The sequence below is a fragment of the Pagrus pagrus genome (genome assembly GCF_965226575.1).
Source record: "Pagrus pagrus genome assembly, chromosome: 19".
NCBI classification, from domain to species: Eukaryota; Metazoa; Chordata; class Actinopteri; order Spariformes; family Sparidae; genus Pagrus; species Pagrus pagrus.
Window position 1 is genome coordinate 24,808,081 of NC_140203.1, and position 72,089 is coordinate 24,880,169.

The 72,089-nt window shown below is 40.6% G+C and overlaps 3 protein-coding genes across 3 annotated transcripts; 1 reads left to right on the top strand and 2 right to left on the bottom strand.

The window, feature by feature from the left end:
• Window positions 1-3,168: 3,168 nt before the first annotated feature.
• LOC311274964 (SWI/SNF-related matrix-associated actin-dependent regulator of chromatin subfamily B member 1-like) lies at window positions 3,169-13,413 on the bottom strand. Its single transcript, XM_084383037.1, has 9 exons — window positions 13,067-13,413; window positions 11,725-11,836; window positions 10,850-10,958; window positions 10,349-10,486; window positions 8,629-8,756; window positions 8,342-8,508; window positions 6,908-7,098; window positions 6,619-6,750; window positions 3,169-5,341 (listed from the first exon to the last, which is right to left on the bottom strand). The coding sequence occupies exons 1-9, from the start codon at window positions 13,154-13,156 to the stop codon at window positions 5,302-5,304; spliced, it is 1,107 nt and encodes a 368-aa protein (XP_084239163.1). The 5' UTR covers window positions 13,157-13,413; the 3' UTR covers window positions 3,169-5,301.
• Window positions 13,414-14,656: 1,243 nt separating this feature from the next.
• derl2 (derlin 2) lies at window positions 14,657-23,306 on the bottom strand. The gene is made up of 7 exons (XM_084382814.1): window positions 23,179-23,306; window positions 20,895-20,960; window positions 19,997-20,070; window positions 18,082-18,175; window positions 16,096-16,291; window positions 15,860-15,950; window positions 14,657-15,194 (listed from the first exon to the last, which is right to left on the bottom strand). The coding sequence occupies exons 1-7, from the start codon at window positions 23,269-23,271 to the stop codon at window positions 15,089-15,091; spliced, it is 720 nt and encodes a 239-aa protein (XP_084238940.1). The 5' UTR covers window positions 23,272-23,306; the 3' UTR covers window positions 14,657-15,088.
• Window positions 23,307-26,204: 2,898 nt separating this feature from the next.
• On the top strand, window positions 26,205-52,069 carry LOC311274631 (rapamycin-insensitive companion of mTOR-like). Its single transcript, XM_084382459.1, has 38 exons — window positions 26,205-26,384; window positions 26,518-26,565; window positions 29,991-30,088; window positions 30,205-30,269; window positions 30,355-30,486; window positions 31,102-31,165; window positions 32,329-32,455; window positions 32,601-32,770; window positions 32,859-32,926; window positions 33,009-33,076; window positions 33,254-33,336; window positions 34,542-34,629; window positions 34,724-34,814; window positions 34,924-34,990; window positions 35,074-35,154; window positions 35,242-35,342; window positions 35,476-35,641; window positions 37,119-37,220; window positions 37,413-37,459; window positions 37,561-37,696; window positions 37,889-38,088; window positions 39,312-39,438; window positions 40,873-41,037; window positions 41,133-41,209; window positions 41,686-41,764; window positions 41,849-41,958; window positions 42,380-42,467; window positions 43,181-43,273; window positions 43,381-43,487; window positions 45,048-45,283; window positions 45,371-46,412; window positions 47,058-47,235; window positions 47,354-47,438; window positions 47,943-48,137; window positions 48,267-48,425; window positions 49,285-49,408; window positions 49,520-49,658; window positions 50,704-52,069. Exons 1-38 carry the CDS (start codon window positions 26,333-26,335, stop codon window positions 50,773-50,775), a joined length of 5,130 nt encoding a protein of 1,709 aa, XP_084238585.1. The 5' UTR covers window positions 26,205-26,332; the 3' UTR covers window positions 50,776-52,069.
• The last annotated feature ends 20,020 nt before the right edge of the window (window positions 52,070-72,089 follow it).

Below are 72,089 nucleotides of genomic sequence, written 5' to 3' on the forward strand. Positions count from 1 at the left end.
TCTGGAGGTGTGCTGGTGCTGGTAATGTGGGAGATTTGTACAGGTTTAAAGGGATCTTGAATAAGGACAGCCATCACTACATTTTGCAACACCATGTCATACCCTTTTGACAGCGCTTGGTTGGAGCAAACTTCATCCTCCAAATGAGCCAAAACACAGCTCCGAAATATGCAAGAACTGTTCAGTGAAGGAACAGTCAGCTGGTACTCTGTCTATAATGGAGTGGCCAGCGCAGTCACCAGATCTCAGCCATACTGAGCGGTTGTGGGAGTAGCTTGACATGATATAGTCAAGCTGCTAAGAAGAGCCCATCAAGTCAATCCAACCTGTGGGAGGTGCTTCAGGAAGCATGCAGTGACATTTCTTCAGATGACCTCAACAAACTGACAGCTAGAATGACAAAGGTCTGAAGGGCTGCTAACTGCTGCAAACGGAGGATTCTTTGATGAAAGCAAACCTTGAAGGACAAAATTATAATTTCACGTAAAAATCCTTATTTCTAACCTTGTTAATGTCTTATCTATACTTACTCTTCTTTTGGAAACTCATGCTGATTTTTTTTTTTTACACGTGTTTTCTCCTATCTTGAAAACATGAGTCATGTTCCAGTCATCCTGCTGTGGTTAGATTGGTATGCACAGATGGCTGCAGATGATTAGACATGTAAGATTTTTATTGTTTCAAGTGTTTAATAGTTCTAATGTCTGGCTTCTGATACTGAAATATATGAACTGACTGCATCAGCAGGTAAATGACTCAGGTGTTTGGCTGGCACTGACATTTTGAGTCCCTTTGAAGTGAAATGTTAAGTGAAATACTACCTATAGTGCCTATAAAAAGTTTTCACCCCCTTAATTGTTTTCTCCTTTTATTGTTTTTATAAATGGAGTCATGGTCAACATAATTTGACTTTTTTGACAAAAAATGTACAAAAAAATAAATAAATAATAAATAAAAAAAGTGATTGCATAAGTATTCGTCCCCTTCAAGTCAGTATTTAGTAGATGCACCTTTGGCCTCAATCACAGCACTGAGTCTGTGTGGATAGGTCTCATTCAGGGTTGCACATTTACTCTATTCTTCTTTGTAAAACTGCTCAAGCTCTGTCAGGTTGCACGGTGATTGGGCGTGAACAGCCCTTTCCAAGTCCAGCCACAAATTCTCTATTGGATTGAGGTCTGGGCTTTGACTGGGCCACTCCAGAACATCCCCACATGCCTTTGGATGAACTCCAGTGTAGACTTAATGAGCTTTTTTCAACAGTGGCTTTCTCTTTGCCACTCTCCCATAAAGCGTTGACTGGTGTAGAACCCTGGCAACAGTTGTTGTATGCAGAATCTCTCCCATCTCAGCTGCTGAAGCTCTTAACTCCTCCAGAGTAGTAATGGGTGTCTTGGTGGCCTCCCTCACTAGTCTCCATCTTGCACAGTCACTCAGTTTGTGAGGACGGCCTGCTCTAGGCAGATTTACATTTGCCATATTCCTTCCATTTCTTAATGATGGATTTAACTGAACTCCGGGAGAAGTTCAGTGACTTGGAAATGTTTTTGTATCCATCCCCTGACTTATGCTTTTCAATAACATTTTCATAGAGTGTTCTTTTGTCTTCATGGTGTAATTATAGCCATGAATACTGATTAACTAGTGACTGGACCTTCAGACACAGGTGTCTTTATACCACAATCACTTGAGACACATTCACTGCACTCAGGTGATCTCCATTTCACTAATTGTGAGACTACTAGCACCAGTTGGCTGGACCTCTGTTGAATTAGGTCAGTCACTTTAAAGAGGGTGAGTACCTTATATAGGCACTGTATAGAGCAATGTGTTACTGCTTCCATTTTCTGCAGAGAACACACATGAAAAATTAACATGCACTGTATTGTATTACACTGATTCAGTAAGCTAAATAAAGTGTGTAATGAGCGAAACTGAAAAGGTGGAGAGGATGTGGTAATAAAAAACTCTCTCTTTGCCCCATGTGGAAGACATATTGGGAGAAAATGATTACAGAAACTGTAAAGAATTATTAAAAGCATCTTGTTTTGGATTAAGAATTTGTATTACACAAAGAATGGAAGGAAATGACACTGAAGTTAAAAGGGAAACTTACAACTACAAGAAAAAAGATGGAGGAAATGCCTCCATTGTGAAAAACACTGTGCCTGAACTTGCCTAACAAATAGAATTATTGTGTAATAAAATTGAATGCGTATTGTGCTTTTGGCAGCTCCTCCTCTTGTATTTGTTAACTGTTTTTGTCTTTTAATCTCAGATGTTATGTGCTTATTTTTATGTTTATCTTAATTTAGATTTTATATTACAAATTTTTATGATATTTATATGATATCAAACCAATCGGAATTATTTTATTTACGATGCAATAGAATCCCACTCACATCTTGATGCTGAATCCATTCTCTTAGAAATTGGAGGATTTTAACTTTTTCAGATTTTGTTTAAATTGTGAAAGACCTGATATTGATTTTATGAAAATAAAGAAAAGGAGCATCTGCTGCTCACTCCAAAACTAACAAGCTTACGAACAGCTTCTAACACAACACTGAAGTTCCATAGAGAGCCTTCAGAATAAGTGCAAAATGATGTAATTTGTAGAATTTGTATACATTTAAAGATATAATAGATAAAATATTATATTTTTTATTATTGCATTAAAATGTTGAAAAATGACTAGACCTTTCTTATATGTTATAAGTTGTGTACTTCCATTATTCCACGTTTCCAACATCGTTCATCGTTTTTTTTTATCCAAGTTTACTCAAGTTAACAGTGCATTACATTTGATCGCCTGTCACTACAACAGAAAGGGTCACAGAGTGAGGAATGAATTTGGTCAACGTGACTGAACATAATGTGAAGAAAACCTTGAAATATTATGATTCAGAGTCCCCTATAGCAGCATAAATGACATACTGTGTGTTAAAGACCCCAATTTTTTCAGAGTGACTTATACACGCCCAGATTCAGTGAATGCTTTGAGGTTATCGTCCTCTTTGACACAAGAAAATGTATGTTTTAGAGGGTGATTGATTACTAAATAGACTACTGCAGCTGCACATTTGAAGTTATTCATCTGGTGATGAACAACTGGTGAGAAATCAACAAAATACTCAAATTAAAAAAACACAGGTTAACAAAACAACATGTTTTCAACAGGTTTTCTTTATTGTTATTTTTCATATAAAAACAAGTCCACTATAAAGGTAAAGCAATTTTACAAAAGAAGAGAACAAGGAGCAACAGTACATACATTAACATCATTCTCTGGAGTACGTTCAAGTTGAAAATCATCACTTTAAAAGACACCATTGGTTCTTGTCAGCTTGTTTTCCCCCTCTATACTACCCAACAACACTCCCAGTAACACAGAGGCTCCAGTCTGCTGACACTGATGCAATGTGAGGCACAGCGCAAACAGAAGTAACAGTGGGAATAGTTAGTCCCTCATGCACAGGCTACAGTATGAACTACCTATGTTTTAGCATGCAGATGAACACTGGCACACAGAACTGATCAGAATTGGTACCAAGACCAGATTGTGCAAACTCTTGACAGATCCAAGCCACTGTCACTGTCTGAAGACCTGTGTGGACAGCAGTTACATTGTCAGGGATTGTTGTAGTTTGATTTTACACATGCACGCTGGTCATTTCAGTCAGGTAAAAACACTAACATCACCCACAGTATAAAGGAGGAGCCAATACACTTTAATGTGGCTCATCAATGTTAATTGAAGCTCGTATGTGAAGGGTTTTTAAATGATTATGGAATTTTTCACATGATGACTGGTTGACATGATGTTGGTTAGTCTGTTTACCATTTCATATCATCCCAGTTTCTATTCAGCTTTTTGCGATCTTTCCATTATCAGCCACCAAAGTCAGAATTATTAAAACCCTAATCTTAGGGGCATTATGTGCTACCATATTTCTGGGGTATCATCCACTAATTAAGATTTGATTTCCAAGGCCAGTTTGAATTGTTCAGTCGATAAAATACCAATATATGTGAAAAAAAGCCCATTACAATTTCTCAGAGCCCATGGTGACATCTTCAAAAGTCTTGTTTTGCCAGACCAGCAGTCCAAAACTCAAAGATATGTAGTCTTCATTGATATATGAAAAACACGTTTGACACTTTTTCACTGTTTTCCTTGGAGAATGAGTCAAACAACAACAGTCACACACTCAATTTACACTGAGCAACTTCATGCTGGTGGAAAAGCATCCAAGACCGACTGAGACACATTCTAGCCAGATGTTGAACAGGTGTAAATGCATCTGTGTGACCAAGAAGTATACATATTATTTCTTCCTCCAATAGTGTCACTATGTCTGTAGCAGTCTGTGGAAATATCCACTCACTGCCTGATGTTCCTACATCCATGGCCCGTGACCTCTGTGCGTGTGATAACAGCAGTTGAATAACACATCTGGGATCTGACCAACAGACACGTGTGTGACGAGTGTAAATGAAATGTCTTAAATTTAATGAAGATTTTATCCAGATACAAGACACTTGGCATGGCGAGTGAGAATGGGGCCTTTGACATGTTAATATTAATATTACTTATAACTTCATTGCATGTGGTTCTGTGAGTCAGTCCTGAGACACAGAGCCATTGTTATTGTTATTAGAGCTACCTGCGTCTCCCCTTCCTTTCAAAGGTGTTCAAATGTCTGCTGTGAAAAACACCTACAGAAGTTGATTAGGCCGAGATCGACATTAACGTGCTCAATCATAGACACATAGATAACATAAGGTCTGAAGAATTCAACAGATGTGAGAGTTGTGCTGACGATGCTGTCCAGATCAGTGTAACAGCACAATTAAAGATGTCATTTCAGTAACCAGTCATATTAGGTACAGTAAACTCAGTCAGTGTTCTGTACTGTGGCTTGACACATGTGATGTGAATGCATGGTATGGTGTGTAGCAGTAACTTGTTTAGCATACATAAAAAAACCCTTCAATGTAACACTGATGCTGGGTTTGGTCTGAACTGTTGCCATGAGCGATGTGCTATGGGCAGAGTGAAGCATGATGACCTGTGTGCAGAGGAATGCCTGGATGTGTGTGTGTTGTGTCCAGTCAGTGAGGTGTCCATGGAGACTGACCACATGTCTGTGAGTTCATTCATGCTTTCATCAATGTCCAGATGCTTCATCAATGCTTTACTGATGACCTGTGAGTGTAACTCTGTGTATTTACTGGATAGTTTCAGAGAAACTGGAGTCTCCAGAGGACACATCATCTGATGTAGCTTCATGTCGCTTTCTACCAGGATGGAGCCGTGTTGGCCAGTCGTCTCATGCGCCTAGAAAAAACACAGTTTATTCACATTATAATAAGAATTCAGTGAAAACTGTAAGAATTAACTCAGCATCAGGGTAATGATTCTGTAGTTAGACAAGCAATCCTGCTATCTGCACGTTCGCAAGCAGACACAACCTCTTCCTGGAGTTCTCTGTCCTTATCGTATAAAGTGGGCAGGGATACCAGAAACTTTCTGTTCTCTCTTACTGCATGAGCAGGGGGAGGAGAGACATGTTGACCAAACACTCTGTAACAGTCTTCAGTTTCAGTGATTTCTACAACTCTGTGATAAACGAGTGGAACACAAACTACTTTGTCACAAAAAGCATTCATGAAGTTTGGTTCAGTAATGAATTTATTATAGGTCTTCTGAAGATGTGACCAAATCTGCTGGGTCAAAAATATACATACAGTAATTCTAATATTTGGTTAAATGTCTTTCGGCCATTTTCACCTCAATCAGGTGCTTTTGATATCCATCCACGAGCTTCTGGTCGTCCTCTGGCTGCATTTTAACCACTCTTCTTGACAGAATCAGTGAAGTTTAACTGAATTTGTTGGCTTCCTGACACAGACTTGTTTCTTCAGCACAGTCCACATGTTCTGATGGGGTTCAAGTCAGGACTTTGTGAAGGCCACTCCAAAACTTCAATTCTAGCCTGATTTAGCCCTTTCTTTAGCACTTTTGATGTGTGTTTGGGATCAAACAGTTGTTTGTACAGTTGATCTTTGGACCTGTAACTGCTTTGAAATGGCCCCAAGTGACTTTCCTGACTTGTTCAAATCAATAATGAGCTCTTTCAGATCAATGCTGAGCTCCTTAGACTTTCCCATTGTAGTGTTTGTGGCTGAGTCTAATGGCTGTATTAAACAAGCCCTATCAAAATGGGCCCAGAGTCAGCAGCTGTTATCAATCAGAATCAGACAGAAGAAGTTCAGAGGCCACGCTACAAAGAACATTTGATCCACACAACTTTCTATAATCCCCAAAACTGATCATTCAAGTTACTGCATGTATATTATTGATCCAGTAGATTTGGTCACATCTTCAGAAGACCTATAATAAATTCATTGCTGAACCAACCTTCATGAATGTTTTTTGTGACAAAGTAGTTTGTGTTCCACTCATTCATCACAGAAAACTGGGAGCTGTAGAAATCACTGGAACTGAAGACTGCCACGATAAATATGTTCTTTATGAGTGGACGTCACTTTTCACCATAGACTCTATATATTTATTGAATAATCTGACCTTCTTTTTGTAACTGACTGTCTCACCTTGTGTTCCTGTCTTGGTCTCGGATCTTCTTCTCCATTTCAGCATCTGTGAGGGTCTCCAGCAGGGGGCACCACTGATCTGCATCTCCTGTGTTGCGGATGGCAATCTCTACTGTGGGGAGTGGGTTCTCACTGTAGACAAAATGCAACAATAGCCATCATCAAATATAAACAGTTGCTGTTTGGATAGGTTTAGGCACAATAACAACGCCTCAACAGTTAGGGAGACTACAACTACAACCGTACCACTTGACTTTAACAGCTTTTTTAAAGTGAGTGGATGATTGACCTGAAAGCGTAGGTCCTCTGGTGCCAGCTGAGCTGACCGCGAATGCTGTAGGCGATAGTGGTGACAAACTCTCCTCCCAGACCGAGCTCAGAGCACAACTTCAGTGCAAATGACTCCGGTGAGTTCTCTCTCTCTGACATGTCCCACTCAAACTGGTCCACCAGAGAGATGTTTCCAACGTGGATGTTTAGCTGAGGAACAAGATCATCAACAAACATCATCTATACTTCAATGTTTTTAAACCAACTTCCTACATATATACCAGTCCTACAGTAGCAGTGTGTGGTTTTGATTCTCTTGTCTTTAAAATTACAAAGGCCAAATCTCACTTCATCACTTTCTGGAAAAGGCCCGACATTCCTGCACCACTGGAAGAAAAACAGAGGATAGCAACGAGCTATGTAAGAAGCGCAGCCTGTGTGCCGACGATTAAAGGGATCTTTCCAAAGCATATGTTTTCAAACTGTGAGGTGCCTCCTCAGGAGGTAATGGGTTAGTTGAAAAGGGCCGTGAAGGGAGAGGCAAAATACTGCATGAGGTGAAAGGGACAGCTGGTGTTCTAAAACAACAGGAAGTATTGCAGTTTGGCTGCTTAACAATGTAGTCAGCAGTTGCAGCAGGGCCAAGTCAGGGCAAATTTCAAGGGGTTTTTCACGTCCTTAGGGGTGTTTTACTATCTTAAAACGATCAAATCACAATAGCTTTAATCAAGCTTTTTTGAAAAAGAACAACAGAAAACCATTGTTATATTTTAAATTGAAACCAGTTCTCTGCTAATTTAACTTTTTGGCCATCAAACAAAACATATTGTGGGGTTGTTTCTACAAGAAAAATCCTGGCAAAAAGCCTGAGTCAGCATGACATCTGCGACTTGGGAGAAGACTTGTGTTCCAACAAGTCAATGACCCCAAACATAAAGCCAAAGCTAAACAGGGACAGCTTGAGAACAACAATGTGAGTGTCCTAATGTCAGCTGAGTCAGAGTCCTGATCTCAACCCAATTAAGAATTAAGTTGTGACTGAACTTGAGAAGGGCTGTTCACTCACCGTAGGGAGTAGATATTTAGACAGTGGAAAACAACAAGCTGTGCATCTAGGAAAGAATTTAGCAGGATGTTATTCAGTATTACTGAACCCCTGCCCCAAAGAAGTCTTGTTCTAATCAGACTAACTGCTGGAGATCTGGTGGGGACGGAGATGCAGATCAGACCAGACTTTGAATTTATGAGCACCAGAAACACATTCTTTACTCTCCCATTGTTTATCTATGTATACATGTATTATTTTACATGTTCATGTGTTATTTATTTTGTGTAGTTTATGTTCATTCTCTCTTTAAAAGGTCAATAAAAAGAGAATTGGATGTTCTGGTATATTCCTGTAAAGCTACCTAATATTTAAGAGGAATTATTATTCCTTTGGTTCAGCACCGACCTTGATGATGACTCTCTGGTCTGCCTGCTCTTCTAGTATGCTGTCGGTGGGGTAGGATTCTATCTGCTGGCGAATGGCTGAGGCAATGGCGGGAACAAAGGCCAGAGGGTTCAGATCCAGGTCATCACATAAAATCTCAGCAAACATCTCCGGGGTCATCAGTTTCTCTGAGAAAGAGCAGATTGGCGAGGTCAAACAAAAGTATACAGTTGACAAACTTGACACAGCAGAAAAATTAGACAGGAGACCATACTATATGTTTGGAGATAGTTAATGTGTATATTTACCATTCATGTTCCAAGTGAAGGCATCTCGCAGTTTCTGTCCATCAATCTCCATGTCTAGACGAATGGGGACCAGCGCCTCAACCTGGGCTGCGTTCTCATGGATCACTGCAGGATCGTGGTCATCAAAGCTGAGTGAGACACAAGACACAACAGAAACGATTAGATTACTACTGTTTTTCCAAGCAATTCTTCCTCTTCTTCTAACATGACCTGACCATTTACACATTAAGATCCGTACTGCTTTACAGCTTCAACAATTCATTGATTAGTTGTCAGCAATAAATCGATAAATATTTTGATGATCAATGAATCAGTCTGAGTAATTTTTTTTAAAGAAACAAATTCTTTGATTCCAGCTTCTTGGGACTATTTTTTGGCTTGTTTCCTCCTCTATGACAGTAAACTGAATATCTTTGGGTTGCGACCAAAACAAGACATTTGAGGTGTAGATTTATATATCCGTAATCAGAAATGTTATACACCAAACAACTTATCAATTAATCAAGAAAAAAACTGACAGATTAATTCAAAGTTAAAATAATCGTCAATTGCAGTCATATATTGCTTAAAGGACAGATTAACATCTTTTCGAGTTGATCGTAATGTGCATAGTAAGAGTTTTCAGTGGCTGTCATTGTTCACCCTGTTCATACTGGACACAAATGTAAGCCCAGAAAAGGCTGAACGTGACAGATGTACTGTAGAGCATTACACAACTGTACTTCAAACATATAAAATGGGTATATATACTTAACTAAAACCTTAATTCTGATTTTGCAAAAAAGTAAGCTATTGCATTTGTGATATCACTGTCTCTTCATTTTTTTGTTGTATGGCATGGCGCTGGAGACAGAGGACACTTTGGTCTGTTGTTTTGCTGCTGTTGAATTCCTCTGACCCATCTTTTCAACAGTGTCCTTGTCTTTTGAGCCTTGGGATGTTGTCCGTTGGGTTGTCTTCTTCGGTAGTGTTGTCGCTCGAGTTAACATTTTCTGTCGTCATTTTCTCTTTAGTATTGCTCCCACTCCTGGCGTACTGATGTGCACGACTGCAGTAGCCCCAACATTTACACGTGTGGTGCTGCCGGCTGCTTCTCCTACGCTGTGTTTGTCAATCTAACCTGACGTGTCTGTAACACTGTTCCAGCCACATGATTGGTTCAGAACTATTTTCATTATCATTGGCTGTTCGTGATGTCTGTCAAAACATGGATGGAACAAGTTCTATTGATGTGATTGACCATTTCTTATATTTCCATTAAGGATAAGTTATTCTGAGATAATTGTCTTTATTGTTTTATCCCTAAGCCCTAACAGACCCCAAAGATACTAATAGACAACACCCACCCAGCCACAGTCTGTTCACCCTGCTGCCATCTGAAAACAGATACAGAAGTATCTGCTGCTGTACCTCCAGACTACAGAGCAGCTTCACTCCTCAGACTGTGAGATTTCTGAACTCATCCTCAACACTCCCATTTTCCAAAATAGATGTAGCACAAAGGACTCAAACATTGTTTTGTTTTTTAAACCCTTGTGATTTGAATCAATATGGATAACTCTCAGAGTTTCTCCCGACTCGGCCAATTATGAGCCGTTTAAGCTTGTCTTTGTCTCTCCATCTCTCCATGCATCCTTTTTCTGGGGAGGCATGAGTCATACTGTTGCACTTTTTGCTTGACTTAAAGCCTAAAGTAACTAAAAATAATCATCTTTCTCACCACAGGGGGAAGGTCCTCTTCTTGTCACGGCCCATTCGGTTGCGGTTGATGGTGGTAGAGCAAGGCACGGCATCGAGATGGTGAGAGCTGTTGGGCAGCGTGGGGACCCACTGACTGCTTCTCTTTGCTTTCTGCTCTCTTTAGAGAAAGGACAAAACACAATGTTGAGAAGGGTTTACAAACTATTTAGTATACACGTCAATAAAGTTGGAGGACTCACAAGAAAAAGATTAAGACTGACTTTCATAAATTCTGTTATAACTGTCATCTTGAAACAGAAACTGAGGTAATGCTGACATCACTATGACATCATCTGGGCCATTTTCTAAGTTGTTTTCTTTCAACCATTTCAACTGTTATACTTGCTCTGAAAAGTATTTGGGGCCAGTGTAAGGCAGGTCAACTGACCACACATTCACTATCATTCTCACACTTATGTTCTTAAGCCAGGACAGGAGTTAACATTTAGGTTTCAGTCAGCCATCATCTGATAGACACTACCTGAGGTAAGCTGGGGGCTCCGTGCTGATGGACACCGCCTTGTATTTCTCATCATTACCCTCGAAGATCTCTTCACATTCTGAGGCCTTCAGCAGAGTAACACTAGTGGCTACAGATGGACAATGGGCAAGAAAACAGATACATATCAACTTAAAAGTCCAGTGTGTAGGATTTAGTGACATCTAGTGGTGAGGTTGCAGATTGCAACCAAAGAAAGAATACCCCTCGTCTCACCCTCCCCTACCCTGGCCACTAAAAAATGTGAGAAACACAAAAAGCTCTCTCTAGAGCGGGTGATTGGTTTGTCTGTGCTGTAGAAACATGGCGGACTCTGTGGAAGAGGACCAAAGTTTCATTCTCAAGTAATGAATGTGCAACCATTCTTAGCTTCAGGTGATTATACACTAATGAAAACATGATTAGGAGTAATATATTCTATTTCTGCACTAGTGCAACATAATGCTTTTGGATTGTCTTTTGATGAAAGCTGGGTTTCTTTAACTGGTGCTCTGAGGTTAACCATGGTGGCTTTCTGTCCATGAAAACCATCAGTTCACCAGTTCCATCACCTCCTGTATGTCAGAGGATATTCCCTGCTGAAATCCAAACAGACATTGTCTATTTATATTAAAGATGACATTCAACAATTTGTAGAAAATCAAGAATACTAGTAATGTAAGAGCTTATTTCACTTCACACATAATAGATAATTGAAAAGTCACTAGTCTAAGTGGTCACTTGACTCAAATAAAACATGTTCAACTACAATAATAGACTCATGTGTAGCAGCAATCATTACATATGACCTATGGACTTCCAGGCTGCAAACTGCTTTTTTCAATGTCCATTGTAAAGAACAAAAACACAAGGCTCACCATGTGATGATGCTACGATTTTCTTCCTCTCCTCCACCGAGGCCAGCCTCCTCCATAAAGATGGATATCTTTTATACAGAGAGCCTCTGAACATGCGCAGATAGTTTCCCACCTGGAGAGCAGAAGGCAAGTCTTTCAGTAAAACAAAATGAAATAAAAGAATTTTAAAAAACAGATGGAAAAACAACAATGAGTTTGCAGGATAATGCACACTTCCTACATACTGGGTATACCGTTTTTTGACGCACACATTTAATTTAAGTTCAATTGTAAAAGATTTCATAAGTCTATGCTAAAACCTTTCTTCTTTCAAGTAAATATTGAGTTGAGGCAACTTTGGCAGCATCACAGCCTCAATTCTAAGTGGATCAGTCAGTTTTACATATGTGGACACTAAACATGCTCCATAAGACTTCTTTCAATAAGCACTCAAGCACTGTCAAGTTTCATGGGGAGGACTCATTACGATTGTGGTTGATTGTTGCTGGAATTGAAATCTCCTCCTGAGCCGAGGTTCTCTTGCAGACTTCCCTGCAGCAGGTTTTCTTTCAGGATTTCTCTGTGCTTTGCTGCCTTAAGGGCCTGCTGTCAAGAAGCATCCAAGCACTTCACGATGCTGACGTTGTGTTGTTTACCAATCATAGTGCTTGGTCTGAATCGTTGGTCTCATCAGATCATATAAGCTTTAGTCTCAAACATGCATCTAGTTTAATGACATTGTGTTCATCTTAAAGCCTCACTTGGTCTGGGTAGACCAAACGGAAACAGTTGTAAATGTCATTTAATAAAGCCTTTTTAAAATGTGTTTTACAGTTCACATAACACACAGACCAAAAGCACTGTGACCTGGTGCTTTGCGCCACATAGCCAGTTAGTACAACAGAGCACTCACTGCACACGTTTTTCTTTTTGTCAAAAACTTTCTGACTGCTAATGGTAAAATATCAGACGTCGATGAAAACAGGGGGGGGGGACTTTTTTTTCCCCAAACACAGAAATCTTATGCACGTTACTTCGTGTAACTTAGTAACGTTAGTCCAGCACAAGTAACGTTTCCTTTCTCAAAAGCAGGCTGCACTCAGAAGTTACAGCTATAAACCAAAAGCTGTTAGGATAGCTGTTATCTGTTGGACTTGGAACAACGTGCATTATTTTTGATTTGCCCGTTGTTGGCCTGACTTTACTCTGTTATAACCCGCTCTTCATTTTTACGTATTTCTTTGTTTATGAAGCCATCAATTGGGTTCGTTAGCATGCTAGCATCAACTAGCCAGAAGAATGGAAACTGAGGCTAACGTGAGGGCGCTCGGCATGGAAAGTCAATAAATAGATAGTCACATACCTCCGACCCAACCATGTAAAAGTCCCCATCTTGTTCTAACTGGAATTTAACTGGCTTCTGGCCAAACGTTTTACTGAGAGCCAATTGCATCTTTACACAGTCGCTAACCAGCTAACTACTAAGCTGCCCTCTCTTCTTCACGTGTGTTCGCGTCCTGCGACAAAGCTGGGAAATCTGAGAACTCCTTGAAAAAAAGCGTTCACTTCAGCTTTCTGCGTTACAAAACAAAAACATCACCATGGAGCATGTCTGTTCAATAGGTGTAAAACGACACGAAGAGAAGCCGAAATTAACATAAAACTACAAATACTGCTGTGAACGTCCCGCTTTAAAAAGTATAGTCATAGAACACATCAGCGATGGGCTTCTGACGCCTTACAGTGTGAGTATTTTTTTCCGAAAATCGCGAACGCGACATTAACCTTACTCTTAATTCATTTCAATGTAGAGGATCAATTTCTAAAGCCCATTACCGCCCCCTACTGATCTAAATTGGGATCAGATTGAACTCTTCTCTTTCTGTAAAGGTTATCTAGTATTTCCACCTCATTGGGGATAACTCAGTTCTTGTAAATGTGTGCAGCATTACAATAAAAACTCAATATTTATATAGATTAAAACAAGATGACACTGAAATCCAATACATTATGTTAATTTTAACTGGGCTTGCATGGCAAGCTGAACATGTGTCACTACAAGTCATAACTCCTCTTATTCCTTCTCACAAGCAACACAAATTGGCCAAACATTCCAGACCAGTATTTATAACCCTTTCCATACATGCTGCTGGGCTAGTAACCTGGATCTCCTAACATAGACAAAGTCTACATGTGTGCAAAATCAGTTAAAAGTATTATCTGCAATAATAGACTTGCTCATGTTTTTAAAGTGGACCGTGTATTTGAATGTTTATTGCCTACCTAAATAACTGATTTAACGGAGCAGTTTGCCCAAAATTCAGTCATCATCTCCTCCCCCCATGCTGATGGAAAGTCAGGTGAAGTTTTGTAGTCCACAAAACATTTCTGGAGCTCCACAGCAAAACAGTGTTGCAGCATTCTCCTAAACAACTGAAGAAGCTGGAGACTTGTTTTAAAATGGAAAAAACAACAAAACGGCTCCCTCAGGACATCAACACGAAAATCCAGACAAAAATAAAAGGGCTCCACACAGCTCCTCTGGGTCTGCGGAAGCTCCCAGCTCCCAAATTGATTTGGCCAGATGAGCTATAGGGAGCCATTTTGTTATTTATTTTTATTTTTCAAAACAAGTCTCCAGCTACTTCAGCTGTTTAGGAGAGTGCTGCAATGCTGCCTTGCTGTGAGGCTCCAGAAATGTTTTGTAAAAAAAATGAAACCTCAGCTGACTTTCCATTGACAAGTGGGCTGAGTAGATAATGACTGACTTTTCATTTTTGGGTGAACTGTTCCTTTAAGGCTGTTTGTATCAAATGAAATAAAAATAGAGTACAGCCATGAAAAACCCAATGAAGGTGGAAGAAAAGCTGGACTAAATGAATTCAACTAATCTGTTGAGAGGTCTTTGGTTTCATGCAATACTACCTCATTTCAAAGAGATGAAACCAAAACATAATTTGCCACACACATTTATTTTTTAAAAAAGTGAAATGAAAAAAAAGCACTTGCCATCTGAATAAATTCATTTTGATAATATTTTACTGCTGTCATGTTTTCCTCTTTCATATGACAGTGGTTGTATATCAATATTTTTTCTGAGATGAAGACAAACATCACCCGAGCCCAAAGGCTCACCGTCCAAAGTTCCATTCGAAGCTTGAGTTCTCTCCAATAGTCTTAGAGCAACGATCTGGCATCAAGAAGAGTTTCTGAGGATGATTTAAGCCCAAATACAAACACAACAGACGGTTATCTCCAAACCAGTTCTGGTTGTTTGGCATTCTTCATCCAGAACTATACAAACACGTCAAAAACAAAGACCATGTTTGTCCCCTTCATCTCTCTGAGGGAATGTCCTTGGTAGTGACCTGATCTGAGGGCATATTTAACCTCCAAGGCGCTGTCCCTCTCCCCATGCAAAGCCTCCCGGGCGCTCCTCAGGCAGGGGGTTGTAGTTGGCATCCTCCTCTGGAGTGTCAAACAGCATCTTTCTGTGGGAGACACACAGAGGAGGAGGAGGATGAGGGATTTCTAAAGGCACACACATAGGGGGTGGCAGCTCTCAGAGGAACGAGGAAGTCAGTGTGATGATTCTTAAGGCCACACCTCATACATACAGAAAATACATCTCTGCACAGCTATTGAATTAAAAAAAGGTAGTTTTCATACAAGTTTCTTATATCCCCACAAAATGTATTCCTTTGTTTTATAGCTAAGAGTTAGTTTATAGCCTACCAATGAATATTAATAATCAGAAGAGATTTGTAAACTTTTCATTTGAATATGCTCACTATTATTAGCTCTGTCAATCAGCTTCCAGATCACAATAAAGGGAGAGAGAAGGAATGAAGAATGCAGATTTTGTTCTCAATATTTGTTTATCCAAAACTCATCACATTTAGATACTCTTTGGAGACCAACAGCAAATAAACTAACATGCATTTGGAAAAATCAGTCAGTAGCTATTCTCTGAAGTGTGTTCTTTCATTTGTTACAGGCATTTCTTCTGCTGGGCTTTACATGCTTCTCCATACATCTCCAATAAGCTTAAAAACTGTCACCACAGTCTAGCACTAAGCAAAGCATAAATGAGTCATCTTTTTTTTTTAGTTTCCTTGTTTGGGGTCCCCTCACTGTGTTTCTTACATGAACTTACATGATAGATGGGGTCTTCAGCCACCTTCCACCACCTGGCTGGTTGGGGAAAACATCCTCCAGAAAGAAGTAGACATGACCAACAGCGATACCTCAAGAAAGATAAAAAACAAAACAAAGAAAAAACAAACATTTTAACACCAGCACTATTCATACTGGACACCACCAACAACACCACTCCCCCTTGGTTCGTAGCATATCACCAAAGCACTAAGTAATGCTGACAGTGAGAGGTACCTAAAAGATCCACGATGATGGAGTTACCCAGCAGAAGTGAGAATCCCATCAGCACCCAGGGCAGAAAGGGTGCCTGGAAGTTCAGCAAGCCAAAGAAATTCATGCGCACGTTTGGGTTTCTCCGACTCCACACGTACACCAACATGATAGTGAAAGCTTGGCCCAGGAACACCAGACTCACAAAAGTGCCAAATATCTGAAACCTTGTTAAAGAACATGGTGAATAAATACTGTGAAGACTGAACAAAGCTGGTGCCAAAAGATGCTGTTTAAATAGGTCTAGCATTTAAATGATATGTTGATGGCCAGTTACTGTTGTGCCTCAGGAACAAGCAAGGTGGAGTTAGTGTTCATGACATCAGTGACAGACAACAGGACAATTTAGAGTAACCGATTAACCCAACTTTGTATGTCTTTGGATTGTGGGAAGAAGCCGGAGTGCCCGGAGAGAACATGCAAACTCCGCACAGAAAGGTCCTGCCCCAGCCAGGTCTTGAACCCGGGTCCTACTTGCTGTGGGGCAACAGCGCTTAACACGGCGCCGCCATGCTGCCTGTACATGGAAACATTCAGACTTATTTCTTGACAAATAATTTAACACAGTGTATCAGTATGCATAAAAAGAGGTCCACCCCATGGCTGTCAATGTGGATGAAAAAAAAAAAGATTAAACGAAAGCTGTTGAAGCTGTATTTTTGGGTTTAGTGTAATATAACTAATCATGAAGCTATGAGTGAGTAAGCTAAATCTTTATGGTTTTTAATCAGCTGCGGCTGCATGGATTATAATGTATCTAACAGGAAAAATATAGAATATTTGAAAGGAAGTTATTATGAGGTAAAAACAATAACGTGTGAAGCCCTTCAAGGTCTGACAGTAAGAATCGCTGAATGCTAGTTGGTCGTGTAGGTGCCTGTGTAACACCACTGACATAAGCCCACTGTTTTGACATGTCATTGCCAATCAACCAGCAACATTTCACTAGGTTAAGTGGTATGGCATTAAGAATGGGCATGGGGCACACCGGTGGTGTATAACTGTAAAAAGAGACCAGCTGTTTTAAAACGTACACAGCAGCAGCATATCATATTCAGCAGTGGCATACCACTGAGTGTCTGTGTATGACACTTGAATGGGAGGGGCATATCATCCTCCACTTTCTGATCTCTGCATCACTCACTACTATTTTAGCTTCAGATAAGAATCAATTGAAATTAGGGCTGCACCTAACAATTATTTTTTGTATCGATTAACCTATTGATTATTTTTTGGATTAATCTAACTATTATTTTTTTATTACTCAGTTTCACTTTTTTATTTCGTATTCGGTCTTGTCTCCCAGTTTATAACCTAGTAACGATCTGCCTCATCCTGGTTGTTTTCTGTCATTTTTAATCCCTCGATGAGGACAAACAATCACTGGTAGGACCAGCATGCCAGTAGCATAACAACATAGCAGTTTCGTCTTTCGGCAAACTGATCAGCGGGGGTTCCCAGCACATCACACACACGGACGATGGAGTGACACTACCACACTACCGCACCAGCCTGCAGCGTTTTGCTGCACTGCCGGATCCAGTGTGGTTCCAGCCGCCCTGGGATACTTCCGCTTCAAGCGCTCGAGCATTGCGGTAGTACTTCTTACACCCGACGCATCAATGCACGTTGCGTATATCAACATATTTATGTAATCGATTACATTGATGTGATGCACCAGCCCTAATTGACCTGTACACAGTACAAGTGCAGTGTTATGCAGTCATCAACAGAAGCAGCGTTTAAAATTCTGACCTGACCCGTAATAACAGCATTACAGTACATGCACGAACACACATCACTTGTGGAAGTCAAAGGGCACCATTAGCTGTACCAAAGAGCAGTCAATGTTGAGGTCAATGCAAGTAATAAATGACTGAATTGTTAATTAGGCTTCCTTATCTGCATGTTCAAATGCTTTTTTCAATGACACATTCACGTGAAGGATACAGTCATCAGAAGCCCACCAAAGAGGAACATGAAGACAAAGTCAGCCGTGCGTCCCCTGAAGGAGCCCTCCTCTAGCATACGACAGTATCTGTACCTGAAAGCAAACGTTAAGGAAATCTACAGAGAGATTCTGACATAAGAATGTTCAAGATTATATATATACAGTACAGACCAAAAGTTTGGACACACCTTCTCATTCAATGAGTTTCCTTTCTTTTCATGACTATTGACATTGTAGATTCACACTGAAGGCATCAAAACTATGAATTAACACATGTGGAAATATGTACTTAACAAAAAAGTGTAAAACAACTGAAAATACGCCTTATATTCTAGTTTCTTCAAAGTAGCCACCTTTTGCTCTGATTACTGCTTTGCACACACTCTGCATTCTCTTGAGCTTCAAGAGGTAGTCACCTGAAATGGTTTTTACTTCACAGGTGTGCCCTGTCAGGTTTAATAAGTGGGATTTCTTGCCTTATAAATGGGGTTGGGACCATCAGTTGTGTTGTGCAGAAGTCAGGTGGATACACAGCTGATAGTCCTACTGAATAGACTGTTAGAATTTGTATTATGGCAAGAAAAAAGCAGCTAAGTAAAGAAAAACGAGTGGCCGTCATTACTTTAAGAAATGAAGGTCAGTCAGTCCGAAAAATTGGGAAAACTTTGAAAGTGTCCCCAAGTGCAGTCGCAAAAACCATCAAGCGCTACAAAGAAACTGGCTCACATGAGGACCGCCCCAGGAAAGGAAGACCAAGAGTCACCTCTGCTGCGGAGGATAAGTTCATCCGAGTCACCAGCCTCAGAAATCGCAGGTTAACAGCAGCTCAGATTAGAGACCAGGTCAATGCCACACAGAGTTCTAGCAGCAGACACATCTCTAGAACAACTGTTAAGAGGAGACTGTGTGAATCAGGCCTTCATGGTAGAATAGCTGCTAGGAAACCACTGCTAAGGACAGGCAACAAGCAGAAGAGACTTGTTTGGGCTAAATAACACAAGGAATGGACATTAGACCAGTGGAAATCTGTGCTTTGGTCTGATGAGTCCAAATTTGAGATCTTTGGTTCCAACCACCGTGTCTTTGTGCGACGCAGAAAAGGTGAACGGATGGACTCTACATGCCTGGTTCCCACCGTGAAGCATGGAGGAGGAGGTGTGATGGTGTGGGGGTGCTTTGCTGGTGACACTGTTGGGGATTTATTCAAAATTGAAGGCATACTGAACCAGCATGGCTACCACAGCATCTTGCAGCGGCATGCTATTCCATCCGGTTTGCGTTTAGTTGGACCATCATTTATTTTTCAACAGGACAATGACCCCAAACACACCTCCAGGCTGTGTAAGGGCTATTTGACCAAGAAGGAGAGTGATGGGGTGCTGCGCCAGATGACCTGGCCTCCACAGTCACCGGACCTGAACCCAATCGAGATGGTTTGGGGTGAGCTGGACCGCAGAGTGAAGGAAAGAGGGCCAACAAGTGCTAAGCATCTCTGGGAACTCCTTCAAGACTGTTGGAAGACCATTTCAGGTGACTACCTCTTGAAGCTCATCAAGAGAATGCCAAGAGTGTGCGAAGCAGTAATCAAAGCAAAAGGTGGCTACTTTGAAGAACCTAGAATATAAGACATATTTTCAGTTGTTTCACACTTTTTTGTTAAGTATATAATTCCACATGTGTTAATTCATAGTTTTGATGCCTTCAGTGTGAATCTACAATTTTCATAGTCATGAAAATAAAGAAAACTCTTTGAATGAGAAGGTGTGTCCAAACTTTTGGTCTGTACTGTATATATATATATATATATATATATATATATATATATATATATATATATATATATATATTATAAGTATTAAACACAATAGTAATGATTAATGTATTAAACCCCCTTCCCCCCTTTGAGAAGGATACAGAAAAATCATATTGAACAGGAAATTGAAGCCAACTGGACCAAAAAACAGGAAGTTGGTTATTAGCCGCCATACCTAGAAAAAGAGAGAGGGAGAGCATTCAGCTGTACATAACATACACACACAGAGTGAGATCAACACATCCAGAGGTCATTTCCTTGGGTCCAAAATGTTTATCAGGCTGCTTTTTATTAGAGATGAGAGGCTTTGTTTAACTGCTTAATGTCAAGTCGACACAGTGATGAGGCCACAGGACATTTGAACAGTCAGATTCAGAAACCTTATTCGTTGTATAAAAAAAAACTAAAGAGAATAAAAAACTGACAAAAATGACGTCATATATATGGCAATAAAAAAAAATCAAGTGCTGTAATCTTAACTTTCAGCTTAAATGCAATGCAAAAAACAATAAAACACATCTAAAATCTGAAAGGAACTGAGTTAAGTTGCTGTATGTGACAATGCGCGTCCTGTTATGTGACTACTGCGCGTCCTGTTATGTGACTACTGCACATGCACAGTGTGATGTCGATTCTGAAAGGATATATTGTGCAGCCCTATAAAAATCCACTGACAGTCTCAGTAAACATGATGGATGTGCAGTATTTTTGACAAAAACTGATTCTTTTTTTAACACTGATTTTAGTCAATGCCCCTGTGTTGTAGGCTGCTGTCTGGCTCAGTGTGACCCTTAGTGTGACCGACTGCTGTGCCTATAATAGAACGCTGATGTTAATGTTTTATCTAAGATTTGATTGGCTGTATTGCAATATGATCCCTATTCATGTAGACGGATACCTGATGATATAGTGATATGATACAGACCAGCTGTGTGCTCTAGCAGTCAAACAAATGCAATTGAGGATGAAGTCAAGCAGCAGCTGGATCAGATTACTCACCTGGTAATTCCTTAGAATCAGATCCGGATTGAAGTATAACTGAAATGGTGTGATGATCTCGAGTTGCTATGAGAGAAGACAAAACAAAGATTATAAAGATTTCAAAGATGATAAAGGTGCTTTTCTTCGATATGGTTTTCTGATCTTGTTTAAATAAGCCTTACCCTGGTTAAGCTCTTAGCGGAGATAAGGCATTTACATGGGATGATAAAGAAGCCAGTCTCTTCATGGAGGCTACTTCCAATTATGGAAATCAAGTTTATCCCACAGTCTACATTTGCGGGGTATTGTTTTGGTGCATGCAAATAGATGGAAACTATACTTAGAATACAGGGTTTACATGACAGAACCAGCAGTCCATATACAGCCCGTATTCTGCTTTTTTTTATGTACAGATCACACTTAAAAAAGTCAATATTATCTGGTTACATTCTGTTTAAGTCTAACCTCATTGACAGAATATTTGAATGTGTGCACTCTTTCAAAAACAGACTTATTTAAGATTTTCTTTAAAAGGTAACTATTTCCAAAGACAATTTGGAATTTTTACTGGCCTTTGAATATGTAGATTTCAGCAGCATGAAATAAGTTGTTGTAACAGAACTTTCAGTGGTGTGTGGTATGAAACTGTGAAAACACCTTGTGAGGAAAATAAACGGTTTATCTCTGAATACTGAATGTGGTTTCAGCAGCTGTTTTTGAAATCACTCGATGCGCTCAAGCGCAGCCTCACATTTGTGCAACTGAGCTCCCTCCCTATACAGCTTAACAACCATTCACACCTGGGCTCATCTAGCCTTAGCAACCCACATGAAGGCCGGTTGGATCAACGACCCACAAGTGGCCCTAACGACTCTGAAACTCAGAGCTCACACGTGTCCTTAACGACTCTGTAAGGACACTCCCACACAGAGTTTAAAAGCCTGCAGCTCCTCCAGTTAATTAGAACTGAAGAAGCCTCTTGGATGAGAGGTGAAACGTCTTCAAGAAACTGAAACAAGTCCAGCTGCCTATGATACAGCACTTAGATTAACCATGACTGAGAACCTTCAACAACATTTGTGTATCAGAAACCAAGGGTGGCACATCAACACGTTATTCCCTGATTTTGACACATATCAGTCCGAGCACACTGTGAGAACAAGTGCAAAACAAAACAGTTTTCACTGATGCCTTCATCCGACACAGTTTTATTTTTATACTGGCGTTTTTCCCTCAAACACCGCTTATCATGTCACTTTTCATGACAGCGGTGTTGTCACTGCCCTCTCACCTTTCAGCCCCCTGCCTCTCTAAAACTAGCAAGCTCAACAACTGTTTTACTGGCACCAACCAATGATTCAGCCGGCCTATCACATTAAAGGCTGCAGCAAGACCCCCCCCCCCCTTTCTACTCCACTGCACTTTGGAGAGAAATATGGTACTTTTAAACTAAACTACATTTATTTTACATCTGGAATTACTTTGCAGATTCGTATTTATGCTGAAATATATAATTAGTTTATAACACAAAATGAAATGATGTTATTAAGAAAGAGTATAAGATGATAGTTACAATAAGCTCCACTAGGTCCATCTGAAACATTACACACACCTTTATTTATGTATCAACAATAATAATAATGTAATACAAGTTATATAATAATCTAGTACACAGCTCTGGAAGTGAGGATTCTGCATAATGAACTAATCAACTGCCTATACCTAGCTGATAAAAATTCAGGTAATCCTGTATATAAAGTCCTGTATTTTTACTCTGTTACTTAACACACAAACAGATACATACACGATGTGTAATAACAGATAATAAAACTCATGATACATAAAGATAATATTAGGTTATATTTACATATAGTACATATAGTACAAACACACAGACAAGTCTAGCTTAGCCAGACCCTGAAAGATGTCCAGTGTTGGTTCCTTTTACTGAGATCAGCCTACAGTCAGCTGTTACCTGGCAGCATTAACACCAAAAGACATATCAGTGAGTGAACCCTCAGTTAACTGCTAAGTTATGCTACGGAAACGCAATTTAGCCAGCGCTTACAATTCTGATTTACAGGTTAGATCAACCCAAGGCTCCAGCCACATGTAGATGCGATTTAATCTTTTAATAATTTGAATGAGAGGGTTAACATTCTGGATAACCAGGTTGAGACACGTATCCTTCTCGCAGGTGCTATAGCTAACCAGCTAGCAGCTAAGAAACGACGTTACGTCTATGTTAGGCGGCACCAAGCTATGCCCCCGACAACACGGTGATAATACGGATAAGTCTTACCACTGCAGCAGTTGTGAGGACACAGGCAGTTGTATATGCCCTGGTAACAACAGGAATCTGTAAGTACTCCTGTTGTAGTGTCTGGTAAGCCATTTTGGACAGACTGAAAGCTTCCGGCACTCTCTTGACACGTCATTCCACAAAGTGAAAGGTGTTGCGTTCAAGCACGTGGGACAAATTGGATACATGTCCACCACTCTCTCTGTATGTACAAACGTGTTTTTTAATGTGTATACTTTAAGCCGTGTGTGGTTGTGTTGATGGCATGATGTGTTTTTGTACTTCCTAGTTTCTGTATTTCAAGGGAGGGCTAACATGGCCGTCTTTGCATTGTTTTATTTGTTTTGTTTAGAGATATGAAAATGCGTCTTCAGAAGCACTATTCTATTTCTTTTTCTTTTTTCCTCTTTTTTTTTCATTTTGTTTTGTTTTTAAATGAATGATTCATTAATTGAGTGGTTTATATCCTCCAGCAGGACACTTTACTTTTCCTCCAGAGTCAGGAAACATCAGTGCAGACCCATCACACCCTGAATACAACCTGTTCCACCTTCTCCCCTCTGGGAGGCGTTACGGAGCAATGTATGCAGACACGAGAGCAGTTTCTTTCCACAGGCCACGATTATCAGTCATGATCATGATCAGTCATAGTGCCAGTAACCCTGTAACACTAAAATATCCACTTACCTGAAATTAAGCACACTGTTTTAACATGTAGCCTACATGCTGTACACACTTTATTCTGTGCACATACACAGCACATGCAAATACTGTTCATAAGCACCCACTTTATGTACATGCATTCAATATTTATTTGTTTACACTACTTGTAATGTTTACAATTTCCAGAAAGGCCTGACCCATTTACATTACATTCATATTACACGATGGTAGTTATTGTTGCTTTATATATTTTGCATGTGTGTGTGTGTGTGTATTATACATATATAACACACATTAAGCATTTATGAAACATCCCTAATAATAGTGAGATCCTTACGTGAAAAAATGTCCCATAGAACAACGTTGCAGAAAACAAAAATATAGAGATCATCTATGGATCACAGGGGGATTATGAAACGCCTGAACTAAAGAAGCAGAAAATAAATACAAAAAATATAAGAAAAAGGAAACTAATATTATGAGGAGATGTAGGAAGGACTACTATAGTAAAATGATAGATGATTGTTATAGATATGGTTAATAAATGTAAAAACAAGATGTCTACTGACTTGAATGAAATAGACATGACAGTAGTGAAAAGGGTTATTGATGGGATTTCAAAACCACTAACATACATCTGCAACCTGTCATTCCAAACCGGTACAATAAAAAAAAAGTTTTTAAGGACAGACTGGACAAAGTTATTTTTGAACACAAATGACTTACTGACAGTCAATATGGATGCAGACCAAACAAGTCAACATCACTGGCATTAATTGAATCAATTATGAAAATCACAAGCTCCATAGATCATAAAAAACATGCTGTTCGGGTATTTCTGGACCTCAAAAAACCTTTGACACAATCAGTCATGAAATACTGATTAATAAACTGAAACAATATGTTATCAGGGGCATAGTATTGAATTGGGTAAGACGTTATCTCAGTGGCAGGCAACAATTTGTGAAGTTGGGAAAGTTTTCTTTATCGTGTTTGGATATTGCTTGTGGCGTCCCCCAGGGGTCAGTGTTGGGTCCCAAACTGTTTATTCTGTACATTAATGACATGTGTAGAGTTTCTAAATTATTGAAGCTGGTATTATTTGCTGATGATACAAATATTTTTTATTCAGGTGAGAATCTATAACAATTATTAGAGGTGATCACTGCAGAAATGGGAACATTAAAAAAGCGGTTTGATAGAAATAATTCACTAAATTTGAAAAAAACAAATAATTTAATTTGGTAATTATAAAGCAAATACTCAAGTACAGATACAAATAGAGTGTGTCAACATTGAAAGAGCTAATTAGTACACATTTCTTGGGGTGACAATAGACGACAGAATCAGCTGGAAAACTCACACAAAACATGTACAATCCAAATTGTCAGGAAGCATTTCACTACTGAGCAAAGCCAAGCATGTTCTGGATCACAAATCTCTCCATATTCTCAACTGTTCACTGGTTTTACCGTATTTAAGTTATTGTGTGGAGGGGTGGGGCAACACATAAAATTGCTCATTAACCTGCTGCAGGATGAATCCTTCCCCACAAAGGTCCAACCAGAGGGTGGAGCATGTCTCTGAAGAATGGAGTGGTGCTTCTCCTCAGTCAGGGTGGAGTCAGTTCTGTGCAGGAGTCTGAAAACATCTTCCAGCACCATGTTTCACTGTGGCATAATTCTCTCTCCTGTTCGTCTCCTTACATACACCCTTCTGTTACTGACACTAAGCTATCACTGGGATTCATCAGTAAATAGACTTTTTTCATCATCCACTGTGAAATTCTGGTATTTCTTAGCTTGGAGATTTTCAATGTGGTCTCAGACTTTTGGGCCCCACTGTATGATCTAACATTATAAGTGAATACAACACCAAGCTGTGAACATTTCCAATGTCAGAATATCTGCCAATGTTCATCAGAGCCCATATTTATCATGAACGTAACTGCTGACAATTACAACCAATAGGCTACATTTATTTTTATTTTTCAGTTACACATTCATTCGTATCTTTTAATTTTTCTATTGATATTTCTCAATTGGCATAGTCTTAATTAGCACGAAAATTCTTAGGAATCCTACAGGATTTTATTGTAACCGACAGAAAAAGACTGATTTACAACAGGACTGTGGAAATCCGAAAAGAGCCTAAACCTCTTCATTAAGAATTTTAGAGTTTTAGAAATTTGTGGGAATCCTGAAGGATTTTATTGGAAAAATTGAAAATCCTGTTTAAGAAAACCATCTTCTACATCCGTGTGGTAAATGTGTGTGTTTTCTTTTTTCATGCTCATGTGTCATTATACAAGAGCTCGTGGGTTTCACATCCTCCACGACAACATTTCAGACTGCTTAGTGATGCGTGCAGGGGGAGTCTTCAGTGGCAGAGTACTGATGAAGATGAGGCACAGGGGATGACAGGATGTAGATTCTCGCGATAGTATCATGCGCTCGGCCCATTCAGCGCATTCAGTGCGGCTCCTGTAAAGATGGCGGTCAGCAGCATCCGAGGCCGCCCGTCACGGAGCAGTCGGATGCGAGGTGAGGCAGATTTCCGCTCACGACGCGGCTTGACCGCACTCTCACCGAGACTTCAGATACTGAATTACCGCCGGCAGAGAGGCTGAGTCGTCACCAGCTCACCTCATTCATAACTTTGTGTTTGTGCTGACAGGTCGGAATGACAGCGGGGAGGAGAACGTCCCGCTGGATCTGAACAGAGGTATGTTTGAAGTGTGGGAGCGGCTGACACATTTAGGACTCGGCAGCATCACACTGAACTTCACTGTCACTGTCTGTCTCTGTCTCTGTCTGCCTGCCTGCCTCACCGCTGTGTCATGCTTTCTTCTGTGTAGATATGTTTGTGTGGGTGATGTCATGCTCAAACTAAGTGTTCGGTGCTTTGACTCTTACTGTCCGCATGTTTTGCCTGCGTGTTTACCAACTCAGTCCTCACTGTCAAGCTACAAAGATCTAAACGTGGTACTTCCGGTCTAGTCAAAACTTCTATGCAGATAGTCTACTGACTTTTTAGATAGTGATGCAAACAAAGTTAGTATCATTATTATTAATAATGACGTTGACAATGGTATTCTCCTCGTGGGTCACTTTCCAATAGCTTTAAAGGGGCACTATGTTGTTTTGGAGAAGAAATTCAAACTCAGAATTTTAATATTTACAGCATTAATGAGGTAATATTACAAACTCAGAAATATGTATTTTTCCAAGTGAATAAACAAGCTGTTCTCAGAGGAAAATAAAGTCCCAGAACACTGTTTGAAGCTAGAAAGGTGGAAGGGTCCGCCACATATAAACAAAGTAAAACAGTATAAATTGTGTTGTCCTTTAAGGTCAGTTTGTTTATTCCGTTTATTCAGTCATGAAAACAAAGAAAGTTTGATTATTTAGTTTGTTTAGGCAGAAAAAAAATCAGCCAATGAAGATATTTCTTTGCTCATTAACATTTCTTCACCAAAACTACAGTGCTTGATTGATTGAAATCTTTATTTCGAACATGTACATTTTTTTTCATAAACAAACAAAACAACAAAAGAATGGTGCACATGAAAACAGACAATTCTAATGATGATGTTTAATAGTATGGTGTGAAGGATGATATAGATTTAGATTTATATCAGCTGCAAAAATGTTATTGTTATAATTAAAACATAAACACTGCATTAGCATAGCTGAGGTAAGAAGGATTCACATTCACAATCATAACCCTCTTTGCTTTACAAAAGAGGAAAAACATACAAAATCATCGACAACTGCAGTCTCTTTTAAGGAGACTGACTCTGCATCCTAAACAATAAGTGAATTGCTGCAGAGCTGCAAATAGTATGCCTTTATTTTGAAAAATAAGCAAGACTACTGTCAGTGTTCATATTATCTCCATATCTTTCTATTCAACTGAGAGTTCATCTGCTTTCAATAGCTGTGTTTACATTGACCCTAACATTGGGCTAATAATCAGAATAATAGTCCAATTAGAATAAAATTGGGCCCAACCTGAATTAATTTTCAATCGGCTCAAAAGGGCTGGTGTTTACCTTTGATTATTTGTTCAATAAGAAAATATTAGCATCTAATAAAAATGTAAATGCTTAATCAAGTCATTAAGTAACCCAAAAACCACTCCTCCCGTTTAGGATTTTTTTTTCCTGAGACTCCGTAGTCATTACAGTAGTGGATGAAGCCTGTTGTTAATTATGTAGTTGGTCAAAACCAATGTGGACAGAACAACATCGCCACAACCTGGTGCACTTACAAGTTTGTACAAAACAACGGCATAAGTAGGCCTACTAATAGGAGAGGTTGCATCACAATCAGTGCGCTTACAGGAGGGATGTAATACCAGAGAGTGTCTCTGCCTCTGCAAAGCAGAGCAATGTGATTGACAGTAGGCAGGAGCGAGGGCAGATTTTCCACTAAGGTAGCAAGCAAACAGAGAAATCAGGTCAACCTCTCAGGTCGATGCTGGTTCTTTCTCCCCTCTCCTCTCTGTAATGTTACGTTCATGAAGTAAAGTACATTTCCCCTCCAGCTCCAGTCAGCAGTCAACATTACAGAACATAAACACTGAACAATGGAGGTCACCTCCAAGGATCATTGCTGCAGTCAGGTTGATAAACAGGAGTGAAGATAAATCCACTTCTTAATCCCAAAAATTAAAAGTCATCTCTGAGCTCTCTTCCCGTCGGTGAACAGCTCCGGATCAGAGGATAATTTATTTATTCCTCCAGAAGGTCTGGCTCCACACCAGACTCTCTCCTCCAGAGCTGGCCCGCTCTGAGGAGCTGAGCAGCAGCTATGAGGCTTGTGTTGGGGGAAATTACCTATTGTATGTTTAAAAGAGTTATAAATACATTTATTAAAATAATAATGTCATAACCTGATTAATAAAATGAGATTTTAGCAGGCCTTTGGTTTTCTAGTCAATGGCTAGTCATGCACTGGTGGAATGTGGGCTCCTCATGTCAGTGCTTCTAATGTCCTCTCATGTACATACATTTCATTGACCAGTAGTACAGTTCAGTGTTTCTGTCAATCAGCTTTATTCCGATGGCTGCCGTAGACAATTGTTTATCAGTTGTGGGGTTTTATTAGGGTTAAATAATGGTTATTCAGTGTTTGTGATTGATTTTGACACACATTTGCACACTCACTAAATCAGAAAAGATGATTCTTGTGATGTTTTCAGTTAGGGCACAGTTGAAAATTGAAACATTATGAAAATCACAATGCAGCCAAGTATAAGTGTAAATAGTCAAATCACAGGAGCTGCGATTCTTGATAAAGATAAATGAGAATAAAGAGATGTCCTGACCTACAGATCTTGTTCTGCAGATTAAAGTAAACATGTTTGTTTGGTACAGACCCCAACACATGTCAAATCATCATGAACTTAATAGTTTTTTTTTCAGTATAAATGAAAATTGTGATGAAAAAAATGATCATTCCCACTAATCATTAATCATCCGTCGAAATAATATTTTTTTTTTACCATATTGCGCCACCCTATTTTCAGCTATCATTTCTCACTTCAGTATTTTAAGCCTAACAAACTACAAACATTTAAGTTGTGTGAGCACACAAGAGATGTGACAGTGTCCTCATTACAGAGAAATAATATCCCTGTTAAATCACAGCAATCTGCACAGGAACACTTTGCTCCGTGCCGCATCATTTCATCCTAGAATAGAATGCCAAAAATGGAAAGAGAAAATGATGAAGGGTTCAATGCACCAGAGTGACTTACTTTATAACTATTATTACCTGCTGACTTTCATCACATTAAATCATCAGTGTGGCAGAACACAAGTTCTGCTGTTCTCATCTTCATGTTGGGAATATACTTACAAAAATTCCTACATTATAATAGTTTTTTTAGGGCTGCAATGATTGACAAAAATCTGAATTGAAAAATTGAAGCTGTGGATCTGTGCACGTGGCAGACAGAGGGAAATAGTTCCTCTGCTGTGGGTACCAGTATTTACTCCCACTGTGTTTAATGTGTTCACTGTTTCTGTTTGACACCCTTCATTATGGTCACACTTGTGTGAAAGGAATATTTTTCCGTTGACATCAAGTCATAGTGTTACTTTGGTTTATATGTAAAGACCATGTCGCCTCCACTGATTTCAGATCCTGCAGACAACCTTCGTGAGATCCTTCAAAATGTTTCGAAGCAGCAAGGAGTCTCCAACATGCGCAAGCTCGGTCACCTCAACAACTTTGTAAAGGTTTGTGACATTCACATCTGTACACCCTGCTGGTGGGTTTAATAATCAGTGACCGTGCTCTGGGTACACACATAAGTACATGACCTGCTCTGAAGTTGTATTTTTCTCCCCCACAGCTTCTCTGCAGTGTTGGCCACTCAGAGGAGAAGCTTGGCTTTTCATATGAGGAGATAATTATTTGGTGAGTATTTGGACTCATCGACAATTGCATATTTCTTCTGCTGCAGTGTTCTTGTTTACATGTCTTTCCTGATGTCCCTCCAAAGTCTTCGGGTAGCATTGTTGAATGAGGCCAAGGAAGTGCGTGCAGCTGGGTTACGAGCTCTACGTTACCTGATCAGAGACAGCAGTGTACTAGAGAAGGTACTTCAGCTGCAGGTGGACTACTTGATTGCGAGGTGAGTGAACACCACACAGCTGAAAGAGGCTGAGTTTAGTGATAGTCGTCGTCATGTCATGTAGTAATATAGTGGAAGGGGCCGCTGATTCTGGAAGTGTTTGTACTGTCATTATTATTTTTCCTTTCAAAGATTACCTTAATGTTCCTAAATATAGAAACACAGCACTCTCCCAGATGATGTAAAACTGCTGCGGGATTAAGTTGTGGCCACAAGTTTTAATTTGGAGAAAAAAGCCAGTCAGAGGAGCGAATCAAGTTTTGTCATTTCAGTTGAGAAGAAACATGGCGTCATAGTCGTTGAATGTAATCTTGAGCTTGTTCCTACCATGTATCTTCTACTTTTTTTTAAAATCCAAGTTCCAGATATTTATTAGTGATATCTAACAGTCAAACACACTTGTGTACTGATGATTCAACCTGGGGTTTTCATACCAACTGCTGCTGTACACATTCTGTAGCTGTGAGGCATGAAATATTGTCTATAGGGTAAATGAATAGTTACTTTCAGAACCAGGGTTGCCTGAAACAATACTTCCCACCTTGCAACTGTCTTGAATGAGTTATAACAGTGGCGTTGTCCTTTAATAAACCCGTCCTCTCGTTTCTGTCCCAGGTGTATAGATATCCAACAAAGTAATGAGGTTGAAAGAACACAGGCTCTCAGGCTGGCACGCAAGGTGAGATCCGTTCTGTCTTATAGTTGGAAAAAAAAAGCTAATTCCTCCATCAGATTTATGAATCCATTTAGGGCATTTAGCAGACACTTTTGTCCAAAGCGACTCACAATAAGTACATTTGTCACAAGAAAGAAACCACAACATATCAACGTCGATAAAGTAAGAATGAGAAAATAGAAACAATTTTCACGCCCTCTTCTGAGCATAGCTGCTGCTATTTATCAAGTATAACTTAAGTGCATAAGTGCTATGATTTAGGTGCTAAGGGTAAGAATATACAAGTGCATATACGTTTTTTTGCATATGGGGGGGGGGGAGAATCATCCTCACCACCTGTGAACTAAAATCTGGTGCCTACATCACCCACAATTCACCTTCACCACTGACAGTTAGGTCAGAGATTCAATTGTGTTCTACTATTTGTGGTTAATGTTGCCTCGAGCCACACTGGCTCAGTTAAAGATGAGATGCGGGCTGCAGAAGTCTGGTGAGTTCAATTCTTTCTAACTCCACACGTACAGATTTCTTTCATTCTGAAACTTGTAGTCTTTAGCCTCACTGAAGCTGAGTCAAGTGACATCACTAGAAGACATTTATCAGGTTAAATTTAGCCTCAGACCAGAGGAGTCATACAAATCACATGCTGTGTCTCATATAAGTTTATGAGATGCTGTTGATATTATAGTTGCCTCAAGGCAAATATATATCTCTTTTATGCACGGACAGGAATTTTAGCATTGAAACAGCAGGCCTATACTGTATATTTGGGATGTTGTATTATTATCTTTTAGGACTTCAAAGTGCTTTTCCCCCCAACATTCAAGGGTAATTTCACCAGAATTGCAAACAAGCCGATAAATAAATAAATGAACATGAAGTAAAAAAGAAAGATACATCTACAGCTACTTTCTACAGAAAAAAAAAATTGTCTATAAAAACTGGCAACAATGTGGTCTGTGGAGACCACCCCTGATCCCAGCCTCCTCACAAATCATTTGCTCATCAAACTTCCCACAGAAGGCTTTATACATTTCTAAAACCTCTGACACCAATAATCCTGGTACCACATGACAATCCATGTAGGTGTTTGGTTATTTTGTTTGACTTTCAGACTGACGAACCAATCTAACTGCCCTGTGTGTTTGTGCTGCTGCCTCGTACAGATGATCACTGTGAATGCACTGCTCTTCCCCTCCTCTGTCACCAATTCCCTCATTGCCGTGGGCAACGATGGGCTGCATGAACGAGATCGTATGGTGCGGGCCTGCATTGCCATAGTCTGTGAGCTCTGTGAGTACAAACAAACTGCACACACGCAAGCACACACACACAAACACACAACCACACACACACGACACACACGTACACACTCTCAGCCTGACGTCAGCAGTGTAACAGTGTTGGCAGAACTCTGTGTGGTCCCTTTATTCTGCAGCCTTGAAGAACCCTGTTGTGGTGGCACAGCGGGGCGGACTCAGCACCATTCTGAAGAGCGTGACCGACTGTCAGCTGAGTCGCATCAATGAAGCTCTCATCACCACCATCCTGCACCTCCTCAACCACCCTCACACCAGGCAGTACGTCCGCTCTGATGTTGAACTCGAGGTACTGACACATCACAAACTTAATGTTCTGTACAAAACAACTCTTAAAGTATGTGTGATGATATTTATAAAACACATCTCTCTTCTAGCAAATCCTGGCCCCATATACAGACTTCCACTACAGACACACTCCCGATATAGCAGAGGGGCAGCTCAAGTGAGTTACACAAAGTCTGCTGCAGCATGTTACATAAAACTTGTTTAGTCATTGTTTAATATTTTTTATTTCTTGTCCTCAGGGAGGATAGGGAGGATCGATTCTTGGCCAGTAAAATGTCTATAGTTGCCTCATTTCGTTCCTGGTCAGGTAAATGGTGTCATTTATCTTTAAATCATGTGGCACTTCTCTGTTCCTTCTCTACATTATGTTCATTTATGAATGCCTCATTAACCTTCCCATTGTTTATAACATTGCAGAATATTATTACTCAGCGAGAACATGTGCTGTGTTCCTCTGGCTAACTCTGGCCCCTTCACCTTGCAGGCATCATTAACCTCTGCAAGTCAGGCAACTCTGGCATCCAGTCTCTTATTGGCTTACTCTGTATACCAAATATGGAAGTGCGGGTAGGTAATCAGTAGAATGTAACAGTCATATTTGTTTGCTTTGTGAAAGGACACAACCTTCAACCAGAAGCTAAAGGCTTTAATGCTTATTTGTATTCCATCTGTGTACATTTTGAAATATAAAATGTTTCTCATTTCCTCTCTAAATTCTTAATTGAAACCATCATTTAAGCCCTGCAGTTCCAAATAAGTTTTACATTTCAGAGGATTCCCAAGCTTTCCAAAGATATTAGGTTGAGTTTCAGAGATATGTGTATGAAACCATTCACAAGACAGAGAATATTTCATTTTGTTGGATTTGTGGAGTAATAAAAACGTGGCAGCTGTAGGTCAGCATCATATGGCTGTTCAGGACACATTATACATGTGTAGTGGTCAATTTAATTCAATTTATTATTTTTGGGCTTTAAAGCACCACTTCACCCAAATTACAAAAAAAAAAAAAAAAAAAAAATTCTCCACATTCTGAGCTGTCCATTTCTCAGTTTAAGTTAATTCAGTCCGTCTAGGAAGTTGTGATCACAACAGTTCTACCAATCAATCTCAGCCATTTTGTCCACCCTCCTCAGCTTTTCAGCAAATATGACTAATCATTGTAGTTTTCTGAGTTTTACTAATCAGAGCAGTCCCCCATGCAAAACCTTTAGCCATAGCCTTGCTAGCTCTATGTTAACGTCCGCCTCATGTAGTAAAACTGTATTTCACACTATGTTGGTTAAACTTTGCAATAAATCTGTGGCACACAACACGTGTGCCGAACCGTCGTGGGGTATGGTACAGATCACACAGCAACTACAATCTGTTACATCACCAACATTAGCATTAGCTAGCTAATTATCTTACCGAGGTGAGTCTTCACCATCCAGAGCGCCAACGTGCCTCCTATTCAGACATCCAGCATAACTGATGTGCTCCCATGCCAGGCACGGTCAGCTATGCATATGTTGGTGTTCACAACTTGTTTTGGCTAAGTTAAGAGTGAAATGCTACCACGCTTCAGATGATTTTGGTCATGAAGGTGTTGCCTACTACTCTGGTCATCGATTTTTGTCGAATACGTCAAATATTCATTGCACCCCTAATGCAGACATGACAAGAAAGTCTCACTTTTAACAACAGAAATTACTACTAAAGACAAGTCACAAAAAACCACACACCTGTTTTATCATGTTTGACAGTGCTAAAGTCACATCTTTCCCCCACAGAAAGGTTTGTTGGAGGTGTTCTATGATATCTTCCAGCTTGTCATACCTGTAGTGACTGCAGACTTCAATGAAGCACTTACTAGTGTAGGTGGGTACGGTCACATCACTTTGATCAACTCCTTCTTTATTTGGACTTGTCTGAAGTCGTATCAGAAGCTCAACTGACACTGTTTCCTGTTAAGACCCCAGTAGATTTCAGGACAGCTGGAGGTTGTCTGATGGATTTGTGGCTTCAGAGGCACAAACAATTCTCCCACGTCGACCATGCTCAAGGTGAATCCTGTGTGTGGATACTAAGACTATCTCATGACGTGTGCTGAAAGATGATGTAATTGAGATGAATGAATAGAGATTTAAAGTTGAATTCCTATTTCTGTTCCAGGCCGGACCTGATGGACAACTACCTGGCTCTGGTGCTTTCTGCCTTCATTAAGAGTGGACTACTGGAGGTACAGTCATTTACCACAGAGTAGTTGTTTGTGTTTTTATCATCCTGTCAGCGTTTGTATCATACTGTGTCTGACTTCCGCAGGGTCTGGTCGAGGTGATCACAAGCAGCGATGATGCCATATCTATACGGGCTACCATCCTGCTGGGAGAACTTCTCCATATGGTACATCCCTCATGTGCTCCAATTCATTGATCCAAACTGGAAATTCCTAAAATTGTTTATGTGTATTCATCTGGTTCTCTCACACAGGCCAACACCATCCTCCCTCACAGCCACAGCCACCACCTACACTGCTTGCCCACCCTCATGAACATGGCAGCCTCCTTCGATATTGCTCCTGAGAAGAGACTGTGAGTACCTCAGCCCAGAAGTGCTGCAGATGGGACAGGCTTAGTGAAGAGGATGTCTAACTAGTGTCCAATTCTAATGTGTTTTCGTAAAACAATGTCAAAGAATTGGCACTGAAATAGATGCTTTTTGCAGACGAGCAAGTGCTGCTGTCAACTACCTGAAGTGTTTTCATGAGAAGAAGAAGCGAGGAGCAAAACCTTACAGTCTCTATTTGGACCACATCCTCCGCACATCAGGAACATCGCACTACTGCCGAGACCAGCACTTTAGACCTCAGAGAGACATTTTCATTGTCAAGGTACACAAATGACCAAGTATTGATCACATATTCCTGCAGTGTGTCTTTAGCGGTTTCAGGGCTCTATGTTTTTTACTTGGTGAATCTCATGAAGGTTATCAGCAAGTCTTCGTTTTGGATTTTAAAGGAAAATTTGGTCCTGAGCTCTGAATACGATGGAGTTGTATATTTGAGGTGAATGTTTAAGTGGTGGGTAAACATAAGAAGTGAACAGGGAGGAGAGTTAAGGTGTGTGTGTTTGTGCGTGTGTGTGTGTTTGTGTTTTGTGAATGTGCTGACCAGGTTCAGGGCATTTAACCTGTTTTGCCATATACAAGTGCTGTCAAACTGACCATGACCAGTTGTGAGTGTGCTAGAAGCTATCTGTACCTGCGTATGTGTGTGTGTGTGTGTGTGTGTGTTTGTGTGTCTCTGTGTTTGGGGAAGGGAAAGGGAAACATTCATCTGATTGCGATAGAGCACTGAAATACGACAGTGGCCCTGCATTGCAATCTAAGAAAACACAGGGAAATAGACATTTCAGAAAGAAAAGTATAACAAGTCTCCACAAATCTTCACTGATTTGACCCAAGCAAAGAAATGGTCAAATACAGAAACACAAGCAAGTACAGAAAACACAACTGAACACAGAGAAATAAAATGATTGATTGCAACTAGGCTTTCTGTGTTTCACTTTTACTTTTTCCATCACTTTCTGTATTGGGTTGTGTTTTCTGTGTTGGTGAACGTGTTTCTCAGTTTGCTAATGTTTTTCAATGATCATCCCATTCAAATTTCTTGGCACTTACAAATTGAAGAACAACGAGACAACACCTTCAGCTCAGTGTCTACTCTGAAATTGAAAGTATTCTCACATTATCCACAACAGTCTGGTCCAACAGTTCAGACATTCATACCCTCACCGCTGGAACAGCTGCAGCACGGACACTGAACAGGTTAATCCCATCTATGTGTGAGGTGACATGTGATGTGTAATGTGGTCCTGTGTTTGTTCTTATTCATTGTTAATTGTCTATGTGCCATGATAAAGATGAAACCACACATATTCTCCCTTCTTAGCTCTATATTCAGTAAAGTTAACTTTTATGACTGCATATTAAATTCTATGAATAAATACCATGTTAAGGTTCACTTCAACAGCTGGGATACGTGGTATGATTATGTATCTAAAAACAATTCAAAAATAAAATAACCTGGGGCTGGTATTTATTAGATACAACAGCTGAAGGAGTGATAGGAAACAGGATGACAGAGAGGTGAAATGACATGCAGCAAAGGGCCACAGGTCTGATTTGAACCCTGAGCTGCTGCAGCGAGGACACAGCCTCTGTACATGGAGGGCTCGCTCCAACTACCAACTGAGCTGCTGGGTGCCCCAAACCAAATCCACCTCCAATGAATAATGAGTTAGAAGTAGAAGTAGAGAACAAATTAATTATGTTATTAGCTACTAAAGCCAGCTGTGTATGTCCTGTAGGAAACTGAGGATGCTCTGATGACCAACATGAGAGACAGTCACATCCTCAACCACAAAGAGAACCTGGACTGGAACTGGTGCCTCATTGGAACCATTTTGAAGGTAAAGGTGTGAATGATCTCTGCTTTCATTCAGAAACAAATTGGTAACTCATTTTTGATGTTGTAGGCTAGGATGGAAACTAATTTCCTTCTGGTTGGGCCTCATCTGCAATTGTCCAGCTAATATTGCTGTAAAAAATAAGATGCCTTTAATGGTCTTATATTCTAATGTTTGATTTACTCTTGTCTCCAGTGGCCAAATCTAAGCTTACGTAGCAATAAGGATGAACACATGCACAAGTGAGTTTTTCTGTTCATGTGTTCTCTCATTTAGTTTTCAGCACACTGATAAACAACCAGTCACATACCTTGTTTGTGTGTTTTTATTTTCTCCTGTACAGATTTGTGCAAAGGCTGCTTTTCTTCTACAAGCCCAGCAGTAAGCTGTATGGCAGCCTGGAGCTGGAGCATTCCAAGGCTAGACAGCTCACTGTGGTTGGCTGCCAGTATATAGAGTTCCTCCTGGCATCTGAAGAGGTGAGGACAAACAGATTTCTGCAACTAGTCGCACTTCTTTACATTTCTTTGCATCCGTTGCAAGTTGTTTCTGTGGTTTTGCAAATGTGTGTGTTTAGATTATCTCAGGTTGGGTTTGGAGACTACACATTTAAAACAGGGAAATGTGTCACCCTTTAACCTGCCGACTAATTCATTGTGATTGTCTGTTAGGAAGGCCAGGCGTACCTGGAAGACCTGGTGAGGGACATTGTCCAGTGTCTCTTCTGCTGTGCTGGAATCAAACCTGACCGCAGTCTGCAGGGCAGTGGGCTGCTAACCACACTCAGCCAGTACTACTTCCTCTTCCTTGGCACCCTGTCAGCCAACCCACATGGTGTCAAGATGCTGGAGAAGTGCAATGTATTCCAGTGGTAAGCATCTATTTTTAAATATGTGTTAGCAGTTAGCACTACACAATGTAAATCATCTTATATATAGGGGAAAAACATACATATTGTAGATTTTTGTGCAACCCTGTCCAGTTGTGTCTTTGCTTAAATGCCAATGCCCTCTCAGGGAGTCAAGAGGTAAAATGCAATTCAGTTAACATATCTTTGGCCATGATGGTGGCATAGCTTTTGTGTTGCCAATTTCTGTCCATTGGTTGGTCAATCAATCAATAACTATACGGCTTGTCATGAAATTTAGTACGACATTTGTGGTACAGACGGATACATTCTAAAGACTTTGGTGATGCCTGACTGTTCCTGTGCCGCCAGCAGGTTCACTTATTCTGTGAAATATTTTACCCGTGAACCAAATGGACTGACACTTAACATGGTAAGGACGCTGAGAAGCGCATGGTTCCCAGACAGTGTATCCTATTGACTTTGATGATCCCTAGACTTTTTTCTAGTGCAACCATGAGGTTGACATTTGTGGTTTTGAGTGAAGTGTCTGCTGATGGCATTGGATGGGATGCCATTAAATTTGCAACACAAAATTATGGCCCCCTGAGGAGTAATTGTTATCACTTTAGTGAGCCCCATACAATGTCTACACAACCAGTGTAATTAATTAGCACATTAGCATAGCAACAGCAGCTTCAGTCCTCTGTCTGTCTACAAAGGATGTACTCATTGAGTGAAGCATTTTGGCAGCACTCAGATTGCAATACACCATCACTGTAATTATGCTTGTAAAATGTAATAATCTAGATTAGAAGCATGAAAACATGATGCATGCATGTGTAGCGCTAGAACGGTGGTGCAAAGGGCTCCTGTGTAGATGGAGCGTTAATTTGCTAGCTCTAATTGACAGAATGATAATTTATGACCTAATATCTGCAAAACTAATGACATTCCCATCAGCCTCAGCTGTACTTGTGTTTTGCATTAACTAGCAAATGTTAGCATACTAACACCCTAAACTAAGATGGTGAACATGGTAAACATTGTACCAAGTTAAGATGAACATGTTAACAAGCTAACTTTAGCATTTAGCTGTCAAGTCTTAGACTTGTGTTGAAATTTGAACCAGACACATTCAGATCTTTATTGTCGCTGTCTCTTGTTGGATCATTTTTCAGGGTTCTCTTCTCCTGATGCTGTCATTCAGTCTATAACCAGCTGCTTCCTCTCATTTATTCCATCAGCTTGTTGAACGTGTGTAGTCTGAAGAATCAAGAGCACCTGTTGAAGTTGACGGTCTCCACGATGGATTACAGTCGAGACGGTTTGGCTCGAGTCATTCTGTCCAAAATCCTCACCGCTGCCACTGATGTAAGGCTCAACACAATTCTCTCTGACATCTTCACCACAGCATCCTCTGGTGTGATCACATGCACTAATAGTTGGTGTTATGTATGGCTCAGTATTTATCAACCATGAAGTACACCTTTTAATTGTCAACATGCTCACTGTAATCTATACGTTCTTTGCAATATCAACTCTTTTAGCAGGAGGTAAAAATGTCTCTTGGCAATGAAAGCCAACTGAAATGTTGACATTTGAAATTTCACACTACCTGTTGTTTAAGAGTCAACAATGCCTAACAAACCTGACACAATGAATGAAAACATTTTGAGAGCTCAGTTATTTGATTTGTGATATCGGTCATTATAACAAATCAAATAACTGGGCTCTTCTCATTTCTTTAACAATCATGTCTGAAGACATATCCTGTGGTCGTGGAAGAGATGTTACTCTGTTTCAGAAGGGTCAAATTATTGGCCTGCATCAAGTGATGAAAACAACTAAGGAGATTGATGAAACTACTAAAATTGGGTTAAGAACTGTCCAATGCATTATTGAAACCTCATCTTAAAATCAATTAAATTAAATAAAAATTTAAAAAATTCACGTTTGGTGAAATCAAATGGTATAAAATCTACAGTAGAACTCACGGCTAAGTTTAATAGTGAAAGTAAGAGCATTTCCACACACACAATGTGAAGAGAACTGAAGGGATTGGGACTAAACAGCTGTGTAGCCTTAAGAAAACCACTTATCAGTGAGGCTCATCTGAAAAAAGGCTTCAGTTTGCTAGGGAGCACAAAGATTGGACTCTGGATCAATGGAAAAAGATAATGTGGTCTGATGAGTCCAGATTTACTCTGTTCCACAGTTATGGGCCAATCAGGGTAAGAAGAGAGGTGGATGAAGTGATGCTCCCATCATGCCAAGTACCTACCGTACAAGCCTGTAGGGGGAGTGTTATGATCTGGGGTTGATTCAGTTGGTCAGGTCTAGGTTCAGCAATGTTATGTGCCCAAAAATGAGGTCAGCTGACGACCTGAATATACTGACTGACCAGGTTTTTCCATCAATGGATTGTTTCTTCCCTGATGGCACGGGCATATTCCAAGATGAGAATGCCACGATTCGTCAGGCTCAAACTGTCATATTTATATATTATATTTATATTATATTTAATAAATTTAATGTATAGACATTTTGGGCTGTATGCCACCTATATCTGATCTGTTGTCTAACTATTAGTACAATGCAGAAGGGCTCAACAGCCATGCATCTACATCTATTTACAACTATTTTATGGATGTTATACTTTTCAATGTGACTTCTAAAAGATGAATAATCTTGGTATCAACATAACTCTGCAGATAACAGATGTGAGGATGGTTTTTAAATGTCAAAATGAGTTGTATCGGAGACTTTTTGACTGTATTTCCTGTCTTTTATGGTTTGATGATATAGACCTGCAGGTTGTACGCCACTAAGCATCTGCGGGTCCTACTGCGTGCCAGTGTGGAGTTCTTTAGTAACTGGGGCATCGAGCTCCTGGTCACCCAGCTTCACGACCGCAATAAGACCATTTCCATGGAGGCACTGGAAATCCTGGATGAAGCCTGTGAAGACAAGGTGAGGAAGCAAACCACACAACATAAATGGTGCAAGAAGTGTGGGTTTTAAATCATTGGCACTTAAAGAGCCCCCTTACATGTGTTCTTCTTCAGGCCAACCTACATGCACTGACAGAGATGAAACCTGCACTCACACACCTGGGGGACAAGGGTGTGCTACTGCTGCTAAGGTAAACTGTCCATTCATCCATGGCAATAGACTTGTCAGTCTGACTTGGACTTAATTTATGTCTCTGCAGGAGGTGGGGTAATTTCAATATAACCTTCTAGGTGTGTATTTGTGAAAAGCTTTGTAATCCCTACCCCAGTGATAATTACAACCATAAGTACCTCCTGTTTTTCTGTGAACCACTGGTCCTTCTGTAATTTAAGTCTTGTTGTTTGAGTCTTACATCTAAATGCCTTGAAAAAAACTATGGAAAACAGTTACATAAAAGAAGAAAAAGTAGTCTCAACACTGGTAACATATGCATGTCCCATGATCCACAAACAAAAAGGAAAAAAAGATTTTACAAATGTATATGATTACTTTGAGTGTTTCTATTATATGACTGAATGGCTTTATATGTCTTTTACAAAGCACTGTGTATTGTTGTTGTTGACAGGTGCTATACAAATACATGTTCCTTGTTTCTGTTGTCACCAGGTTTTTATCTATTCCAAAGGGTTTCTCCTATCTCAGTGAGAGAGGATATGTCACTAAACAGATGGAGAAATGGCAGAAGGTACATTTCCACCAGCATACGTCCGTCATTCTGTCATTTCCCTTGACATTAATAGCTGTTCAATGTTCCTGCGTGCCCTTGCAGGAGTATAACTTGAAGTATGTGGACATGATAGAGGAGCAGCTTAATGAGGCCCTCACCACGTACCGCAAACCTGTTAATGGAGACAACTATGTACGCCGCAGCAACCAAAGGTGACCCACCCTGCTTACTGTACTGGACTGCTTACTGTATTTAAAACACAACACAAATATAATAGAGGCACATCATTTACAGCAGCTCCAGTCCTGCCATTTCACCACCATGATAAAGGTGATTGTTACAGTTTTTAGCTGTGTGCTGGGGTGACAGTGTTAGTCTGTTGCCTGGTCTGTCTGTCAGTTGGTCTGTTGTTCGGTGCACCACTGTAGTCCTGACAAACATATCTCAAAATCTACTGGATGAATGCACACATTTATTGTTCCCCAGAGAATGATTTTGGTGATCCCTGCTCATTTAGCACCATCATCTGGCCAAAATATTATTTGCAAGATAAATTTCCATCTGTACAAACAACAAAGCATAGTTGTAACTTAATACAGCTTGTTCCCTCTTTGTTCATGTATGGTAATATAGGTTACAGAGGCCAAATGTTTACCTTCCTGTGCACTTGTATGGTCAACTGGTTCATGATAAGACTGGCTGCCAGCTACTTCAAGCCCAGGTAACTTCATCTGTTTGTTACACCTCACCTACACGCTGATGTACATCCGGAGATGCAATTAAAGGTGTAATTTGTATGAAATGGCCAGAATTCGAAGATGTTCCAAAACTATACTCTCCCACTATACTCTGTTGTAGCTGGCTTTGGCTGAAGCGACTAGCTGCCGTAAGCAAGGAGCTTAGTTAGACATGGATGATTACTGTTGTTACTGTTGTTGTTGCTAACAGGAGCCAGTTGGCTAAATCAGTTAGCAGTCGCTGCACTTTCTAGCTTCAGGGAGGTAGCGGGCATAAGATGGGCTGAAAGGTTAGAAGGCAGTGATGATACCATTGTCATGAAAAGTGATGTCATGAAACCAAATGCGTCACTGTGAAAGGTGACATGTAGTAAAAAGTGTTATTGGGGAAAAAACATTATGAGATAGAAACATCTACAAGTATTTCTATTATAAAATTGAAAAAAATAAGCAATAATATTCTAATTGCAAAACTTTATTTCATATTGAGCCAGGTCATGAGTACTAAACCTTTACTTTAATTCTTTGCTTTAATTATTGAAATTCTTGCATAAGTAATTTAAAAAAAACATGCTTTGGTCTACTCAGCTCAAAGCCAGGATGGTCAAGGAAGGAAAGATTAAAGGTGTCATACCATAGAGTGTTGGTTGCTTTGATAGTTTGTCTGTTATCCTCTTCTTTACTCCTCCTCCTGCAGAATGTGGTTCCTGATTTGAGCTACAGTGTTCGATCTCCTGCCCTGGACAAATGGGAGGGCATCAAACAACTGAAGGCAGCACTTTGGGCTTTGGTCAGCATTTATAATTCTGTTATCATTTAGACTTAAGATTTAAAAAATATGCAATTCTAAGAAAAGGAAATCCACAGTGGATGTTCACCAGTTGTCTTTTCTACCAGGGAAACATAGGTTCATCAAACTGGGGTCTGAACCTGCTGCTGGAGGAGGGGGTGATCACTGACATTGTGGCGCTGGCCTACCACTGTGAGGTCCTGTCCATCAGAGGGTAGGACTTCAAAACTGCTTTACTTTGTTTTAAATCAGCTCACTGCACAAAACGAAGGCACATCCACCAAACCTCATGAAATAGTCATAGCCACATTATGAGCTTAAAATGCCGTTATGGTATGTATTTATATTTTAAGCATTATTCCATTAATGCTGAGCATTTGCTGCAAGTATTAAATCTGGTCTAAATGCTGAAGTACCACACGGATGGGTAAAGCCAATTTCAAGTTCAGGGAAATAAAAACCTGTCATAGCACTGCTTGCACTGGCTGTTGTCCTATAATAATTGTGCCCATAAACCAATGAATATGAAAGAATCGGCACGTTTACAACTGACATTACTTATAAATGATTATCTGCACTTTGTTCTCAAAATCATGTTTCATTAATGGTGAGAAATACTGTAAAGAGTCTGGTATTGACTTTATGGAGCTGACCCATGTTTTGTTCCATTTCCAGTTTGTTTTTTAACATACAGTTGCTAATGCCGGTTCTGTAAGTAAAACATTGCCCTCATAGTCTGTTCACACAGACTGTGCATTTCTCCAAGCAGGGAACACACATCCCCATATATGTGGAGGCCGTATGGACCACACCCACCACCAACCATCAACCATGAACCATCAGATTAAAGAGATACTCAAGTTAGCTACAGTATTCACTTGCTTATAGTGGGCATTCAACTAGCTCAGCTAGCTTACTGTGTTTTACAGCTGTACAAAAGCGTGATGTTCCTATGGTGAAACATTGCAAGAATTCTAATACTAACTCATCATTACATTAAAAAAATTATATATACAATGATACACCTTAATAAGCTGTATCACTGTATATATAACATTGTTTGGAATATATAACCAATATGTTATATATAACAGAGCTTGTTACACAGAACCATGGAAAACTGGATTGGATATAATGTGTATCTAACCAGAGAGTCTTCACAGTGAGTCTGTGTTTTAGATGAAGAAATCTTTTATTCACACACGTTTTGAACGTCCAGAGTCAACTTCTGTTATAACTCATTCTGACCAGCCACCATAACTACTATAGCCACCATAACACTGCTCAGATATTTATAAAAGGCTAGTGCAAGGTGATCACACAGAAGATGTGACTGCTTCCCACTTCTGGTGCAGAGAGGAATACAACACATTACACCTGTACTGAAAGCAATACACTGGCTGTCAGTTCAGTTTAGAATTGATTTGGAAATATAACTGCTTGATTTCAAGGCCCTAAATCGTAGGCTCCTAAATATATTACTTGCCTGCTCAATGGCTATAGCCCGATCCTCAGATCATCAAGCATGTCTCCTGAATGTACCTAGAATTCAAACTAAATCAGGTGAAGGTGCATTTGGTCGTATTGGGCTGTTCTCTGAAACAAACTGCCTGCTGATCTGTGTTTTGCTGCAAGTACTGCAGTATTAATATGTATTTTCTATCTTATTTGTTAACCTTTTATCTGGTTTACTGTAAAGCACATTGAGTTTACCTGTGTATGAAATGTGCTATACAACTAAAATTGACTTGACTTGACTGTGGCTTCTGTGCAGGGCGTGTCTGTATGTGCTGGGCCTCATCAGTAAGACGAGGCAGGGATGCGACACGTTGAGGCAGCAGGGCTGGGACGCTGTGAGACATAGCCGTAGCATGTTGTGGCCTGTAGTACCGGAGGAGTTGGAGCCGCAGTCCAGACCCTACAACCTGCTGTCCTCGGTCCCCAGTACTCTCAGGCTCACAGAGTCCACAGGCTCCAGGCACAACAGCGAGAGTGACTCTGTACAACCCAGTAAGCCCAAACTCTCCAATAAAGTCAAAGAATGATTTGATTACTTTAATAACTCTGTTACAAGAACTGCTGCTGTGTTATTTGCAGGAGTGTATATGCTAGATGATGAGAGGCTAGAAGGCTGTGACTTCTCAGAGGAGTCTTCTTTGTTCATGTGCCCCAAACTGAAGGACCGAAGCCCTTTCACCATGCTGTCCTCTTCCCGCTTCCGCAACCGCCTTCTCCATTCGCTGTCTCTCCCTGGGAAGAGGCCTTGCACCACCCCTCACTCTAAAGGCAGCAACCAAGGCCAAGCAGGAGGGCCGGATGGAAAACTGGGGCTCAGACTCACTATTGCTGAACCTACCAGCCACTCATTTGTAGCAACAGATGTTTACCCTATTTACAATGGCCATCTTTCTAAAAGCCCCTCAGGTGTGGGGAATAAAGCCATAGAAATTAGCGGGAGCACACCCAGCATTGGGGAGGTGGAAATGGACGGGTCAGGGGTGAGAACAGTTGAACACCAGCGGGAGAAGTGTAGCTATGAGAGGTTGGCTGAAGATGGGCCCTCAGCAGGCAGTGGAGCCCAATTTAAAAGCCGCAGTCAAAGCTTTAACACAGACACCACCACCAGTGGCATCAGCTCCATGAGCTCCAGCCCCTCCAGGGAGACACTGCCCTCCACCATAGACACCGACTGTGTCAGCCTTAACACTGTAATAAGCGCCCAGACCATCCAGAACGTGCACTCACTGACACCCCAACCCTACTCCACACCACTCTCAATTCCCAAGTCCTGCTCTACCTCGCTTGTCCCTCCTGGTTCCTCCCACACCTTGCCCCGCCGAGCCCAGTCCTTCAAGTCCCCCTCAGTGACCACCCTGAGCAGCTTAGCTGACTGTAGCATATACTCGAGTTCCAGAGAGGCTTTGGGATATGCCACACTGAAGTACTCGAGCTCCCACAATGGCTGCACGAGTCCTCGTGACGCTCTGGGCTATGCCACCCTAAGGAGGCTGCAACATCAACGCATCCAGCCCTCTCTGTCCCACAGCGAGGCCCTGGCCTCCCCAGCCAAAGACATACTCTTCACTAATGTCATCACCATGAATACAGGCAGTCTGGACTCCAGACTCACTTCACGAAGGTATCAGTAATGTTTAAGATGTTTGATATTCTTTTCTTTATTGTCTATAAATGCAGAATTTTTTAAGACAACACTCTAAACCTACAGTATATTAGCTGACACAGAGCTACTGTACAAACTCAAAACTTCCTCCATTTGTCTTTATAGGTAGACTTTTAATGTAATAAAACTTGTTGACAGTAGCTTTTCATGCTTTACAAGAAATGGGAACATATAACGAGTACACACACCTCTATATCCAGTGGCTCCTCAAACTTGGCAACTCTGAATCAAAGATGGCTGCATCGCAGTAAACTCCCTATATACTTATCAAATGTGACCACTTAATCCTTAAAATCCCAAGTGACAGTGTTTATAATATCATTTCACTTTAAGTTAACTTAAGATTTTTCAGCTAATATGAATGTACACATATTACACAATTACACAAATCTGAAATAAGTCTCTCAAAATAGGCTTATTAGTCTGATGGAGGTTTTACGTACATGTAATTGAACATATCTAATAAAATGGACTGCATTGCCACTGCACATAATTGATCATGTGAAACAAGGTGGTTATTTTGCAGAAATACAACATGGCACTTTAGGAATGAAAACTATTAATACCGTATGTGCCTTTATCCTATTGTCCACCTCTCTCCAGATTTCTGAAAGCTCTCAGCTTTGCATCTCTGGATAAGGAGGACCTGCTGAGCCCAATCAGCCAAACTACACTGCAGCGGTCCTCCTCTGTGCGCTCCATAGTGTCCAGTGCCACCTATGGCTCCACAGATGACTACATAGGCCTAGCTTTGCCTGTCAATATCAACAACATGTTTCAGGTAATGCTAATAGTCCATAAGAATGTTTTTTGTTTAGAGAACACCAGATCACCATTATGACTCTTCTCTGTGAACCTGAAGTGAGTGGGATGTGACCTTTGTTATTGGACTCCCTCAGCTTAAAGAAACACCGTATTTCCAAAAGAGGATGAGCCCACCTTCTGAAGACCGCTCTGCTAAATTCTTCTCTGGTGACTCGGATGGTGAGAATTTAGAAACAGGACACTTTCAGCACTTATCATCATCAAATGAACAGCTAGATCACAGCATGTTTTGCAATCCCATCAACCACTGCCATTAATTTAACTTAAATAAAGCTTGAATTTCAGCATTTTACACAGCCAAATACAATTCTAGCATCATTTTACATGTTATCTTGTTGAAGAAGTGAGGACTCTAACCTTTTATACATTTGGGCTTCTGGAGTTTTACTGTGGATGTAATTTGTTCCATCTCATGAAGTTCCCATACTTCATTATAAGGGAAGAGAAGAGAATTCTGTTACAAATCAACGATTTTTGTTAATGCTTTGTTAACGGAGCAGAAAACAAAGGGCACAGTCCAGCACCCAGACCGTGTATAGCAAAACCAATAAAAGTCTGTACTCTGAAGTCCGTGTTCAGACCACTATTTGAGTGTGAGACTGCACTTCAAATAGCCTATACTAGCTTAAGCATGTTTTCAGTGACTGCTGTGTGTATCCTCAGGCCCCAGTGATGAATGTCGCCCAGCGAGGCTTCGCTCTCAGCTCAGTATTACAGAGCTGATGGCAGTGAGCCGGGCAGAACAGCAGCAGATGCTGGGCTCAGAGGAGACGGGCCTGCAAGAGCACAGCGATAACAACTGCCTGTACTGCGCTGGACTGTCTGTACTTGGTGTCAACTCCCACAACAGCAACCCAGGTGGGATCCTGTTACTGGTTAAATGAAACGGTGCAACACACATTGTTATGATATATTTATTAAATGAGCTGCAATTTTGTCACCAAAGTGTTTTGTATTTCATATAATATAACTCCTCCTCTTCTTTAGATCTAACAGAGGTGCCCCCAGTTTCAGAGTGGTACAGCGCACCTCCAGCAAATCATATGGAGGTCATGGTCCAAACCAAGCTGTCAGGGGGGTCTTTATGCAGTGACACTGTGTCCCAGGGATCTGGGGCTAGTGGTCGCAGCACAGAACTTGTTTTGGGTAGGTACTGGAAAGAGTTTTAGTCCAACTTTCACATTTGAAGTTGGTAACTAGTACAAGGTTAATTTATTTATCATTTTACATCATATATGCAACACTCTACATTATTATTATTATTTGCAGATAAGTAAGAAAGTTATTGGGATTATCCCAATATTGAAATTCCAGCTGATAATAATAATTATTAAATATTATGTTGGATAATAGGGAGCATGGCTGTAGACCAGAGACGCCACCTGGTTTTTAGCAGGAAGTGCTTTTCCATCCACCTGTTTTTACGTGGATTGTAAATTTGTTCATGAGAAAACCATAGTGAAAATATCGCAAAAAATCATTTCACGTTTGCCTTAGATGGAAAAGTTGCTGTATCAGATGAAATCAAAATGCAACAGAGTGCATTAGAAACAAACTAAAAGAAGCAGGAACGTCATATTTCTGTCCTGTTTTCCATTGTTTGAGCTTTGACTGGAGCTTTTTAATGACGTCATCTCATTGTATCCGCTTCTTCTGCGATGTTAATGGCACCGACTCGAGAATTGGCCTCACCAACTATTTATCCTCATGAACACACTCATAATCTTCACATAACAGTTGTGGATGGATTTTGTTTTGCCAGTTTTTCTGGGAAAGCAGTGAAAATTTGGATGGAACCCTGACTGCTGTAACTTCAGAGCAGAGGCAACAGTGGAGTGAAAATAACACACTTATGAAAGCCTGACCAATGAATTAGCCGGGTTGATATATATTGGCAGATATTAGTTCATTATAGAGACAATCTTATCGATATAAACTGCATGGACTTCCATATTAGTGCACCTCTCGTTTCTGATTTTTTCTTTTTACTTATTTACCTTGGCAGGGGTGAAGACCATACCCGAGGATGCACCGGCTGGCAGGGTCCTGCTGAGAAAGGAGGTTCTTCGTCTGGTCATCAATCTCAGCTCATCTGTGGGGACCAAAAACCATGAGACCAGTCTGTTAACGTGAGGCTGACCCCATCTTTAACGAAACAAAGCTGCTTTGTTACATTTACAGTATATTGCTTACATCTATCAAGCTTATTCTGATGTTTGGTAAATGTGTTTTCCTTGTAGGATCAAGGAGAAGTTCCCCTATGCATTTGATGACATCTGTCTATATTCAGAGGTCTCCTACCTACTGGCTCACTGCATGTTCCGCCTGCCCTCACGCCGCTTCATTCAGGAGCTCTTCCAAGATGTGCCATTTATACCAGTAAGTATTTTATATTTGTGATAGGTGATCATGACCCCAGAGAATAGGGTTGTTGAAAGTGATATAAAGCAGCAAGTAGCCAAAGAGGTCTAAAGGCCAATGAACATCAGTGGAGTCCTGCATTTAATGCTCTGTCCTCCTTTCAGAAGGCCGAGCTCCCACACTTTACAAACACTGGCTGTGAGCACAGCTGCTCTGCCTGGCTGTGCTAGTTGAAGCTGTGGAGGTGATTAATGCTCAGACTACTGCTGCAGTTATGGTTGAATGATGCTATAGATATGGCTAAGGAAGCTGTACTGTGGCACTTCTGTACTGCTTCTAGTTATCAATCTAACTGCAATGATAGAGATTTGTACCTGAGCAGTCAGTTAAGTGTCGATTTGTAGTCACATTATATCATGATATATTTCAGACGGAAGCAAAACGCAGTGCAAGGGACTGCAAAAGAATTTCAGAAAAAAATGTCCCTTGCTTTAGTGTCTGTGTTTGCCTTGATGACACAGTCGCCATTATCACAGTCACATCATAAACTCCAAATGCAGCATCAGCCTTCCTCCACTCCTTGCTGCAGTTGTAGTAGGTTATTTCAAGACGTGTAAATCCAAAAATTGACAACATATATTCAATTTATGAATCATTTATGAATTTAAAAATCCAAGTTGAGCCAAAAAAATGTGATTGTAAAAGAATGAAAGATTCAAACTTAAACCTAAATGGAAATTAGACTACAATTCTAACTTGTATGTGTTTGAGCTCCCCTTTAAGTGAAATGATGGTTTAGTTTTGTTTGTTTTTTAACTATTTCTGTTTTCTTCTTAATGCTCAGTGGTCAGGCGGTGAAAAATGCTTTCTTAAAAAGCATTCTCAACGTCTGACATGTTTCAGCAGCTACAAACTTGAAGACGTGACACTTTTGTAGCTGAACAGCCACTTTTGTAGGATCTTAAGTTACATGCTCAGCTGAAGCAGAGTATCCCCTCTACTTTGCAAAAAATGCACAACTTTAAATGTACCTACATGTGATGATTGCCTGTCTGTTTCTCAGATGTATGAAGAGGCAGAGAGCATCCTGTCCATGTCGCCACAGAAGGCCCCGTCTCCACATCCTGACAATTGATACGCTGCTCCATGTGCCAGCTGATGCAGCTTGAGTCACCCTGAACTCAACTATGTGAAGTCCCAGCCCACCCCTGAATAGTCACTGACCTCTTACACACACTCCCTCACTGCAACCCCACATCCTCTCCATCTGCTGTGTCTGGGAAGCAACATCTTTCAGACAATTATCACGTGCCAGCATTACACAGAATGACAACGTCATCCGTTGATGCCAGCTAAGGTTGGCTTTCCTTATCCACATGGTCCCCTCCTCTTGTGAGGCTGTTCCTCAAAACACATAAATTAGCTTAGCTTTTCCCAAAGTGGATCTATGACATGATACTAAAAAGATGATGTGCCCAAACAGTTCCTCTACTTTTGATACAACACTGAACTTCTCCTCATGGTGAGAAAGGACTCTTTTGTTGTGGATGTTGATTGGTCTGATGGCACATGATCGGAGGATATAAAGCAGATGTAGTAAAGTCAGGCAATCATCAGATGCGCCTTTTCTCTTGTTAATTTAAGTTATTTTAGCGCTTATTAGCACATATTTATACAATGTACAAGCATTTGAGAGCACTTTGAGCTCTATTTTTCATCAGTACACTGATAACAGAGGAATCACTTCTTCTCACAAGGTAGCAATTACTGTATTCACTTGAGTTTGTTTTCCCTAAATAATTTTGAATGAGCATTCAAAGGTTTATGAACGTCATTGAATGTAGCGTGATTGTTTTTGTTTAAGGATACTAGGTACTTTTATTTATTAGTCTATCTGATCAATGCTAAAAAATACCTGCATTTCTTGACTTTTTTATTATTTTGTTGCTATAAAGCAATCTCAACCACAGTTAAGTGGCTGTTATAGTTTTACTGAGATTTGCACAAAGTCGTCAAGTGGAAATGACATTCCTGAGAAGTAAAGGAAGAATTTAACCAAGGAAAAAATATATACCTGCTCTGTAATATGAGTGTTTGTCTGTGACTTTGACAGTTTTAACATAGAAGTGTTTTGATTTTGACCTTTTTTCCACTCGATGCAATCTAATGAGACTGAACTGTTAGTAATCTAAGGCAGAAAATGTAAGCACAGAATACTATTAATAATGAGAATAATAATAATGCTGGGGGAGTCAGCTGAGACTGTTCTCCATGCAGCTGTTGATGAGAGACACTATAGAGATGTTTTGTATAGATATTGCCTGTGGGTTTGGCTGCTGAGTTTTGAAAGTTTTTGACATGACCTATAGCTCGTTGTATCATATTTTAATTTTGATTTTGTGGAATGACTAAATAATGTTTTTCAATGAGTGGTGATGTTTGTGTCCTTTACTGTTCATGATAGTTACACTGGGACAGGACATGACATTGATCATCTTCTACAATTTCCTCGGCTGTGAGATGAACACTCCTGATTTTAGTTCAGCTGTATTTACTGTAGAAACCTGAACATCAAAGCTTTTCTTCACCATCAACGTTCAGTTTGGTTGTTCAGTCGGTCAGACTGTACCTCGTAATAACAGAAGAGGTGCCCATTTGTTAATAAACACCTAAAGTAAAAATTCAGATTGTTACTCCCTTATTTTCTAACTCTACATCTTGTTTCCTTGTACCTAGGGTTTGTACCGCACTGGTACTCGTTTAGTTGAGAAGAATGATACATAGGTTGGCTATGTTTTAGGGTCATTCTCAAGAATTACCAAAATGCCAACCATTCAAACACAACGAAATCAAGTAGAGTAGATGGTCTGTCTACTCCACTTGTCTCTCTCCTCTGGAGAAGCCACCTGGTTTGGTGAACCTCATGTTTGAGGTCTTCTAAATCTGACTCAAAGGTCTGTGCAAAGGCAAACAGAGGCTCCTCTTTCAAGAATGTTGTACTCTTTGGGTCAAGAGACTGCAGCCCTTGCATTATCTCACAATTCTTCTTTGAAAAACGCCTCTCCAGCTCAGCTGTGAGACAGTCAAGTACCTGATAAAAGATAGCTCTGCTGAAGCCCTCATCACTCTGGTGGTCACGGTCCCTCTGTCCAACAGAGCTCATTATAAGCGAGTCGAGATATCTAGAACTGGCTTTAGGCTGTCTCTTAGTGCTTCGGTGCTGATTTTGCAGTGCTCTACCAGTTCTTCGATTTCTTATCATAGCTCACTAAAATAAGCTTCACTTCTGTAGCTTTGCAATGTGTCTGTAAGGGCGCCAACTAGATCTACAGCCTTCAAGACTGCTGGATTGGAGCATGTCAGAGAGGCTTTTGACCTCACCAAGCACTTTACAAAAGGTAACCAAAAGCCCTGTGAACTGTAAATCTATCTGAGCCAGAAGACCCTTTGCTTCCACTTTTCTATCACTACTATCCTCAAGTGAAATTTCCTGTAGAAGCCTCAGAACCGCTGGAAGCCTGTCCCTCAGATTACGACATGCCATGTATCTGCATGCCCACCTAACATCTGTAAGTCTCTGTAGTTCCCTAGGCTGCTCCTGTGGATACAGCTTTTTCTGAACAGCAAGTCACTTGATATGAACAGCAGAGCTGGATACAAATCTATAAATGTTCTGCACAAGTGCAAAAAGCTTCAGACACTGACTTCTCCACATCAACAAGAACTAAGTTCAAGCAGTGTGCATTACACTGCACATAAAATGCAAATCTTGCATCGATCTTAATGCGTGCAGACACACCGGAATGCTTCCCACTCATTACGGATGCATGCCCAACAAGATTATTTTTGTAGACCAAGACCTTGCTTCTTTAGACACTTCACTATCATTTTAGTCAGACCCTCTGCATCCAGGCTTTCCACTGATTGGAAGTGCAGGAAGCTTTCATGGATGGCACCACAGTCAGTAAAGCACAGGTTATCTGTTGGTTTTTTTGTAAGTGTTTAGTGTCAGACATGGCTGAACAGGACCCTCCTCTCTGGATCTTGAGATATCTAGTACTGTACTGTGGCTAACAGTGGCTTATTTATAGTTTTATGTGTAGAACAGTACACATTGTGCACAACAGTCATTTTGACATGAAAAGCTTCTGTTCAATTTAAGTGAAGCTGAATCTGGATCTTAGGCTAATTAATGCCATTCGCATCACCTGTGTTTGCCATACTATATCATGTCAGAATAGCTGCTGTTAAAAAGGTTCAGAGATAGGTAAGTAAGTATGGGCCTACCACTTGGTCTTTTAGGTGCACAATATGTGGTGCTTGGTGTGGATGTTGGGGGTTCAGTGGCATCTCCTCCTAGCAGCTCTGGCTCACTGTCTTCCTCCTCAGAGGCAGACATATGTGTGTCACTCTCAACAATTGATGAAACTGCATTGTAAAAAAATATAGATACAGTCAAAATAAATAAAACAGCAATAAAATAACATCACACACATAATCATCTGTTGTTACAAGCTGAATCAACATTCAAAATTAAGCTTAATCTGTCAAAATCACCTTTTGTTACAGTGTTAGGCTACACTTTTCAATGTCTGAACTGGGCATGCAATGTACTGCCTCTATGCTCTGACCTGGTGGTTGTAGACTGGGTCCTTGTGTCTGACCACACTGCCTTGCCTGGCTAGCTCCAGGTTCGGAGCTGCCAGGGCTGGGGCTGGGGTCTGTCTGGGCCTGATCTGTGCCTGATTTGTGCTTCTTAAAAAAAAAAAGAAGCCTGAAATTCTCCCTTCCTCTTCATTGTTATCTGTCCCTATACAAAATAAGACAGTCTGGTTACACCTCAAGATTGTCCACATTCTCGCACTGTAGCTTAGTTTACAATCAACTACCAGCCTAGTTACTTTAAAATTACACTGGATTGTGTAGGCTAGTAAAGTGGCGCCGTACATGAAGGAGCACAGGCCCCATGTGAGGAGGAGGATGTGAAGAGGGGGAACAGCCTGACGTTCCGAAACCCCTCCATCCCGACACACCCCACTCCGACACACCGCTGTTCCGAATCCGACTTTCAACTTCCAATTACTTCCCAATATGGTTAGGGTCAGGGGTACCACAATAGCCTTTTCGGAATAGCGGGGTCTTTAGAAAAAATGGGAAACCACGCCATTATGATGAATGGAAGTCTATTTTCGGAACAGCGGGGTGTAACCTTCAGACACGTTGCTGCTGCTGGTGTGACTTACTTTCACTTTGTGTCCTGTGCATTAACATCCACCAGATGTCACTGCTGGACAACAAATCACAATCTGAGGAATGCACTCCAGCCCGACAGCAGGACTTCTGTCTAAAACAAGTTATCCTGGAGTTATAGCCTATTTGTGTTTTGAAGGTCAAATTAATGACAGATTTGAATTATTCTCGCTTCTGATCACAAGATACTAAATATTGTAGAAAATAGTAGACATAAAATGCTCCCAGCAGCAACAGCAGCACAATCTGCAGCAACATGTTGAGTCATTTCCTCTCAACAATGACTGAACATTAAAACTTCATGAAGGGACGATGTGTTGTAGGACCGCTGTGTCAGACTACTTTCAGCTCGGGGCTGGTCTGCCTGATAACCTGGCAGCCAAGTGTGTACAGATGTTAAGTAACAGTTTGGAAAATACAACACATCATTAAAGAATCAGTGTTTCAGAGTGGCACATGGTTTGTTTCAACATTTAAAGCTTTCTGTTTGACACTTTGTGGGTGAAATAAAATGTAGTAAATGTATTTGTCAGTAATAACAACTGAATAATAATAATATTACAAGTACTAAATAATATTGTGCACAATAACTTTTACTTTTGATACTTTAAGGACATTTTCCTGATACTTTTACGTAACATTTTGAATGCAGACCTTTGACTCATTATATTTTTAGATTGCAGTTTTTCTGCTTTTACTTCAGTGAAGGATGCAAGTACTTTCTCCACCACTGCAAAACAGGTGAAACATGAGTGTTGGGACGTTCCTCACAACACAGACTGGGTTGGCAACTTTTTTACTTTTATTTACTAAAAATCACCTCGTCAACTGACGGTGACAAAAAGCCAAATCTAAGACCTGAGAACAGCAGGGAAAATACTGCTGGATGAAAAGTTAAAGAACCAGAATGTCAACAAAACACAGAACCTGTATTACGACAATGTGTCACAGAGTGGGCTGAGAGGAACGTCTAGGATGGCACTGATCCTGTTCCTCATCTTCTCTGACATTTCCTCTCAACCAGCTCTCCATCTCAACTACAGCACAGAGCTGGACTTCCTTACCAGATGAGTCTGTTGGCATCTCCAGCACCTCTGATTGTGTTTGTAGTTCACACTGAAGGATCCAGAACAGTCTGGTCTCTCATGAACACAGTCAGCCACCATCTCTACTTCTTTACTGTCCTTCACCACCTCAGAGATGCTGCGATCCAACATAGATGAACAGCTTTGACAGAAGGACCCACGCTGGAGACTGGACACTCAGGTATGAAGAGGCTCTCTGAAGGCTCTCTAACTCTACACAAACTAATATAAGTGAGAAACCGTCACATCCTGATCACCAGACTGGTTGCTGTTGGTGGGAGGATAACCTGTGAAGGATGGTTTCATTTAGCCGTGACTTACAGAAGAATCAGAAGGAGAGACAGTGATGACTGATGTGTCTTCATTCTGTTTGCTGGGAAAATTTACAATACGAGATGAAGTGGGTGATTTGGTTGTCCTCACCTCCTGAGAAAAGGAAAAGACAATAGCTGAAAAGATCCATCCAATCCTGAAAACAAGACGAGAGCGAGGAGAGTTTCACTTTCTGATGAAGGAGCTGCACAATTATCCTGATTGCTTCCAGACGTATTTCAATGTAACCTAAAACAGAAGTGAGGGTCACTACGTCACTGAATCTTTCTCTGGTGCCAGACTGTGGTGTCAGCTGTATTGAAGTCTATGGGAGATGATGGAGAAACTCGCTGAAACCCAACCAGTGTGCGAAATACCCGTCAATATTCGGGGGGGTCCCCATCTCCCGATTGTTGCGCAATACCGATCTAAATTTTCTCACTATGCAGTGGGCCTATAACTAGAGCCCGACCAATATATAGGCTGGCCGATATTAGGCATTTTCCAAACTATCGGTATAGGCATTTATAATGGCCGATAAATTAATATTTAAAACATTAAAAAAAACCGGACGAAACACCCTTCAACCAAGTTATGAGGACGCAAAGTGGCCACCGATCCAGAGGAGATGAGGAGCCATGCTTCAGACTTTTACACCAGTCTGTTTGGGAGAGAGAGCTGCAGCATGGATTCCTGCAGGGAGCTTCTGGAAGGGCTTCCTCAGCTCAGCCAAGAGGAAAAAGCAACTCTGGATGGTGAGCTGACGCTGAAGGATCTGATGACTGCTGTCATGAAGGATGTTCTGGATCTTATTGTACAAAGTAATCAGACCTATTGTGTTCCTGAAAGGACAATAATGTACAACATTTTTCTTGTTAGGGATGTGATTGATGTTTGTAATTCGTATAATGTTAATTTGGGTATTCTTTCTTTGGACCAGGACAAGGCTTTTGATAGGGTGGATCACTTGTTTTTGTCTTCTGCACTTAGGGCTTTTGGTATTGGTGATGGTTTTCTGGGGTGGGTTTTTTTTATTGTACAGGGGTGCACAGTGTATGGTGAAGATGGGGGCGGGCTGGGTCGGCCGATTCCTGTGCAGAGAAGAATAAGGCAGGGCTGTCCTATCTCAGGTCAGCTCTACAGCCTAGCCATTGAGCCCTTGCTGTGCAAGTTGAGAAAGCGGCTTAGTGGTCTCTCAATGCCGGGGTCCCACAGTCTTGGCCATCCTCCTCCTGTTGTTTCTGCTTATGCAGATGATATAAACATCTTTGTCACCAGCCAGGAGGATGTACAACATTTGAGGGAAACCCTGGACATGTTTCAAAACACTTCATCTACACGGGTAAACTGGTCTAAGAGCAAGGCGTTGTTGGTGGGGCCTTGGAGAGATCAGGTAGCTCCCAGTTTGCCTGGTGGACTTGAGTGGGGTAGGGAAGGTCTGAAGGTTCTGGGGGTTTATGTCGGAACAAAGAACTTTGAAAAAAAGAACTGGGTGGGAGTGAAGGACAGAGGCGATTCTAGAGTATGTTGGGGCCCCAAGCAAAAATTTCCATAACATAATAAGTTTGCTTATTTACTTTCTTCTACCCTAATAGCTAGCAAATTAATACTATTAATTTATTAGCTCTATTATTTTGATAGAGTGCTGCTACTTCCTGTCAAGGAGAACAGAACAGCAACTAACTTTAGGTGACACTTTTTTGTAACTTGTTGCTGACCATAACCGCGTCCATGGCAGTGGCCAGGCAGAGCCGCACTCGAGTCGGTCATGGCCAGTGGAGTGCGGGTCCAGCTCAGCTTGCAAACTAACCGAATGTGAATTAATTCACATAACAATGTTACCGTTTTTACATTTCAAAAGGGATCAGCCAGCGGCGGCTTCGCGCATGCGTGACTCGCAGTCTGGACGCGAGGGGTAAACTTCTCCTGCTCTGACTGCAGCCGGAAGGGACTGTTGTATGAGGACTCCTCACACAACAGTCCCTCCCGACTGCAGTTCCTAATCTTGACCATGCCAAAGCACCCACAGACGTCATGCAAATCGCCCATTGTTGTTTATTTAACCTTTATTTTTAAAGGGAGGTCGGTTGAGAGCAAGCCGTCTTTTTCAATTCTCTCTTCCATTGTGGTCTTTAGTGGGGGGTGGGGGTGGGGGGGCATGAGTCGAATATATTTTTGAAACATTCATAAAACAGCCCTCGGGCCCCGAGTCTCGGGGGCCCCCTGGCAACTCGGGGCCCCAAGCAGTTGCCTGCCTTGCCTGTTCACAAGCTGCGCGTCTTCACACACACACACACACACACACACACACACACACACACACACACACACACACACACACACACACACACACACACACACACTGTTGGTCTGTCCAATCACATGAAAACAGTAAGATTAGAGATGTGGCCACATCAGTCTGTTATCTTTCTTTCTGTGGTTGAAACATTACATCAGTAGTTTATTTTTTGTGTGCATAATTTGGTCTCTTCATCAGACTACAGCAGTGAGCTGACTAATTACATGCACACGTTAGCTTGATTATTTCACTACTTTACGGCAGAAAGCAGGAGTAATGGTAGTTTTGAAGCATTTACAGTGTGTATATACTCAATTTATGAGTTTTAACACAACAGACACACTAACTCAACTGCTCTCTGTCAGCCCGGTGCTCTGATCACTTCACAGCTGCAGCCTGCTGCACTGTGTGCTGGTAATTCCTCTGTAAATATAAGCAGTCAGAGCGATTTGAAAGCCAACCTCCTGTTGCAGCTTTTATCATTATGCTGCCTTGAACAGTCATGTGGAGGCATAGCTGTGGTAGAATAACAGAGCGCCAGCAGACCTGGGACCAGCTGACTTAACGTATTGTGCACGAATTTATGAAATAATAGATTAATAATAGTAGTGCTGCCAAAACAAAATTATAAGTAAAGGCCTATTTTTTAGGAAAATAGTACTGAGGTCCAGATCTAGGTGACCTCATAGTTGGCTACAGCCATGCTACACCTAGTGTTGAAGTGTTTTTGAATGTGTGCACTGCTAAAAACTACTTCTTAACACCAAACCAGAGAACCAGGAGGGCTACAATGAAGCTGATGGTCTTTTACTTGAAATCTGTTCTAAATGGTTTGATAAACTCAATCCATCCCTTCAAACATTTACCAAACATGTCTGTCTTGAGTCTCAAAGCAAATGTTAGAAAATATCATGTATCACATTAAACCAGTGATATAATGTGGGTGGACCATGACACACCCTTTCTTTGTAATTACTTTTTGGCTACCAACCAAAATTATTTCAAACATGTAAGCTCTATGAAAGCCAAGAGTCTGCGTTGGCGTCTTGCCCAAGTACAAGACTTTGAGACACAAGTCAGTATTCATTTTTAAAACTTTTTTCCATGCGACCTCTGATTGTCAGCTGCTCTAAATCCCAGAGCATTCCCAAAACACGTGATAATGATTTGCTCTCACAGTCCCACAGTCTCTCCAGCAGATTGTCTGCCTCAATGGCAACTTTACCCTGGACAGTTTAAGTGCTTTGAAGTGTCTGATCACATTTTTCCAATTAAACTCTCTCAAAAGACAGTAAGTTGATTGATTTCCATTGTTTCTCGATTACATTTTACCACTCTTCCACTGATAGTACAAAGTTTCCCTCACTATCCCATTTATCTTTTATGTAGGACGTGTTCACTGTGCTTAACTCTTGAAGGCCCTGTTATAATTTAGAAATGGTTTTGACACCTCGGTCAGCTCTATATGCTGAAGTAAAAACACCTATACCAGATCCAGACACTGATTTTTCCAGGTATTCTTTATTGAATATCTTATCTAATGTAGTGTCTCAATTGTAAAATCTTTCAACAAAAAATATTTTCTGTGCCAAATGTAGTTAGCTGCATAAAATGAATCAAATCCCAGATATCCTGGTTTGATTTGGTGTCCTAATTTTGGGTATGATGTCTGGAAGTTGGTAGGATGCTGATCAACCAAACGTATTCATCATCATCATACTAAAAATCTAAATACAAAAAACAGTATGTGGTACACACAGATGTCAGGAGCATCCACATGTCATTTCACTCTCTGATGTCCTCTCCTTTCATTAGTGTCTCTGTCAAAATGCCTGAGTCTCTTTAGTCATCTCTCTCGCTTGTCTCTGACCAGAATCCAGACCAAAGGTGTCTTCAGTTCTGTAAAGCTGCAGATGGACGACTGGGGAAACATGGACAACAGCTTCCTCTACAGCTTCTCCCCACCTAACAGCACTGTTAGTTCATGTGGTGAGAAGTCTACTGCAGGGAGACTGCTGCACCGTCTGTCATATGTCCATTGCCATTATTTCCATGGTAAGTGTTTCCAAGTTAAGTGTAAGGGGGGGTCAATGTAAGGGGGAAAGGTGGGTTCTTTTTGCATCGGGTGGAGAGCAACACTGAGGAGACCAAAAGAGCCAAACTTCAAGGTACAAACGTTAGACATTTATTTAACTTTTAATTAAATTTTTTGAATGCATTATATATATTAAAATCCCCGCGTCCCTTAAAACCTGCAGTCTAATGTGGTTGCAGCAGAGAAAAGATGGTGGCTCATCAGTCTCTCTCCGCTGCCTGGTACACCATTGTCCTTGCTCCACACACCTCTGTTCTCTCTGCACACCTCTGCCTTCCTTCCTTTCTCTTTGCTTTCTGTGACAGTCTCATCATCCTTAACATTTGGCCCAGGTGGTTTGTCCCACCTGTCGAACCATGCCATTTGTCCCTTGTGCCATTCTCAGAGATTCGATTGGTGGTCACCAGTGCCTGTTACAAATGCAAGAGATCTACTAGGTGCAAGTTGTCAGGGAATCAAATTAGTCAAGGGGAGTGCAGACGTCAAGCAGTGACAGGAAGTGTACACACAAACCAATTTGCAAAAATAAAAGCATGCAATACAACAAAACAAACTCATGCAAATAAAACACAGCAAGCAACAATATAAAATACTTAAAAACAGTCACTTCTGCCCAAGTATTATAAGGGCCACTATTTATCAGACACTGTAGAGTTTCTCCAGTTAATTTTGCTGGCGATGAGGTGGATGGGCGGCCTGTGCACTAGTGTTTGCAGCCTCTGGTTTTGACAAATATGGACCTGATCTGTGAAGTTAAATCAATCGTAAAACACCTGTAGTAGGCCAAATTTGAATTTGCACATAGTTTTTTTAAAACCAGAAAGTTCACATGATTGGATTATTTGAAAGGTTGTTCCTAATATTTTGTCTACCTCTTTTTATGTAAAAAGGAGTTGGACAATTAAAACCTGTGAGCTGTGTATCTTTCAGGGACTACAAATTGATCAACACAAATCTATCGGAAATGTTCCCAATGTTTTGAGGTTGATTTAACTTCACTCTGAGGGCATCATGGAGGCTCAGTAGTTAACACCGTGTTCTGGCCATGTCTGCGTGGGTTTAGTCTGGGTGCTCCGGTTTCCTCTCACACCCCATACATGCCAGGTAAACTGGTGGAAGTAGTTTGAATTGGCATATTTCATATGAGTTTGGCTCATATAACAATAAAGAGATTGAATTGGAACTGTTTTTCTCTGTGTGTTTTATTCAATAATACATGCACTCATCATTCATTCATCTTGGAGAACCACACCAACTACTTATAATTTGATCAGGATAGACTTGATTCAAAGTAAATAAGTAATATTTTTATCACCATGTGTACAATTAAAATAAGAAATCTTTGGTGATTAGGTCCCGTTGTGATGTCATCATATTTGGGTGGAGAAGCCCTCCATGGAGCCTAGATACTGGTGGTGGTGGTGGTGTTGAAAGGATGAAGAGACTGGTTGTGATGAGGTGGACTGGTGAGCTGGACCTGGGCACTGGATATGATGAACTGGAGGTTGCAACAATTTTGCACTGAAATGACAGCTGACAATAGAGGTGTGAACAGATTTAAGGTTTGACAACATGGACATGATTGGCTGATTAAAATCACGGCAAAATTTGGTTTGGTTTCACTGAAAGAGTAAATGCCCATAGTCAGCTGAAGAAGACGAATTGGGGAGAGAGTGAGAGAGAGATAATTGTGACTGAAATATATTTGAAGTGTCAAAAAGTCACCCACAGATCCAAACATGCAATCTAAACACTTACTGCTACTGCACAATGTCCTCATTTTTCCTGAAGTGCTGCAGAACTTCTTTTCCTCATCTATCAGTTACATACAGTACAGTACTAGTTTTTTACTGTACTGTAAAAAAACAGTACAGTTGTGCTTAACACAAGACAGTACAGTCTTGTGTTACGCACTAGGTATTTCTACTTTTACTGCTCTTGTTGCCACTGTGGAAAAATCACCAGGCTATATCCGTTGGTGCAAGAATTCTTTTAAAAGACAAAGGGTATTTTGTTTAGATCCATCAAGTCTTTTTATTACTAATATTCCATGTTTTTTGCCAATATGAATATGTATTTATGTTCACTTAATTTCATTATTACCTCCACTAAGGAGGTTTCCACCCATGTCCATTTGTTGGTTGGTTTGTCAGCAGGATTACACAAAAACTACAGAACAGATTTTAATGAAACTTGGGAGGAGGAGGATGGACCTTGGCCCAGAATGGTGAGGATCTGGGGACGGATTCAGGAATTTGTGGGATAGGGTGTTTTTTCATCATTTTAATTTCTAATGAAATAATAATGCATGGATCTTGATGAAAGAATCAGCCATATTTAGGATGATGGTATCTACGAGTGATTACAAAAGGGGACTGATGGGCCTTGGTGGAGGTATGCACTCTACTGAGTGTCATTCTAGGTTTTACTAAGTTAATTCAACCTTGACAGAATGTGTACTTGTAACTGCCTACATTCCTGATATAGACATAAAACTAATACACTGTGTTGACATTAAAAATGCTAATTGTCCAAACAGGACAAGGGGCCTGTACTTGTGCATACAAAACCAACATAAAAGACTGACTGTATTGTGAATCACAGAAATCTGTCAGTGTTATTTAAAAAATCTTAAAAACATTTCATAGTATTTCATGTAATTGCAGCATCTGAAGACTGTAACTTGCACCATTCCTCTCCTTTGAAGCTAAGACCTTATGGAGCATACCATTTTAAAAGGTTATTATTTTCTGGCAAATGATTCCATTAATATTACAGTAAGAACAAAAACTATATCGCAATAATAGAGCACATGATCTGCCTCAGGACGAGAAAATGTACTTCAAGGCATCTGGAAAATATGTGTTTTCATGTTCCTTCATCTAGGCTATTTATAAACGGACTTTATTATCTATAAAGGATCAGATGTTTGTTGGTTTTGACCGAGTCAAACCTGCTAGCTCGAGGAAATGTTCGGAGCGTTTAATGGAGACACTGTAATGTTCGAGCCTACAGGCGGCTCGTGAAGGCATCATAGATGCACCTGCGTCTGAAGGACGCTGGCATAGAGCCGCGCTCTGATTGGCCGGCTGCTATGAGAGGCGGAACCTCTCTGCGGAGCCAAGCGGGTGATTAGGCAATACACCTGACTGTCAAGATAAGTGCGCCTACCTGTCACTTCCTGCTGTCGGTATTTATTCATTTTCACTTCTCTTTTCGTCTAGAGATAATTTGGCACGTCACTGCCATGTTTGTATGATTTCGTCTAATGTATCCCGCACGGTTTGTGGACCCTGCGGACCAAACGTTACGACCTTGGCTTCATGTACGGCTCAAAGGAGGAGTTAACCCCCCTGGATACTGCTGGGAAAACAGCGCTTGGTTTTAATTAACCACCGCGGCTGGACACGTTTTAATGTGAACTCATATTGTCGCATTTATTAATACAGCAGCAGCAGCAGCAGCAGCGGCGGCGGCGGCGAGGGAATCTGCCTGGTTGAAAGGTAGGCGCTACTGAGGCATTAGCTTGATGTTGTGCAGCACGGATACACACACAGCAGCAGCAGCAGCAGGCCTGCCAGGGGATTCATATGGGCTACAACGCCGTGTCATACGTATCTGCTGTCGTGACAGGACACTGTGCGGACGGACAGACAGACAGACAGACAGACAGACCGTGATTAATGGACATGGCTGCTGTGTTTACGTGTGTTGTTGAGGCGCGCAGCTGTTGTCTGGCTGCGCCACTTGACGTGAATCTCAGCTGTGAAAACATGTTTGTGTATGGTGCAGGGCCGGCTCCAGCATTTATTGGGCCTGAAGCAGAACATGATCCTCCCACCCTCCACTCATGCCCTGGCTAACCCCCTGCAGTGCCACAACTAGAAACTGCCGATTGATGCCATATTGTGTGCTATACCTTAGAGTTCACCTAAGTGATATTCAAGATTGGATTGAATTGAATTAGAATGTGCTCTACTGAAGTAAGGGGACAAAAGGTCCACCAATTACTGTAGAAAAACAAACAAACAAGCAAACAAAACACTTAAACAGTGTTGAGGCTAATTCTTGCATTTGTACATATTTATTTTAACCCAGAAAATAGCAAATACCACAGTATGATAAAATGGTTATACAAGGTGTAGGTATTGTCATTTTTTCAATCACAAGGATTAAAAAATGACAGTGTTTGAGTCTTATGAGTCCCACTACATCTATTTTAGAAAAGGACTGCTGAGGGTGAATTGAGGAGTCTCACAGTCTGGGGAATGAAGCTGCTCGGATACAACTGTATCTTTTGCCGGATGGCAGCAGGGTTTCCAGTCAGGATGCTTTCTATTGCACCGCTGTAAAAGTTGACCAGAATCTCGCTCCACAATTTAGCCTTCCTAAGTTTCTGTAGGAAGTAGAGCTTTTTCTGTGTGATGACCAAGAACGGTTCTCAGTGATGGTAATTCCAAGGAACCTAATACTGTTCACCTGCTCCACCTCAGCTCCACTGATGTAGACAGGGGTGTGTGTCTTTGCCTCCTTTTTTCTAAAACCAGCAATCAGCTCCTTGGTTTTGCTGATGTTGAGCAGTAGATTGTTCTCTGTGCACCACTCTGCATAATTGTTGATTTTTTTCCAGGTATGAACCATCTTATCTTGTTTCCTATAGGAATTCACTATGAACTTCAGTATGACTACATTAATGCACTAAACCTATGTTAAGATCCCAAATCAGATACTAGCCCTGATCCTAAATGACAGACGATACAGACTCTGTCTTTACTGAAAACAAAACAATCCACTCATTTAGTCTATAAAATATCAGTAAATGTCCACCCAGTGTCAGTGAGTTACCATCACAATTCCTAATGTCCTAAGGTAATTTCTAAATGGAGAGCTTTCAGATTAGCTATTTTGTAACAATTTACTATTTGCTTAATGCAATATAATGTAGAAAACTACAAATTCATGACGTCATAACAATGTTATGTCAAGTGACAGAGACACCATTCACCCTGTTACAAGACACTGTACCATCAACATGATTCTGAAGTTGTTATTTTAAGGTCAACAAGTGACATGATGTTGCCTTAACAAGCGAGTTTGGAAACAAACAGCGGGGTCCACCCTGCCACACACAACCACACACAGAGAGTGTGAAATTAATAGCCAGTATTAGGTAGATTTTCTGTTTGGTGAGTTAAGTCTTGTTACCGAAAGTTCAATAAACACAATTTATTTTTTTTGGCACCTGGATGGATGACTTAAACGGTGGAAGTAAGGAGAACATCACTCACTCAGGGGTGTCATGATTCTCCAAATTCCAGATGTGAATCGATTTGATTTTCAGTTTAAACATTTTCAGCACTGACTTCTATGCCATTGTTCGACTGTCTCATCTAGATCTGTTAAGACCAACAGCTCATTTACCCTTTTATGTCCTGACAACTGCCATTTACATATTTCAAAGTCTTCCCTAAAAAGATTGGGATATTTTACAACAACAGCTTGACTTTATTAGGGTTAGGCAAGTTCAAATAATATTTACCAAATATTTTTTACCAAATCAAGATTATGTTCAACAAAAAATACCAGCCTTCAATGATTCAACAATAACAGATAGAAATGGAGTTTGCTAGAAAGTCTAGTCACTAAAATGTATCCCCAGTAAACCCTCCTCCCAAACAAATCAATACAAGAAGAATCTTTATTTATCACATTGAATATATATAATATAAGATAATAATCATACACTGTAGTGAAACTGGTCAAGAGCACTGACTGGAGAATTAACCTAATGTACATGTTTTGATGGTGAAAGAAACTGAAGCGCACGGTGAGAACTTGCAAAATCCACACAGAAAGGCCCTGCCCAAGCTGGGATAGAAACCCAAGACCTTCTTGCTGTAAAGCAACAATACTAACCATGCTGGCCTGGAGTTTTTCTATCTCAAAGAAATTATCTCTGTAAACCCAACATCTCTGATGCTGTTTGAGTAACCTCCTGTACCAGTCAGTTGATCGTCTCCATGCACACAGGTTAAGTGTCTGGAAGTGCAGCTGCAGGATACCAGTAAGCTTGCTGTGTCGCCTATGAAGTGTTCACCCACTGTGCTGTGGACATGCGCAAGTGGGCATGTGTGGAGAGAAAAAAGTACTGAGAGACTCGCTGATCCTGCTTCTGATTGTAGTAACTGAAACTGAAACCTCCTTTTGATCGATATTCAATTTAGAATTGAAATCGTGACACCCCTACTCACCACTCATTTATGGAAAGTGACTTATGTGACATGTGTCCACAAGTCTTGGCTGATGTAAACACAATATCACCCTGAATATGAGATGAGATGAAAATGATATTAACAATTCAGTCTGATCATTAGCCAAAACACTTCAAATTTGAAATGTGCTCATTAGGTGCCCTCCTGGTGACCCTCAAAACCTTGTAGGGGATTGCTGGCTGCAACACAATTGAGATTTCAGATTGATTGAAAATCTGCACTGTGTCCTTCAGTTTGACTTTTTCTGTAAAATGCCACAGTGGGAATACATCTGCCAGAGGCTGCCACGTCAGCTAATGTACCCTCATGCTGATGTAAACACATGACAATACACACAGGCCCTGTCCCAAACCTGTCCTCCCCACCAGCACTTCACTACAGGGTGTCACGTGTGTGTGTGTGTGTGTGTGTGTGTTTGTTTATACCCTCCATTATTAAGAAATGGAGAGTATAAATAAACAGGCACACTGTGGGACATACTTCTTTTTCCCAACACAAGCAGGAAGCAGCCATCACCATGGATACTGATGGGTACATTACTGCCTGTTCTCTAAAGGCAGAGCATCCCCCACCCCTCAAATAACATGATACTATTTGATATATTTCATAAGACAGTGGCCATGTTCTAGATGGCAGGCCTTTTTTCTACAACATGGCTGCATGTACATGTACTTTAATACATAAACATAACACACACATACATAAAACATACTTATTTCTTTCCTTTTCTTTTTAAAATTGTCATATCATGTTTTGTGGCTTTATTTAAACTCACCATGAAAAGTCAGTGTGATAGAATTTTAGGGGGTTTTCACACCTAGCCTTTTAGCATTTGGTTCAGTTAAAATGGTCAATCAGACCCAGATGTGGACCAAACAACCAGGCCGAGACCACTGGTAAAGGTGGGTCTCAGTCTGCTTCCAAGCGGACTTTGTTGTGTTTTGTTTGTGGTGTGAAAGCAAGCAGACGAGCCACAGGAGTTTTTTGCTGAGAGATATGTGATTTCAATATGATTAAAGCTTCATAATTAATCCATCTGCTGATTGTGAACTATAGGCTACAGGAAACGCATGTCAGTGTGGTATTTTCCCTGATAAATAGGTTAACAGTTAAAACTTCTTCTTGTGTCCTACTCCATGTACTGTGGCAGTTTGCTGTTAAAAAGCCCAGAGTCATTACTGTTAGAGCTGTTCTGATTCCAATACCGGTATCGGAAATGCTGCCAATACCAACATGTTCAGTATGCAAGGCTGTAATATCGAGGGATGGCACGAGTGATGCCAATTTCAATACCAGCAACCTTTAAAAGTTTTTGAAGATGTATCACACGAAACAGCACAACGCAGCTGGTCTCCCCAAACTTTATGAGACAGTGAGGGAACACATTTCATGTAGGCTGAAAGACGTGCAGGCAAACAGCTTTACTACTGACATTTGGACCTCCGACGTTTGCCCCATGACTTTGCTGAGTCTGCACACTGGGTGGACACAGTTCGTTCCTTCCCAACAGATCATCACACAAGTCTATGCTCCTTTTAACTTCATTGTTGCAGAAGAAGCAGTGTCCTGCTTATCCAGGAACACATAAAAGATTGATTAGGTTTTTAAAGAGATCAGCGCTGTGTGATGGAGGAATGTGCTCCGCCAGGTTATGGCCAAACAAAAATACACATAAGAAGCATTAAAGGGCTGCATTAACTGATGTTGCATCTGATTTACCCACGTGGGTCACGATGTGGCTCTAATGATGCAGGATAACAATTGCCAGAAATGACCAATCAAGAAGTTGCCTTTCAGTCTGTACGACTTTGGGTCAACTCCTCTTGGTTTGTTTGTAAAATGTCCATGTTCACAGGAACCAGACCAGAACTGAAATGCAACAATGTATAATTTTCTTCAGTTGGTCAGGACCAACTGAACTGAACTACAGGTTTTTAAAACACCCTGAGTAGGATATTTTTGTGTATGACCAAAATATAATGGGTGAAGTGTTTTTTTCTGTTATGTTTAATTCAGTACTGACGTGTGTTTGACATCTTATTCTATTATTTTGGGGATTTGGGACAATTTAGGGGTCAAACAATATAGTTTTTTCATGGCTGATTCCAATTATTAGTTATCAAGCAGGCCCATAACCTACATTTGGAACAGATATGCATTTACAATAAATATAAAAATGTTGTCAAAATTTAGAATTTGAGATGCCACAAACTCCAACAAAAAGCTTAGCTGAAATGCCTTTAAGCATTTGTCTACATGGTTCTATGAAAAATAAAAGTGAGTTTCAGAATAATATACAACTAGATTATTATTATAATTACTATTTCATTAATGTGTTCATCGCTTTAATGTCCAAGAGGTTAAGGGGGTGCTCATATTAATTTATTTTACACTGCTGGATAGTTTAATCTACAACAGTACATCGATTTATTAGTTGATTTTTTAAAATGTAATATTAATCTAATCAAAAATAAGTCGTTACTACAGTTATCATATACATTTAGTGAAGTAAAAAATACAATATTTGCCTACAATATTTCCAACTGTACTGGCTCCAACGTTACTCAAAGCTATAACATCACAGAAATAAATCTGTGAAGTACCTGCTGCCTTACCTTTTGTAATGCAGCTCCGCCAGATCACCAGATCTTTTCCCCTATCTCTGATATGTCTCTGTGCCTGTCAGTGGCCCAAAGCCTACAGTGTTGATAGGCTATTATTCATGTGACCTGTAACCCATTAGAGTAGCGTTGTGGGCGGGACATTAAGTGAGACCATAGAATGGTGAATGCAGACCATATGACAGAGGGCCACCTGCAGCAGAGCCAAGGTAGCACCCTTTTCATAAATAAGTCTTATCAACAATCGGAAAAACAAAACACCAACAAAGATCATCTGCAGAATGCTGGGATGTGTTAGTACATTTCCCCTCCAGCCCCAGTCAGCAGTCAACATTATAAAATACCCGACAATGGAGGTCACCTCCATGCAACACAGCAGAATCTGATGTGACTCAGGTGTTTATGCCTCCAGAGGTCTGGCACTTTAGTTTTATATATCTCCTGAAGTTTTCATGTTGTGCCTGCTATTGGTTGACTGACAGCAGACTTGGGGTGGTAGGTCAATTTAACACATTATTCTTAGTGCCTATGATTTTCTGTTTCACTTGAAGTATTTTTTTTTCCATTTACATATCTCATCTGCTAACTGAAAAACAACAAATTGAAATGTAATCCCATAATAAAGAAGTCACTTCTTGGCCTATACTATACCATTAGCCTTAACCATACTTGGACCACTACATTCCTAATCCATCTTTTAGTCTAGCCTATATCAAAGATTCACCATCAGTTCCTGGCTGTCTGGCAGGACTGAAGATTGTTCGAAGCAAATGAGTAAGTGCACCACAACACTGGGAAATCTATTATCTAGAGCAGCACTGAGATGTTTGACGTACTGCTTCCTCACAATGTCGAATGTGTGCGCAGATTTCTCTGTGGCCTGTCACTTCGATGCCTTTGAACTTGCCTTCAACCAATTCACATTTGGAGTCCTATCCTCGGGATTGGGGTCTCTTTCATCTTGGTCAGAGCGATTACAGACTGAGGTTTGCACCGGTCGGACGTTTTCCTTTTTAACATCCTCCTGCTGGAAACACAGATTGAGCTTGTTCGTCACTTTCAGGACATCTGAAAGTGTATTGGTCAGGGCAATGAGTCCATAAGCTTGAATTTGACCAAGAAGTCCATGACCTTGTGATGGCCTGCTGCGGCCTCTTAATTCATCGCCTTTATGAGTGCAGGCCAGCCATGCTTTATGGTATCTATTGCCTCGCCAAGAAAGAGCAAGCGCATAGAGCATTGTTGTCATTTAGAGTGACATTGAGCACACAAAGTCGATTTGTCATGCTCACAGTCGAGTTTTTGTGAAACGTTGACACTGAGTTCATTGTGCATGTGTAGCTTGAAACCGTTTGAACAGTTTTTGATGCCTCTGTTGTGGCCGGTACAACACAGTGGGCAGTGTGGTGCCCTTGGATTGAAAATGGACTGTCCTTTTCTAAGAGGGTGCCAACTCCAGTGTATTGCTGTTATTACACTTGCTCCATCGGATCGCAGAACTGCCCCTCGGCTGATAGTCACACCTCTCTCCTTGAGCTGTAATTGCCTGGAAACATGTTTCGGTCTTCCCCTCGTTTCTCAGTTTCTGATGGCATGGGACTTAATTTTTTTGTCATGTGGAAAATGACTTTTAGATAAGCGCTTGTGATCAAAGCATTGACTGTGTTCTGTAAGTGCAGAAGATGTGAAATTGGTAGACCCTTTGGTAAAGCCATTTGTCCTACCTGCCCTCATACTGTGCATTCACCCTACCCTCAACAGTGTCACTCACCAGCGAGCTGGCCGCCTGTCATCAGAGCGAATGATCACCAGTAGGTCTCAGATAATCATTAAACCAGTCACCCTGATGCAGCTCCTGAAGAAAACGCTAAATTTCACCGAGCTGTGTGCCACGCAAGTAATGGAAATAAAAATGAATAATCCCATGATCAAATTCGCCTGAATATTTCTTCTCATTTGGTCAGTTTAGGAGCAATGTTTTCTGCAGGAGACGATAACTCCTTTTGGTGTGGTAAATTTGCAGTAAATGTGTCTATTTCATGACATTTTAAAGTGAGTCACTATGGGTTTTTAACTGTTGGTCACATAAAATAAGACAAAACTTGAGACTCTGGGAAGTTGTGATGGCACTTGACCTGTCTAATCAAGCAGTTTCAGTCCTAGCAGGTAATAGTAAGAGATTCTTTTTAGATTTAAAAAGAAAAAAACTGTTGTATTGAATGAGTACTATCCCGTACCTCAAATGTATATATATATATATTGAATTTGTGGAGAGGAAAATGTTAGTGTTGCACATGTACTCTTGTATATGAGGAAAGTGAGTTATCAGAAAGATTAGGAACACCAAGAACAAAATGTGTGTTTAATTTATGTGTTCATTTTCTGGATACCCTCCACTGTGTTTGCTCTTGCTTCTTGGACTACAGTTGGACAAAACTGGATGGTCTGCCAACATCTCTATCTTTAAGCAATACCTCTAACTGGTCGTGGAAAAAATGTTGTTTGATGTGGTTTC

Bases quoted from the DNA above. Each gene is read 5' to 3' on its own strand.
- LOC311274964 (XM_084383037.1), bottom strand. From the start codon at position 13,156: ATGCAATTGGCTCTCAGTAAAACGTTTGGCCAGAAGCCAGTTAAATTC. The intron at 7,099-8,341 runs GTCGGTGCTGAA...CTTGTTCCTCAG, and splicing joins ACCAGAGAGTCATCATCAAG to CTAAACATCCACGTTGGAAA. The intron at 5,342-6,618 runs GTGAGACAGTCA...TGTTTTTTCTAG, and splicing joins GACCAAGACAGGAACACAAG to GCGCATGAGACGACTGGCCA.
- derl2 (XM_084382814.1), bottom strand. From the start codon at position 23,271: ATGGCTTACCAGACACTACAACAGGAGTACTTACAGATTCCTGTTGTT. The intron at 18,176-19,996 runs GTATCCTTCTCA...GTTTGCTTTCAG, and splicing joins CTGTTCAATATGATTTTTCT to GTACAGATACTGTCGTATGC. The intron at 15,951-16,095 runs GTACCTCTCACT...ATCTTTCTTGAG, and splicing joins CATCATCGTGGATCTTTTAG to GTATCGCTGTTGGTCATGTC.
- LOC311274631 (XM_084382459.1), top strand. From the start codon at position 26,333: ATGGCGGTCAGCAGCATCCGAGGCCGCCCGTCACGGAGCAGTCGGATG. The intron at 30,089-30,204 runs GTTTGTGACATT...TCTCCCCCACAG, and splicing joins ACCTCAACAACTTTGTAAAG to CTTCTCTGCAGTGTTGGCCA. The intron at 45,284-45,370 runs GTAAGCCCAAAC...TGTTATTTGCAG, and splicing joins GAGTGACTCTGTACAACCCA to GAGTGTATATGCTAGATGAT.